At 32.1% G+C, this 72,089-nt stretch overlaps 3 protein-coding genes across 21 annotated transcripts; 2 read left to right on the forward strand and 1 right to left on the reverse strand.

The window, feature by feature from the left end:
- The first annotated feature begins 7,684 nt into the window (after positions 1 to 7,684).
- On the forward strand, positions 7,685 to 28,714 carry LOC114178168. 19 transcript variants are annotated; one of them, XR_003603294.1, is made up of 11 exons: positions 7,685 to 7,779; positions 8,237 to 8,360; positions 10,329 to 10,399; positions 16,519 to 16,644; positions 16,736 to 16,921; positions 18,186 to 18,218; positions 18,337 to 18,431; positions 19,098 to 19,142; positions 19,631 to 19,733; positions 22,267 to 22,329; positions 25,210 to 28,714. XR_003603294.1 is itself a non-coding variant. In XM_028063917.1 (7 exons), the coding sequence occupies exons 1-6, from the start codon at positions 13,132 to 13,134 to the stop codon at positions 22,283 to 22,285; spliced, it is 582 nt and encodes a 193-aa protein (XP_027919718.1). In that variant the 5' UTR covers positions 13,056 to 13,131; the 3' UTR covers positions 22,286 to 22,329; positions 25,210 to 28,714. The 19 variants fall into 19 exon arrangements, 1 of the variants encoding a protein (XP_027919718.1); XR_003603295.1 differs by having other exon boundaries at positions 18,337 to 18,418; XR_003603289.1 differs by having other exon boundaries at positions 18,186 to 18,431.
- A 27,940-nt stretch (positions 28,715 to 56,654) lies between these two features.
- Positions 56,655 to 59,475, forward strand: LOC114174873 (thioredoxin reductase NTRB-like). The gene is made up of 2 exons (XM_028059602.1): positions 56,655 to 58,195; positions 59,160 to 59,475. Exons 1-2 carry the CDS (start codon positions 57,037 to 57,039, stop codon positions 59,228 to 59,230), a joined length of 1,230 nt encoding a protein of 409 aa, XP_027915403.1. The 5' UTR covers positions 56,655 to 57,036; the 3' UTR covers positions 59,231 to 59,475.
- Positions 59,476 to 65,085: 5,610 nt separating this feature from the next.
- Positions 65,086 to 68,878, reverse strand: LOC114178197 (3-hydroxy-3-methylglutaryl-coenzyme A reductase 1-like). The gene is made up of 4 exons (XM_028063958.1): positions 67,646 to 68,878; positions 66,710 to 66,891; positions 66,278 to 66,624; positions 65,086 to 65,843 (listed from the first exon to the last, which is right to left on the reverse strand). The coding sequence occupies exons 1-4, from the start codon at positions 68,653 to 68,655 to the stop codon at positions 65,601 to 65,603; spliced, it is 1,782 nt and encodes a 593-aa protein (XP_027919759.1). The 5' UTR covers positions 68,656 to 68,878; the 3' UTR covers positions 65,086 to 65,600.
- Positions 68,879 to 72,089: the final 3,211 nt, after the last annotated feature.

Genomic DNA, 72,089 nt, shown 5'->3' on the forward strand with positions numbered 1-72,089 from the left:
TTTTCCAAAATAGAAACCTAGTTGAGACAAAAAAAATAATCACTTGAGATTTCTTTATGAAAATGAAGGACCAATGGAATGATATACTTTATATTTTTTTTTCTCTTGGAACAAAATTGAGCCCGAATTTGGTTGGAAAATTATTTAAGATACTTAAACACATGTTTGATATTTTCGAATGACAATAATATTTGATACGATCCTGTCCTGGAAAGAGTACGGTTATTTCTGAATTTGAATTTTCCATAGGCAAAATAAAAATAAATAAGAGAAGAATGCGAAATAAAACAAAAATGAAGGACGACACAATCTAGCAGATTAATAAGTCAAGTGAATATTCGCCACATGTTAATATTTTATAAGAACCTGAAGCCTAAGTAAAAAACAAATATAATATTCTCTTTAGTGAAATGAAATACAATATATGACTAAAAGTGCCTACATTAGTTTTTTATACCTCTATATATAGCCACATAAGTTGAAGAAAACCTATAAACTCTAAAAAAAAAAGCAAAAAGCCCAAAAACATAAACTAATTTCTAAAAGAAAACCCAAAATCCAAAAACATAAAAACATACATTCATATTTCTAACAACTTTTTTAAATGTGCTCATGATCTTCATGTTGTTTAAGTTTCCTCCTTCGTAGAACATTATAAGCTTCAAGGAAACGTGTTTTGATCTTCGACCTTGTCATAGATCCTTTGAATTGCAAATGTTCTTCCTCAAAATTTTCTTATACATGTTTAAGAGATAATCCTCTATCATACCTTCCTTAAACAGAATTTATTCTCGAATTCGTACCACTTGAAATTTAGGAGATAGTCTTCTATCATACCCTTCTTGCTAAATGCTAAAGATCTATCATATATCCTCTTTGCTAGAGAAAAATTATGTTAAAATTCGTCTCATTGAAGATTTCTTATAATATTAGCCAAGTTAATTGCTGAAACTTATATAAAACATATATACTTACCCTTATTACCATGTGTATAGCTTGTTCTACCAATCCTATTGTGACCTTGATTAATTTATAATAGTTATTTCATTAGTAATATTTTTAATTGAGAGATTAATTAATAGTTTTGAACATCATTAATTATAATTGAAACCTAAAGTAGAATGATAAAGTCTCAGCAACTGTCATGATTTGATCGGATGAATTGATAATTTAACAGGGATGAATTGGTATTTTTAGTTCATCTACCTTTATTTTTTCTAGTTAACTTTATGAGTTAGATCACTTTTGTTTTTTACAAAATAAAAAATAGTTTAAAAGATTATTTATTTGATTGATTTTTCTAAAAGATTATACGATCCAATCAAAATAATTTAACATGCAAAATTAAAAAAATAATAATTATTTTAATATGTTTAATTGAAAAACACCAGTTAATTTATTAAAAGTTAATAAAATATTTGCATCATTAAATATAAATTTAGAAGATAATTTTAGAAAATCATAAAAAATGAAAAATTGTTGGGTAACAATTAGTCGAAAAGTCAATGTAATCCATCTTAGAATTTGCTTTAAGAGAGATGTACTCTTTGCAAGGATAGATTTGAGAGTAATCTTAGTGTTTATTTCAAAGGATTTGAATTAATTTTGGAAGATAATTTTGAAAAAGACGTAAGATTCTCACTTTGAAGAGATGAGAAGAAAAATACATAATCATGTGACCTTTGACGCTTTTGTCCATAATATTTATATATGAGTGCAAAATAATTTTTTTTTATTAAGTAATTTTTTGTTTATAAAAAATATATATTTAAAATACATGTTATACACTAAATTATTAAAAAGCTAAATATATATATATATATATATATATATATTTTTTGTTATCTATATATATATAACATATAATAACATATTTATTTATTTTTATTAATATGAAACAGCAGTTGTATAATGTAAAGTATTGAAAAGTAATATATATTATTTTTTTCTAATGTAAAGTATTGAAGAGTAATATATTTTAAATTATTATTACATTTTCATAAATTTTCAAAATTTTATTCTAAAATTCACTTCCTTTTATCTTAAATTCTTTCGATTTCACCTCTAAAACTCTAAAAAAAAATACAAAAATTTTATCATCAAGCTCGTTCAAATCATATTTTCACACATGAACACATATAAAATATGTTATTATTTCTCATATCTCGCGTTATACTCCTCTTTTATCTTTTTATGTGTTTTTTATCCCACTTTTTTGTGTAAATGTAATTAAAAAGATGTTTTTTCTTTACCTACTCCTTAAGGCAATCAAGATGATTGACGTCAACAACAGATTTGTTAGCGTTCTAATCATAATTGTTCAACTATGTCGTGTAAGAATTCATAATTTGATTTCAGATATAAAAGGGAGATTCAAAGACAAAAATCATGGCTAAGTCTAAACATTTATTTTGAAAAATATGTTTGATTTATATATGGATAAGCAAAATCCGTTATGAATCTTTTAGAATATTTTTAGGACGGTGGATATATGATTGAGTATTTCTAGTGAACTTAACGTGTAACTTTATAAATTTATAAATTTTAAATTATTTTTTTTATTAAATTACTCTTTTGGTTGTTGTTTTTAGGCTAAAATACTCTTTTGGTCCTTCTATTTGTCAATTAATATCAGTTTGGTCTTCAATTTGGTCATCGTTTTCTTCAAAATGATTCAATTTAGACGATGTTGAAGTCAACGCCACTTGTCAATTTATGGTTTTTTTGAATTTTTTTAATTTTTACACGTGTCACTTCACAATTGTTCTACGTGTTAAAATGACTCAATTTAGTTCCTATATTTAATTTTAGTTTCAATTCAGTCACAATTTTTGTAAAAATGAAGTAATATTGTCCCTCCTTAAATTGACACTCAACTTACTTTTTTATAAATCTTATGGTAATATTCTTACTAAAATTAACATTTTTATTAAATATTTCTATAATTATTTTAAATTAACTTTAAATTATATACAAAACATTAGACTTTGGTTTTGTTTTGAACTTGAAATTTAGTTTCTAAAGTTATGTTTGACAAGTTATTTAATTTTTAATCTTCACTAAATTTGTATAATATGATACACTTAATGCCTTTATATATGATGACAAAATTATTAATTTTTGAAATTAAGTTTGGGGTTTAACTTTGTTTAATAACAAAACTAAAAAAAAAAACTTGTTTAAAAATATTTCCACAAATATTTAATAAAAATGTCAATTTTACTAAGAATATCATCATAAGATTTATAAAAAAATTAAATTAGGTGTCAATTTAAGGAAGGACAATATTGCTTCATTTTTACAAAAATTAGGACTAAATTGAAACTAAAAACAAATATAGGGACCAAATTGAGTCATTTTGACACATGGAGCAACTATGAAGTGACACTTGTAAAAAATTAAAAAAATTCAAAAAAAAATTCAAAAAAGTAAAATAAAAATCATAAAAAAAAAATAATTATAAAAAAATTGACATGTGGCGTTGACTTTAACATAGTCTAGTCAAAATTAATGGCAAGGACCAAATTGAATCATTTTTAAGAAAATGAGGACCAAATTGAGACAACGAAAAACTTGAGGACTAGACTAATATTACTTGACAAATAGAGGGGCCAAAAAAAAATTTAACCTTGTTTTTATTAAGTAGCGTCAAATTGGCCATCCAGTTTTTTTGGTTTCAATTTGGTCTTCATTTCTAAAAAAATTATTTAATTTGGTCATTGTCGTCAATTTTAACCAAACAGTGTTACGCCACATGTCAATTTGTGATTTTTTTTAATCTTTTTTACACATGTCATTTAATAGTTGTGTCACGTGTCAAAATGATTCAATTTGATTTCTATATTTTTTTTTTTTAGTTTCAATTTAGTCCCAATTTGTGTAAAAATGAGACAATATTGTTCCTACCTAAATTGATACTCAATTCACTTTTTGTATAGATCTGATGTCGATATTTTTACTAAAATTGACATTTTTATTAAATATTTGTAGAAATATTTTTAAACAAACCTTTTAGTTTTATTTTTATTATTAAATAAAGTTAAACTCCAAACCTAATTTTAATAATTAACCAATTTGTCATTATATATAAAGACATCAAGTGTACTGCAAATTTAGTGAAGATTAAAAATCAAATAACTCATCTCACATAAGTTTGGGAACTAAATTTCAATTTAGGGAAAAATATGTTTTTGGTCTCTCAAGTTTGACCCAAATTTGGAAATGATCCTTGGTCGAAACTTGGTCAGTGTTTGGTTCCTGTGCTTTCAAAATCATTATTTTTAGTCCCTATTTTTGGACAACGTTAAAAATAACAAACGGCGAGCCATGTGTTATTTAATTTTCTTAATATAAAACAATAGCGTCGGCTAGGCCGACGTTTTACAAAAAAAAAAACTGGAAAAAAATATGTTTTTGATCCCTGAAGTTTGAACTTAATTTGAAAATAGTTTTTTTTAATAAAAACAATTAAATAACACATGATACGCCGATTGTTATTTTTAATGCCGTCCAAAAATACGGACTAAAAACAACAATGATTTGAAAGTACAAGGACCAAACATTGATCAAGTTTCGACCAGGGACCATTTCCAAGTTGAGGTCAAACTTGAGGGATCAAAAACATATTTTTCCAGTTGTTGCGAAGCTAGTTTTTTTTTTAATAAAAATAATTAAATAACATGTGACACGCCGTTTGTTATTTTTAACGCCGTCCAAAAATAGGGACTAAAAACAGTGATTTGAAAGTACAAGGACCAAACAGTGATCAAGTTTCGACCAGGGACCAAAAACATATTTTTCCTTTCAACTTAAAAACAAAACAAAATTTAATGTTTCGTATAAAATTTAAAGTTAATTTAACAATATTTCTAGAAATATTTAATAAAAATGTTAATTTTATAAAGAATATTACCATATGATTTATACAACAAATAATTTGAGTCAGTGGCGGAACTTGGACAAAAATTTTAGAGGATCCAAAATTTTTTTTATATATATAATTTTTTTTATAATTAAAAAAAGTTTTCATTTTCTGATATTATTTTCTCTATTCAAAACAAGCACATATGATAATATAATCCAAAACATATAACAATAATATATATATATATATATATATATATATATATATATATAAGTGTAACATAAAGTTTATCATCAACAATCAACAATAATATATTAAAAAAAAAACAAAAGTTTTCTTTTGTTAGAGTGCTCCTCTACGCTCTTTCAATACTTTAAAATCTTCAATAATTTAATCAGAACTAAAACTTGGAACAATATCCCATTCGATATAGTTTTCATAGTGCTTGCTAAAAATTCAGCCTTTGTCTTATGTAGGAAAAGATAAAATTATGAATATCGCACATTAAATCTCAAAACCAAAACTCAATATTTTAAGAAAATTAACAACTTCTAAATAATTAACTTCATTTACCTTAAAATATATTTTTAATACTGTTCTTCCCTTACCCAACTTCAAAGTCTAAAATAGCTCTATTTATATAAAAAGAGTTTGATAAACAATTAGAGCTTGATTTTATAATCTCTAACAAATAGAGATATGCCTAGAGCATAAAAAAGTCATATACAAGAGTAAAAAATATTGTTTTGAAAAAAGCGGGTAAAAAATAAACTTACTCAAAAGAAAAATTATTTAGTCCAAAATGTTTCTTAACTCCTCAATCATTTCGTGGTGCAATTTGCTTTTGAAAATAATAAGAGATTGATGATGAAAATTGAGATAGAAAGAGGAGGAGAATAAGAGATAGAGGTACGAAAAAGAGAGACATCAAATAAAGAAGTAAAAAAAAAAACAACAGAGAGGCAAAACTTGATTTTTAAATGTTAACAAAGTTTTTTAAATATAAATAATAACATAAAAATATTTTTTCAAAAAATATATATAAGAAAAAAAAAAGAAGCTGGTGGAGCCGTGGCTCCCCTGTCATAAGAGGTCCGCCTCTGATTTGAGTCACAATCTAAGGAGGGACAATATTGCTCCATTTTTACAAAAATTATGACTAAATTAAAATTAAAAACAAATATAATGACTAAATTGAATCATTTTAACACATGACACAAAGTGACATGTGTACAAAAAATTACAAACAATTTTTTTTAACACTATTTGGTCAAACTAACGCAATGATCAAATTAAATTATTTTTAAAAAAAGCAATACCAAATTGAGACAAAACAAAAACCGAAGGACCAACACTAATTAACAAAAATAAGAGCAAAAACAAGAGAAAAAAAGTAATTTAATTTCTTTTTAAGAATATGTAATCGTAGACATTCTGGTGTAATCTATAAATGTTTAAAAAATATTTCAAATCCTATAATTTATGATATTAAATATCAATGTTTTTATATTTTTAAAATTATAATAATTACAAATTTGTATGAATTGTATTTTAAATTATACATCCTAAAATATAAAATAAATAATATATTTTGAATTACATAATTTAAAATATATATTTATATTTCAGAGTACAAATTTTCATTAAAGATTATTATATTATGAATTGTACAGTAATATAAATTTATATTCTAAAATATATAATTCAAAATATAAATTTATAAATTATACATTTGAAAAAGATGAGTGCATATTGTCTCCATGCCTCTGCCAAAATCTCAATTATAAATGTTTTTCTTGTACAATCCGTACATTATTCATACTGCAACACCAAAACAAGGTTAAAAATAATTTCATATACTGAAATTAGTTAGAACAACAACATAACCGTTTCTTAGTGAAATCGATTCCATTTTCCTTTGTTTTGTCATATAATCGATTCAATCACAATATAACCAATTCTCATCGTGTTAACCTAAATCATGCATTCTCCGACCATCTTCTTTAACTACCATATAAGTTTACAACACTTCTTACAATAGTGTATGCATGTGAAAATAACGAGATTTAAACAAAAAAATATTATTGTGAAAACAGGTGTACTCTCTGATAACTCATCTCAAACGAGATTGAAAAAAAATCACCATCTCACTAATTGACTATTTCTCTCACTTTCAAATATGCGGATATGACAGACAAATATTACCTACAAATCCGTTGCTCATAATCATTTTTAACCGTCAATGACCGGAAATGAAACGGTGTTAGTGATTTAAATGATTATTCTTCCAGTAATTTAATAAAAATACACACCTAATACAATTTTCTTTTTACTATTTTAAATATTATTGAGAAAAATAAATAAATTTCCTTGACTTCCAATCGTAAATATTTTCAAATTTTAACGAATTTATATATTTTGGTGAAATAAAATACAATAACATGATAATACAAATGCAAAAATAGTTAAATTTGATACGAGTAGAAATATAATATCTCATTTCAAAATAATATAATAAAACAATGTAATTTCTCGATTCCAGTCACATTTTGTATTCACAAAGTTAAAATAAATATGGAAAACTAAAAACTCATAAATTATAAATACACATAGTCAATAGTTAATATAATATAATCATACATTAATAATAATTTATCAACCACTTACAGAAGTAATGTATAATTTAAATTTTTTCTTAATCTTAACTGTTTAAATACGATTTTATTGTCCGTATTATATTTTATATGTAATAAAATATTGATAAGTTAGAAGGCTTTATAATAACAATAATAATTCGAAATTGTTTCTTTACCTCTAAGTCACCTACAATACGGTCGAAGCTCACGAGTCAGACACGCAATCTGTAACACTGCCCACAAATCGACGAATCGCATGAAAATGGCCACCACCATCAGGTCCGTTTTCTAATTTTGGATTTCTTTTTTCTTTCTTTCTCTCTTATCGTTGAAAGATGATTATTGGCTCCACAGTCATGGATAGCTCTTTAATCCAAATATCAAGTAGAAAAGAGGGGCGTTTTTGAATCGATCTTCGAGTATGAGAATGTTTCGTTTGAATCGATCTTTGAGATATGAGAACATGACAACTAATATGGACAAGATTGAGGAAATACTTTATGTAATTTAATGTGTTTGCGTGCATCTTATAAACCTAGGTTTTTATAACGTTTTGTTTTGTTGTTTAACGGCTTTCTTGACTATACAATCTATTGATGGACTGTTGAAAACCATTTATTTATATGGATTATTTTGGATTATATTCATAATATTTCATACATTTATATTCATCTTTTGCACTTTCTTTCCTTTAGGAATTCAATTTGACAAGAATAGTCCGTTTTTCGTTTTTCAGTTTATCAAGATTAGATGGATAACAATCATTGGAGACCTAATCAAGGTACTGAAGCCAATATGGATAGCAGTGATTGGAGAGGTGGACTGCAGCAAGAGTCACGCCAAAGAATTGTCAACAGAATGTAAGATTTAGTCGTAATATTGTCGCACTGATTTTTACTTTTGTTCATAATTTCATAGATTTTTCCGTGCGGACTCTGGTCTTCCTTCCAAGTGATAAATGAATGTATATGAAAGAGCATCAATAACAGCGTCATATTGTGTAATTGTAATCCTCTGATGCAAAAAGATATGAAATATATGCTCGAATGTCTGGCGATTAGGTTAACAAAATAATTAAATGGGTTCATTTTTCCTTCAAACGAATATTTAATAAAATATTTCTTTTATTATTGGTTTTAATGTCATAATTAAAGTGTAGGGATGAGGTTTAGCATGTCAGCGTTGCACATGCTCATTGATGTGTTAGTGGGACAATTTTGTTAAAATCATTTGTGCCTTGTAAGATCGTATCATTTTACATGTCAAAGGTCCTGCGCAAGCTGAACTTATTGAGGGTAGGATCACTCTGGTGATGTGATTTACCAGGTTGAAATTATTAACTTTTATGAATTGTTTTGAATTATTTCTATCATGTTAAAAATTTTATTTCTCTCTCTAGTTGTCTATACATTTATGATTATGAATTTTCAATTTAAGTTTTTCTAATGATGTGAGTTTTTTTTCTTTACCTATGTTCTTTTAATGCATATGTATTATTTATAATTATTATTAGGTTGAAATTTAAGATCTTATGATTCGAGTTTCTAGCTTTCCATTCCCTCTTGATTCTAGGTAGTAACTAGAGTTTAACAACTTTGGAGTAGTCATACTTTGGTGTTGACCATGATATCACCGAAAAATAGAAAGTTTTTCAATTTTTGGTGTTATTGCAGAATGTGTTAGAATGAACTTTTGCTATTGTGGGTGCATATTTAGATATCTTAAGGGAGGAGAGCTGAGTTTATTTTTTCTATTTGCTGTTATTATTTTTCACGCACTATCATTACTCTCATTTGGTGTGTTTGGTTGGAGGTTACTGCCATTATTTTCACAGAGGAGCATGTTTTTCTTTGCATACTAGATTTAGGATTGTGTATTTTGCTCTTAAATAGCTTATACATATTTTCTCTTCATAGAGAATGTGTGGCTGATGGATATTTAGTGGAAAACTATAGTACTATTAGTAGATTTTTTTTTTCTCTTATGTTTTTGATAGAGTTCATATATGCAAAGGAAACTTAAATGCATACGAAACAAGACAACAATTGGAGTTGAATCTTATCCTTGCGTTAAAACTTGAAATCATTTCTTGAGAGGCTTGAATCAATGACACTAATCACAAGATCAATATAGAACAGGAACAAGTGTAGGATCTAGAATTCTATACTAGAACAATGTAGAATTCAAGCTAGCCAAATAAAATCATTAACAAGAACATAACTATGGATAGAAATGGATTAGGATAGAGTTGAAATAAAAATTATAGAGCATAAGGACATGAACACAAATTAATGGAGAAAAGGTGGAGGAGGAGAATACTTAAATGGTGGAAGAAACTGGTCTGCTACTTGAACTTGAAGTTCCATCTTCATCTTCATGATAAGCAACAAGGAAGAGTAATCACTTGGACTACTAAAAATCAAGATAAAACTCATGGATGAGAACTACTCTCACAATTGCTTCAAACTCTCATTTTTTCATATATTTTAGAAGTTATTTTCGAAAGAAAGGCATTGCTATACTTAACCACTCATGCTAGCCTTGGCTGAGAATATTACAGGGAAAAGAGAGGGAAATTCGAAAATTTAAATTTAAATCTGCTGCTTGCACTCCATTTCTGATATCCATTCTACTATATTTGTTTTTTGTTTTGAATATGTGTATGATTTCAGTAAGGTAATTTTTACATTTTAACGAGCTTATAACATTATGGGATTGTCTATTGACCATAAGTTTTCTATAATTTGTATTATTTAGTTATTAAATCGCTTTTCTTCATCTTCTATAGAATGACACGTTAAACTGACATCTTTCTGTTTCTGGTCAAGAGGGATTGCATGAACTTTAGAAGATTGCTCAATGGTTTGAAGAGAAGATTTTTACTGCTGCAACAAGCCAGGTACGTATTTGATTATAGATTTATCAATTTGTGATTATGTTTACAATTACATTCAATATGAAAGATTGATTGCTTAATGGGATATTCCCTTATTTCAGTCTGATTATCTATGGAAAATATCATTGAAGATGCTTACAATGGAGACTAAATCCCACATCTCATACACTAAATGAAGAGTAGCCATATCCGTATCTGTTTTTCTGATAACATCATAAATATGGGCAGTAAAAGCAAGTATATAGTCAACCTTCATCCACCAATTATCATTCAATAAAGTTTCTTTGACTGTTCGTGCATTATCAACATTATCCTCTTTGTAATCAGACCATTCATTACTAATTACCATCTGTTGGAGTCCTCTTTTCAAGGTTCTAAATCTTTTAAGCATGATGATGGTTGAAGCAAATCTCGTTGGAGCAACAGAAAGAAACTTCAATGAATTGAAGTTATTAAACATTGATAATCTCATAGAGTGCCCCATAATGAAGTTTTTAATAAATGTAGCATCATCAGCAATCTGTGAGATCCAATAAAATTCTTCATAAAGATCACTATTTCTTTCTGTATTTTTTGCCGCACAAATATTTTTCAATGCAAGATTCAAGGTGTGCACTACACAAGGAGTCCAATATATTGAAGAAAATTCTGATTCTATGATCATACCTGCTGCCTTACATACTGCTGCATTGTCTGTGATAATTTGTACCACGTTTTGTGGTCCAACTTCCATAATTACATCTCTCATGTGTTTGGCAATAAAATCCTTGTCTTTTGTCTCACCAGATCCATCTATTGCTTTCAAAAACATTGGTCCACTCTCATTGATAGCCATAAAATTGATAAGAGGTCTTCTTTGAGGGTCGCTCCATCCATCGCTAACAATTGTCACACCTTTTGGCTTCCATGAATTCTTTATAGGTTGCAGAAGATTTTCTACATGAGCTCTTTCTTTATTAAGCAGTGGACCTCTCAATTTATTATATGATGGTGGTACATATCCACTAAGGTTAGAAGTATTGGCAGCGTAAGAAAAGGCACTCCTATAATAAGGACTTCTTGCGAGATGAAATGGTAATCCTGAAGAATAAAACATCCTTGCAATTTCACAATCAAGAGCATCTCTAGCTTGAATGTTGAAAGAAGCTTCTAGAGGACCCTTGAGTTTTTGGTGAACACCACCACTGCTTGTCTGCTTTCTTTCCTCGGATACAGGTGGTAGAGAGACCTTTTTCTTCTTTGAATTTTCAATTTTCAAAGTTGCTTCATTATCCAATCTTTTAAGCTCAGCAAGTTTTGTCGGATTCACTTTTGGACAAACTCTAACCCCTTCTCCCTTAATTTTTAAGAGATGAGCTCTCACTCGAGTGTAAGATCCATTAAATTCAAAATCACACAAACTACAGTTGACCATATAATTTCCACCACCAGGAGTTTTTCTTATCTTTGTAAAATATCTCCAAAGGGGTTTTGTTTCATCTTCTTGTTCAATAGCTTGATTAGGTCTACTCATCTTAATTTCCTATAATAAAATAAATTGAAAATACAAAATTTACTTAATATTTAAAATTTAAAAATAAAACCAAAGTATATAATTTAAATAATTTTTATACATAATATATTTATAAAATTAAATTCAAAATATAAAACTTATAATTTTATGTTTATAATTTAAATTATAAAATAAATTAAAATTATGTAATGCATATGTATTGAAATTTGAAATTAAAAACTAATAAAGTATCATGTATAATCTAATAATAATATAAAATATAATTATCTATAAAATATAATTATTTATAAAATAATATATTTTTAAAGTAATGTTAAATTATTAAATTATTTTATATTGTTAAAAGAACAAGGAACATAATACTCTCACATGTATAAGTTATAGCAAATATGATGGATGCATAGAATGACATTAAGTATTAAAAAAGTTAAATTATTAGCATTTAATGGATGAATTTAATAAGTAGAAAAAAAAGAGGGTGTGGATAAAATTTAATATAGAAGGCAAAGAATTTAATAGATAGAAGGAGAGAAGACGTAAAGAGTACTTACCTTTTTCTACACACTTCTTCTTCTCAGTATTTACTTTTTTCTCCTGCTCAAAATATATCTCTTTTTATTCTTCTATCCGAGCTTCTTCCTTCTTCCTCTAAGAGCTTTTTTGCAATGACTATGTGTTTCGCTCACTAAATCTCAACGTTTCTTTCTTTTACCTCTAACTGATTTCTTTTTCTTTGTATATTTTGTAAGTCTCTATATGTATTTATAGAACATATATAAGGTTTTTGTTATTAAAAGATGAGATATAAAGATATTCAAATAGATATATTTAAGGATTATTTTGTTAAAATTTTTAGTTTTAATTCTATATAATTTATTAAGATTTTTAGTTAAGATTATTTATATATTTATCTTTATTTTTTTATATATAAAGTAATTTATTTATATTTATTTGAAATATGGAACATGTATCTAGTAATTTATTTATATTTATTTACGTATAAAAAATGAAAGATGTTATAGATTAAAATTAATTATAATATAATATATTATATAATGATAAAAGAAGTTAAAATCTCTTTAAATAAAATATTTTAAGAAAATTTTAGATAAAGTGAAAACTGAACAGATGTATTTCTTTTCAGATTTTTTTTTGTTTTGCTTAACTTTCCCTTTCCTATCTTCTATCTTCCCTTCTCCTCTCCGCGAATTTGGTTGCAACTATGCAACAGACAACTCTGCAAGGCGTCCACGTTCCACTTTTTCAGCAGCACAAACGTCTCTTTTCTGCATCCAGAGAGAAGGCCGTGTCCGGCAAAAACAAAGCTTCCGACACCGCGTCGTGTGCGCTTCCGGCAAGTGTCCGTGTCCGGTGCGCCTCCGACGCGGGGAAGCGTGGCTCCGACGCCGTGTCGGAGCTTCATAGACTGATCCAGGTTAGTTTTTTATGACTTTGGCATAGTGGCTATATTCACATTCTAACGTGATTTGACTTGGAGTTGTTTCAAGTTCAGCTTAAGTTGTTGGGACTGTCTTGTGTCCTATTGGTGCGAGGTATCGTTAACATTTGATTTTTGTCTCTTGGTGTTACATATGATCCTGGTAGTTGTTTTTGAAACACTGTTCCTTTTAAACACTGTCTTGTGTCCTATTGGTGCGAGGTATCGTTAACATTTGATTTTTGTCTCCTGGTGTAACATATGATCCTGGTAGTTGTTTTTGAAACACTGTTCCTTTTAAACTTTTCCATTGATATTAACTTTTTAAATTTACCTGTTAAGAACATTGCAATGTCTGTATCTAAAGCCGTTGTTGACTTGCAATTTTGGTTTCCTTTGCCATTCTTGCTTTTTGCCATGGCGATTTTCGTATCTAAAGAGAAATTTATTTTTAATTGTTTGGTTTGAATTTGAACACCAAATACATGTATGTTTTTTTATTTTTTATTGGATTAGATTGTATGTGGATTTGAACTAAGTGATTGATTGCCAAAAGATAAAGGATGCGAGTATTATATCTTACATCAGGAATCTTTTGTTAATCTTGAGTTTAAGCCTTCGACCAAAAAGGGCACATTGAAATTACAAATCTAGGTGTTGGCTGAGTAACCGTTTGACCAAAATTGATAGGGCAAGGAAGATGGGCCTAGACACTCACAATAAGCCTAAGGTTTGGAGGGTGCATGAAAGGAGGAAAAAGGGTGTGAAAAGTAGTGTTGTGGTGGCAAAAGATGTAACCGAATCAATTAAGGAATGAGAGGGATAGGGAGAATATGGGGAAGTAAAATAAGAGGTAGTGGGGAGAGAAAAAAATCCGGTTAGGAGTGGGAATGTTGTTTCCTTGAAGGAGCTTGCTCTGTGTTAGTAGGATTGTTAACCCTACTGTATTTCTGATACATTTTTGAATAATAATATGGACAATACAAATTACACAAAAAGGAAAAATGTGATGAAATGCTTAATTTTTGAAAGTTCAAAAAGGTTGAACCACATTGTTAACTTTTGATTCCCTCTGAAGGCCAACTTGTATCCATTATTACAGGTAGTTTTGCTTGTTCATACAATTGCTTTCTTTTTTTGGACCTTTCTTGCTTGCTTAATAGCTTTTTGGTAACTTCAACTTCTTGTTATGTTGCAAAATTCCAATTGTGTGTTGTTAGCATTCATTTGGATCTTGATATTATACTTTAGTTTTTTGTTGGTTTCTCTGTCTTAGCCAATCACTGTTTATTTAATAGGGCTTGTAATTCCATATCAAGTTCACAATCCTGGGCAACAACATTCTATTCCTATGCCTAATCAATCCCAGGCGCGCTAACAACTTATGCAAAATAATATTGTCGCACTGATTTTTACTTTGTTCATAATCCCATACCATAGATTGTTTCATAGATCGCCCCATTCAACCAGCCAAGACACTGAAAACACAACAAAGCAATGAATCATAGTAAAATTGAAATTGAAATGATTGAAACAAAATTGAATTATAGTCATCTAGTTAAAACTAAATTTTCTTTGAATTATTTTTGAATTACTATATGAATTGTTTGAACTATTACCAATGGACATAAGATTATGAAATTGAAGTAGTTTTACTTCAAGAAATATATAGCTTTTCTTTTATGTACCTTGTTACCAACCAGAAAAGGCCGATCTCATTGGCTTTATTTTAGATAGATATTTTCTTCCATATTTTTTGTCTGGCTCCTATTTTTCTTACATTTCTGTAGATTTGATTCTAGGATGTCTAACTACTTATGTTGTTTGTAAAATAAATCAAATCATGCATTTGTATTCAATGTAAAAGATAGAACTTTGGTACAATGCACACTTCAAACATAAAACGGAATAGATAAATTCTGATGTGATTTTATATGAAAAAAGAATTAATCTTAAGTAGTTATTTATGGCACAAAAGTTCAAGATAAGTAAAGCAACATAGGTTCTTATTCAGTAGTATCTAAGCTAAACACCAAAGGAGACTTTATAGCTATAACGTCTCCTTTGGTGTAATCTGATCTAGCAATAACTATAGCTATAAAGTCTCCTTTGGTGTTATCTGATCTAGCAATAACTATAGCTATAAAGTCTCCTTTGGTGTTTAGCTTAGATACTACTGAATAAGAACCTATGTTGCTTTACTTATCTTGAACTTTTGTGTCATAAATAACTACTTAAGATTAATTCTTTTTTCATATAAAATCACATCAGAATTTATCTATTCCGTTTTATGTTTAAAGTGTGCATTGTACCAAAGTTCTATCTTTTACATTGAATACAAATGTATGATTTGATTTATTTTACAGAGAACATAAGTAGTTAGACATCCTGGAATCAAATCTACAGAAATGTAAGAAAAATAGTAGCCAGACAAAAAATATGGAGGAAAATATCTATCTAAAACAAAGCCAATGAGATCCGGAATTTTTTGGTTGGTAACAAGGTACATAAAAGAGAAGCTCTTTATTTCTTGAAGTAAAACTACTTCAATTTCATAATCTTATGTCCATTGGTAATAGTTCAAACAATTCATATAGTAATTCAAAAACAATTTTGAGAAAATTTAGTTTTAACAAATGACTATAATTCAATTTTGTTCAATCATTTGAGTTTCAATTTTACTATGATTCATTGGTTTGTTGTGTACCAATCTTACCTGAGAAACATCTAGTACTAAAAGAGCACCCCACACCAACCTAATACTTTAGGTACCAATCTTTTGCTAACCTCACATTTCTACTCAACACGTTCCTAACCTAACAAATACTATGCCTGCAAAGAATCTCAAATAAAAGTAACCAATATCATGTTAGTCAATGTGTAAAACAAAATCCTTGAGTGTAAGCTCATTGACACTAGCATTTCACCTAATCAAGCTTCAACTCAAATTGCTTCAGTCAATTTTTGAAAATTATTTGCCACACTCCAGCATCATTTTCTTCAAAAATTAAACCAAAAACACACATGACCTAAAATCAAAGCAAAAGTGAAAACATAAACCAAATGAAATCAAAACAAAAACGAAAAAAAAAGACCCCATTGATTTCGTTACTTTGTTCTCCTTTCCCACCCTTTTCGTTTTGATATTATCTCTGTTTTTTTCTTTTTCAGGCTCTTGTATCTGGATGTTCCGCAGGAGGTTTAGATACTATTATATATTGTGATGAATTTCGGGAATTGTTTGCTAGAACCACAAGAGTAAAATAGTAGATTCTGCAGAACTATGAGGAGAAAAATGTTGTAAACAAAATCTGCAGTGAGGCATTGGTGCTTTCTCTTTGACGATATCCTCCCTTAATTGACACAAGTTGCAATCTTTTATTTGCAGTTCATCGGAGGATGTGCAAGAGATGTGGCAACATGAGGCGATTGGCTTGCTCCACCTGCAAAGGAACCGAGTCTATTAGAGAAGGGGGATTACTTGGTATGAAGCCTGTTAAGGATTTATTTGAAACACTTGATAACACTGAATCACAGGTGAAGCAGATAGCATGTGTAAAATGTGAAGACAAAGGTTATTTTTCATATCCTAATTGTTCTGATCTATAATCATTGTGGTTTATCTTCTCCGCCTCCAATTATAACAATGTGAATTATGCTTATAACTCCTCATACGTGCATTTGTTTGGTGTGTAGAAGACAATAACAAATAGTGAAGTGATAATGTGGGAGCAATAATTCTTATTAATAAAACTTGAATAACAGGGTTAGAAAATTTTGACAAAGTATTTTTAATAGTATGAATTTTAAGCTCTTTTCCATGTGTCAATTTAGAGCTCTGATTTTGTGGAAAAAGCTGTGGACCTAGCAGCTAGAGTATTAATAGCATTCAAATTCATTGATTTTATTTTTATTATATTAATTATATTAATACTATAACACTTTTTCTTTTTATATAATTTCTTTGTCTTGTGAAACTGGTCCATAATAGAACAAAATCTGTTAATAGTTAATTGAATGTTTTTCATATTGATGTTTGAATCTAAATGATGAGAAACATTCATAAACTATTGGAGTTCTTTGAGTTACTCAGACCACTCTAACTGAATTCCTATTCAATGACAATTATTTGTTGCGGCTGAATTATTTCTTCCTATACTTTTCTGAGAATATTTTTTTACTTGTGTTTGTATCCATTGGCAAGTGCATATGAACTTGCTAAACATAGAGATGGTCGTTGGGAATGGGCAATTGCCCCAGGTGTCTCACCATCATCAAGATATCAGCATGCAGCGGTTTGATTCAATCTATATTATTTTATTCACATTTTTCTTTAGTGGCTGCATCACAGAGTTATGCGTAATATATTTTCAGTAACAGGGAAAAGTATTCTGCATACAAGTTACTCCAAATATATAGGCACATTTTTTGTTGGATTCAATTTTCTCCAGGTAGTTGTTGCTGTAGAGACTGGTGGTGCATTAGGTGAATTTGGTCAATTCACAATTATATAATGTCGTTTTCTAGATTTTATTTCTGTATTTAAATTACTCCAGATTACTAGATTGTTTGTTTTAATGGAAATAAACAAGGAAATTGTTGTGTCAATGTGAGTTTATTGTGACAAATGGAACATAAAAGGAGGGGAAAGAATATAAAACTATTTTTAATACTGAAAGATTTCTTGCAATGATTGATTGATTAATTTTAAATGGGGCTGCACTAGAATCAAATCAATTGCACGGTGTTTTGAACTATGTGGTTGGGTTTCTTTGTTACAATCTTGTTGCAGAATTTTGATGAGGTCTAGGCTACTTACGGTCTTTTTCTTGTTGCAGAATTTTGATGATGTCTTGATTCCTGAAGACCATGTAAGTAGGAGCTATAATGACACTTACTATGTAGACCCTCAGACTGTTTTAAGATGCCACACAAGTGCTCATGAGGCAGAATTATTGAGAAGTGGTCACACTCATTTCCTTGTTACAGGAGATGTTTATCGTAGGGATTCAATTATTTGCAGCAACAGACTTAAAGAAATGCCTTGAGGGTCTAGCAAGTCATTTATTTGGTATTTTGAAATGGTCGGTAGACATACTTCATTATTAGTTGCTGCATTTTAATATTAATGAGGCTTTGTAAGATGAATTAGTTGAAGCGAAGAAACTAATTAATTTAAATCTTGTAGATACTTCATCTTTATTGCACATGTCAATGCATGCATTTTGTATTGTTCAAAAACACTCTTCAAATATTATTTAGTGTAGATATTTGCTTTATGACTTTTGACTTAGTGGTGATGGATGTTCTGGAAATATCCACTTCGAGGGTAAGGTTGTATACGTTTGACCTCTCTAGACCTGACACTGATAGGAGTTCTGAGCTTCCCTTTATGTTTTAACCAGTTCCAAAATTTATTAAAAATTGTAGGATAATATAAAAAAAATACATGTGCATAATTCATAGTCTTCCCTAGTGCAGTATTTGGATACAAAGGACAGGGGAAGAGGGATTCTAATGGAAAGCACGAGTGTGTTAATGAAGAAATTTACCAGTATATACTTAGAAGAGTCAAATGAAGCTATTAGTTTAGGAGTAATTTGTTCTAATTAGTCAAAGGAAGAAACCACGTGTTGTGACCACACAAATTCATGATGTAGTCATCTTGAGATTCACAATGTTATTTGTTTAGTTCTTTTTGTAATATCGTCTCTAATGTATTGCTTCCTTTTTTATTTTTTTATATACAGTTTTCCAAGGGTCAATTGGGAGTCAAATTTAAGCCATTTTCAAAGGTAACAGCTACATGTCTAAATGGCTGCCTATACTTGGCTCATTTGTAATAACTTTTTTCCGAGTATGTTCACGTCTAGGAATATCTCTTATTCTTAGTCCTTAATGTGTCCTGCAATTGAAACTAGAAAGCTAGATGAGAAATATTCATGTGATTGAAAGTTAAGATGGTCTACAGTTAGCTGTAGACTTATATTTTTCACGGCTCTACTGCATTACTATGTTAAAAGCCTTGTAATGATTAAATTTGGGTAGTTAGTTATTTTATACTAATAACAAATTTATTGTCGTGAAATGATATCCATCTTCTATGTATTATGCTAAGAAGGCATTTAACTAAGTAATCTTTCCTAGATCTTGTCATTTATGTTCTCAGCATGTCTGTCTTTATTTTTATCTTTAGTGTTGAAGAATTTATATTTTTATTTCAATGGACACCTTGCTAAAATCTTGTTAGAACATTCTAATTCTTTTATGTTTATCTTTGAAGTATCCTCCTTGTTACAAGGACATGAGTTTCTGGATCAGTGAATCATTTACTAAACAATCTATGTGAAGTGGTCAGAGGGATAGCAGGGGATCTCGTAGAGGAGGTACATCTTTGAATAATTTGGCAGAACTTCTTTGCGACATTAAAACATTTGTTTGCATTTGTATTTAGCGGCTTTCTTTATGTTCAATGGCAACAAAGTGTGTATGAAATTAGCTGATCTAGTGTCGTTGACCCCGTTGACAATAATTTTGGACGCTGCATCTTTGGCTTTGCAATAAATCATCAAATTACCATACCCATATTATAAACCTACTAAAATCATTCAACCAGAAGCTTAAAACTTCACTTGCCACAATATTTATAGGCTGAAATTGATATGAAAAGGAAAAATGGAGTTCTGCTTTAGGGAATAAGTTGCCAAACCAAAACATTAGAAATGGCCTGTGCAATTAACATCTTGAATTGACAAACAAAGGCCATAACATGTATCTTAATTCGATGATAGACTACATAGCGGCAGCGGCTATACTGCTGGATCAGATGGAGATTCCTTAGTAGGCCTTAAGCAAGACTGGTGCATTATGAGGAGTTTATGAGAGAAAAAAGAGAAAGAAGAAGGAAGATAATTAAGGAGGTGTTGATGTGCGATACAGACCCAAATAATATTAAGTGAACTTGACAGCTTCAAATAAATGTAGGACCTAGTTGAGGGCATTATGTTCATCATTTTACGAAATATACACAGTTGTTAAGATAGGGAAAACAACTAAAATAGTCACAACTCCACCTTTATTAAAAGCTAAGTAGTAAAATGTGGCCGGTTAAGATCTAAAATTTCAGTTGTTCATTGAAAACTAAATGCTCTGGTTGAAAATAGTAAAATGCCGAGTAATCATGGGAATTTATGTATTCTTTCATTGCTCTGGTTGTGTATTGGTGTTTAAGCCTTTTTATTTGAATATCAACGTTGATAACCCCTTTATAGATTGCTGATTTCTGTTAATCCATTGTTCTTCTTTGACCTAAGTAGTTAAACTAGGATTGATAACCTTGGAGAAATTGTCTTTGTAGATTTGAGTGTATACTATATGACTTTTATGCTTGTTTGGTTTTAGCAAATAGAAAACTGGTGTTATTTTTGTCCTTTTTCAGTATTTTAGCATCTTCTATAGATTGTTATTATTATAATTATTAATAGAACTTGATTTTATGGCAAGTGGTTAGAGTGTGACTCTTGAAATTGGCAGGTGTTGCAGTTGAACTTAAAGTTAATGATAACAGTGAATTAGTTAAAGTTAATGATAACAGTGAATTAGTTAAAGTTAATGATAACGGTGAATTAGTTAAAGTTAATCTTACATAGATACCCCTTATCAGTTACAAACCTAAAGCATCCAAGTCTTGTGCTTCATCTGGTATCAAAACAAACTGGTTTCCTTTGTTTAAGATTTTTATAGATTAGGGGATTTGAATCTATAGTGAAATTATATCCATTTCACGTGTTTTCCTATATTATAAGAATTAGATTTTTTTTTTTTCATTTATGTTTTTTAAGTTGTGTAGAGTATATCCTCGAAATTTATGGAAACCTTGGATAATTAAAACTAGATTTTGTCTAATAATGCAATATAAGAGAAAAAAGTTAATTATAGAGTTAGTCTAATAATTAATAAATACGTTTTGGCATTTTAAAAATATTTTAAATAATTTTTGGTAGTTTTTAATTGTGAAAATATGATCTATTTTATAGTGATTTTTAACCGTCAAAATATGATATATTTTGTATTGGTTTTTAACCGTAAAAATATGATAAAATATAATCAAGTTAGACTACATTTTGTAGTGGTTTTTAACCACTATAATATTTTTTTTCTTTTCTGACAACAATACCAACGAGTAAAATATTTTTGACATGTGTAATTGTGACGGTTATTTTAATGGTAAAAAATTTCATTTGTGACGATTTTTGACTGTTAAAACTTGTAATTTTAAGCTTCACAAATAACCATTTTTTTTGTAGTACTGGATGTAAAAATCTACTTCGTAAATCAAATATATTACCCTCTAAACGACTATCATGATAATTAACATTCTCATAATTAAAATGAGACAGTATAATTTCTCATAAAAAGATGAAATTTAGGTCTATTTTTTAAGGTTATGACTGAACCCTTGCCATTGAATGGACTGTGTAAATCATAGTATTCATTTATGGGTAAGGTCATTTTAAAGACTGAAGCATAACGACATTCATCTTCAGCCTTCAGGCAAATTCGATAACATTATAGGATAAGATAGGATAGTGAGTCCTCTTGGATATGTGCTTTTTCTTCACTGTAAGTAGCTGCTGGCCTACTAACCTTAGGATAAAACAATTTTTTCCCTAAAGAAAGGGTGTCAACATTGGGAGGTTTATTTTTTCTAAATAAATGGTGTTAACTTTGGTTAGTGTATTTTCTCGCCCCCTTTCCTAATTTATTTATTTTAATTTATACATTTTCTTGCAAATCTTGAATTTATTACTTTAGGTTCTTCCAATTTAGGATTCTAATTCATTTTCCTGCACTTCTAATTCATTCCATTATGTGTCTAAACTTCTTGTAATTTAGAAATTTTGTTGGATTTGGCTGCAGGTGCGGTGAGAAGCAATAAAAAGGAAACAAAAGTGGAACAAATAATTATGTTCTTCAGATAAGGTAATTTGTAATTCTGTATGAATAAAATTGTTATGATATATTATGTTTGCTAACTATGTAAGTGTAATTGTATGGTTAGAATGGTGTAAGAGTGTGACGATGAATTAGTTAGTGAATCTTGAAGTGAAATCATATCGCTTAAGCAAAAAATTGGTTGTGTTGAGTGTGAATTTAGGGATAACATAACATTAATTGATTTTTTAATATATGTTAATCATTATAAGAGTATGTCAGCTAATGCAATATCTTTGGTTGTGCTAGAGAAATTAGACTTGGTGAGTTTATTTCCCTTAAAAGTTTGACATGGTAGGAGTAATTAGAAAATAGAGGTTCTCGTAATTTTTTTTTTGCAGATTTAATGATGATTTTTTTTTCATAGTGATGCCTGCAAAAAATTATTATGAAATGAATTTCACTTATGTATTATGTTTATATTTAGTCTATTAGAGGATGATAGCTATCTTAATTTTTGTTATAACTAGAATTTATGTAGAATAATTGAGTGCTTGATTTCTAGTGAATGGCTTTTGAAAAATTAGGTATGAGTTTTTCAACTTCGAATTGTTTTGGAAAGATATGTTATGTCTTGTAGCCTAATTATGATGAATTATTATGCTAGTTAGGAATTTAAGTGTGATTGTATGATTAGAATTATGGAGTACGATGATGTAGTTAGCAATTTAGTTAATCTTCGAGTGAAACATATCAATTAAGTGAAAATGTGGTTATGTTGAACATGGTTTGATGACCACATAGCTTTGAGTGTTGTTTTTAAAATGGGCTACTCCTAATAAGATTCCAATATGCTGTATTTGCAATTACGTGTGAGTAATTAGTCTTGGTTAATATTTTTTTTCGAAATGTTCGACATGTTTGGGTAATTAAGAAATAGAGGTTTTTGTATCAATATAATGTTGATTCTTTTCATACCCGTGCTTACGAAAAAATTGTTGAGATAAATTTGACTTATGTATCGTTTAAAATGTTTCTATTTAGTGTAATAGAGGATGGTAGTTTGGTTAATTTTCGGTTGGATTAGAATTATGTAGATTAATTTTCAGCCAACTTTGTAGGATGTATTGGGAATTAAATATGAATTCTTGAACTTAGGATTGTTTTATCAATATATCTGTTATATATTGCTCATAATTGTGATGGGTTTCTATGTTGGTTAGGAATGTTAGTGTTATTGTGTGATTAGAATTGTTTTGTAATATGATGATATAGTTATTAGTAAGTGAATGTTCTAGTGAAAAAAACACATGATTTGAGCAAAAAAATTGGCCATGTTGAACATGAATTTAAGAATGAAATAACTTGTATAGACAATTGTTAGTAGTATGTAAATTCTCTCAAAGCGATATCTATAATTGTGTGTTAGTAATTAGAGTAGATCAATATTTTTCACTAAAGGTTTTACATGTTAGGTGTAATTAGAAAACAAAAATTCTTGTAAACCTTTTTAGTAGATTTGATGGTGTTTCTTAGTGACGCTTGTGGAAAATTATTATGAGCCAAACATGGTTCATGTATGGTTTGGAATTTGTTTATATTTAGTGTAATAAAGGATGATAGCATTGTTAATTGCCGTTGGGGGTTAGAATTTATTTAGAGTAATTGAGTGTTGAAATTCTAGTGAAATATTTTTTGTTGATTTAGCCATGAGTCTTGAACTTAATATTGTATTAATAAAAAAATTGTTATGTCTTGTTTGCTTAATTGTGATGTAGTATTATGTAGGCTAAGTGTGTAAGTGTGATTGTATGATTAGAATTGTGTAAGAGTGTGATGATGCAATTAATGGATTAGTTTATGGATTAGTTAATGAATCTCGAAACAAATTTATATCACTTGAGCAAAAAAGTGTTCGTGTTGAATGTGAATTTAGGGATACCATAGCTAACTTATCTTTTAATATATGTTAGTCATTATTAGATTACATTAATTCTGTTAATGTAATATCTATGATTGTGCTTGAGAAAATAAACCTGGAGAGTTTATTTCTCTAAAAGTTTGACAAGGTAGGAGTAATTCAAAAATAGAGGTTCTCATAAATATTTTTTGTAGATTTAGTGATGGTGTTTTTCTTAGTGATGCTTGTGGAAAATTATTACAAGACAAAATTCACCTATGTACTGTTTGACATATTTTATATTTAGTCTAATAGAGGATGATAATTGTGTTAGCTGTTGTTGTAAGTAGAATTTATTTCATTTGAGTGCTTTTATTTTGCATATTTGAGTTCTTAATTGTTATTAGTTCATTAGCAAGTTCATAGAGTTATGTTTTCATTATATTTGCTTGAGTTTCATATTCTATCTTTTGATTCTAATAGGTTTCTTTCCATTTTGATGTGCTTCTTATTCAAGTGCAACATATGTGTTGAAAATATGTTCTAGTGGTTTTTTTCTGGTGTTGAAAAATTATTGAGAAAAGTAGAAAAGAAGTTCACGAACAAAAAGAGCAAAAGAAAAAAATGATCAAAACAAGTGCACTAAAACCACTACTACCTTCTTTTGGATGTTTATTTTGCTTGCATTTGAAATTTGAAACTACTTTGAGGCTGTAAAATGGACTTTCTAGAACTATTGGTCTCAGTTTTGAGCTAAAAGAGTGACTATATGCACCATTAGCGATCAACCAAAGAGATAAATAAGCATCCTCTTTATTCAAGTTGTTTTTGGTGTTGTTCATTCATTTTAGTACATTTCTTTAGGTGATTCTCTTTGTTTGCTTAACCTTGGTTCTCTTTGTTTCCTTCTTGGTACTCTTGGTTTTGTCATACAAACTATCCCTTTGAAGTTAACCTTCTTTGTTTTTAAGCCTTTTCTTGATTTCTCTTCTTTGAGGTGAAATAACTTTTGCTTGTTTTATGTGTAGACTTTCTTTTGAGGTGAAATAACTTTTGAGGTAGCATCTTTGCGGTGGAAACCTAAAGGAGACTTGAAACCTTAGCGAAAGAGACAAGAAAAGGATGAGAGAAACACTTGGAAAGAAAAAGATGCGCACTTTTTATTTATTTGAGTTGTAACTTTTACTTGTTTTACTTCTTGTAATTTTGGCCTAATTAGGTGTCTTGGGGGAGCCTTTGGTGTTCAATCCCATCTCCTAATTAGACCCTTAATTTCTTATAGTGAAGTGCATCTTAGTTGGTAAGTGCTTTGAAGGTTCTAAGTGCCTTCTAGTCTTTCCATTAGGCCGCATAGTTTAGCTTATTTGCTTTCCTTTTTGCTTAAAGTTTAGGGCTTTCAAACGTAATTTCTTTTGACAAGTTTGGTGCAAGATGATAAAGGGGAGTTTTTCAATCTTTGAATTTTTCTTAATTTAAAATTAATTCATCTTTCTCAATTTCAATTTTTACTAACTTTTTCAAATTCACTTCCTCTTTAAACTCTTGACTAGACTTTTCAAAATCACACTTTGAGTTGTTACCTTCTAGGTTACAATTAGCTTAAAGTAGAAAAGGCATTTTTGTGAAGTGCCTTAATTAAAATAACGTCTTCTTTTATTCTTTCATTTAGATATATGTTGTTTGTGCTACACAAATCTTTTGAATTTTTGGTTGATGATTATTGTATATAGATTTTTGATACCTGGGGAATGATATGCAGGTTGATCAATGATAAGAAAAAGGTCTTGTCATAGAGAAACATGAAGATTTGAGGATGAATCTTTTTTTAAGTTTGTAGAATTAGGGTTTTGCTTTTCCTTTTTGAGATATGTAGGGCTTCCTAGGTTACAAATAGGGTGTTTTCCATGTAAATCACTTTTCAATTTGAGTATTGCTATGCAGTTAATTATATGTCATATTACTTATCTTAGGTAATTAAGGTTAGATCACTTCTCTTTAAGTTTCTTTTAGCCACAATTCCTTAAGAGTTTGTCCAAGCATCTCCTTCCTTTAGTCATAGAGTTTGGCATTACATCAAAACCACCATATGCCAAACATATTTTCAACATCATCAAACTTCTTCAAACCTCCAGCCTTTTTGGAGCCTAACCTTGTGTGAGTTCTATAGATTGAAAAAGTTTATCCCATCACTCTCACTAAGGGGTTGCTTTCTAGGTATAACTATTCAAGTATCAAATGAAACAACAATGGTTTATGAGCCTCATTTTGTGTATCAAAAATTGCTTTGTACTTCGTATGAATTTGATCGCATAAAATATATTGCTTTATACATTCTAAAAATCCAAGTTATAGGTGTGACGCTAATTTTGAAAGCCCTATATAACTTGAGTTGGGTATACTCCCTAGATGAGACTGGTGAATAACACTTTGATTTTTTTGGTACACAATGCAAGTTCCAAAAAGGTATATTTTTGGTTGTTCCATCTGGAATTCTTGAATTGCACTTTGATTTTCTTGGTTCACTGTGCAAATTTCGTATGGATATATTTTTAGTTGTGCCACCATAAATAGAATTGTCAAAGTGACTTTTGACTTTCTCTGTCCGCAATAAAATTTTGATGTGCCCTTTGTTATTCGAACTGTTGATGAATTACTTGCTTGTCTTTTGATGGTTTAATGTGCCAAAGTAGAAGGATTTCGGATTATAAGTTGAGTTCACATTTATTTGTTTTGAAAATGTGAGTTAAGTATGGATCATGACTTTTATTCTTCGTAAATTTTTCATGCACATGTCAAAATTGTCCCTTTAAAATGTTTCCTGAAGCTCTTTGTATCGATAGTGGTTAACAATTGCGCCTCCAATTTTCAAAGTCCTTTAACTTGGGTTGATATTGTGCCTCCAATTTTGAAAGCCCTATAAAGTTACATATATTCCTAATGCAAATTTCAAATGGTTATATATACGAGTTGTTACTTCTAATTTCGTGCGAGATGAAAGCTTAATTCCGTTTGTGGCTATTTTTTGAGTCCTAATGATGTCAGGATATTACTATTCAAATATTGGCTCTGAAACTTGGGTGTGCATCCACATTGAGATTGATGGAACACAATTTGAATTACTTATTCTTTATAGTACGGATAGAGGATGGTTTGTGAGAGCAATTGACATATTAGAATTGGGCTATATATTGATTTTATGAGTATTAAAAATTGCTTTGTACTTCGTATGAATTTGACCGCATAAAATATATTATTTCATTCATTCTAAAAACCCAAGTTGTAGGTGTGACGATAATTTTGAAAGCTCTATAAAACTTGAGTTGGGTATACTTCCTAGACGGGACTGGTGAATAGCACTTTGATTTTTTTGGTACACAGTGCAAGTTCTAAAAGGGTATATTTTGGGTTGTCCCATGTGGAATTCTTGAATTGCACTTTGATTTTCTCGGTGCAAATTCCGTATGGGTATATTTTTAGTTGTGCCACCACAAATAGAGTTGTCAAAGTGACTTTTGACTTTCTCTGTCCGAAATAAAAAATTTTGATGTGCCCCTTGTTATTTGAATTGTTGATGAATTACTTGCTTGTCTTTTGAAGGTTTAATGTGCCAAAGTAGAAGGATTTCGGATTATAAGTTGAGTTCACATTTATTTGTTTTGAAAATGTGAGTTGAGTATGGATCATGACTTTTATTCTTCGTAAATTTTTCATGCACATGTCAAAATTGTCCCTTTAAAATGTTTCTTGAAGCTCTTTGTATCGATGGTGGTTAACAATTGTGTCTCCAATTCTGAAAATCCTATAAATCGAGTTGATATAGTGCCTCCAATTTTCAAAGTCCTTTAACTTGGGTTGATATTGTGCCGCCAATTTTGAAAGTCCTATAAAGTAACATTTATTCGTAACGCAAAATTCAAATGGTTATATATATGAGTTGTTGCTTATAATTTCGTGCGAGATGAAAGCTTCATTCTGTCTGTGGCTATTTCTTAAGTCCTAATGATGTCGGGATATTACTATTCAAATATTGACTCTGTAACTTGGGTGTGCATCCACATTGAGATTGATGGAACACAATTTGAATTACTTATTCTTCATAGCAAAGGTAAGGGATGGTTTGTGAGAGCAATTGACATATTAGAATTCGGCTATATATTGATTTTATGAATATCAAAAATTGCTTTGTACTTTGTATGAATTTGATCGCATACAATATATTGTTTTATTCATTCTAAAAATCCAAGTTGTAGGTGTGACGCTAATTTTGAAAGCCTTATATAACTTGAGTTGGGTATACTCCTTAGATGGGACTCGTGAATAGCACTTTGATTTTTTTGGTACACATTGCAAAATCCAAAAGGGTATATTTTCAGTTGTCCCATGTGGAATTCTTGAATTGCACTTTGATTTTCTTGGTTCACTGTGCAAATTTCATATGGGTATATTTTTAGTTGTGCCACCATAAATAGAATTGTCAAGATGACTTTTGCCTTTCTCTGTCCGCAATAAAAAAATTTGATTTTACCTTTGTTATTCGAACTGTTGATGAATTACTTGCTTGTCTTTTGATGGTTTAATGTGCCAAAGTAGAAGGATTTCGGATTATAAGTTGAGTTCAAATTTATTTGTTTTGAAAATGTGAGTTGAGTATGGATCAAGACTTTTATTCTTCGTAAATTTTAATGCACATGTCAAAATTGTCCCTTTAAAATGTTTCCTGAAGCTCTTTGTATCGATAGTGGTTAACAATTGTGCCTCCAATTCTGAAAGTCCTTTAACTTGGGTTGATATTGTGCCTCCTATTTTGAAAGCCCTATAAAGTTACATTTATTCCTAATGCAAATTTCAAATGGTTATATATATGAGTTGTTGCTTATAATTTCGTGCGAGATGAAAGCTTCATTCTGTCTGTGGCTATTTCTTGAGTCCTAATGATGTCCGGATATTACTATTCAAATATTGACTCTATAACTTGGGTGTGCATCCACATTGAGATTGATGGAACACAATTTGAATTACTTATTCTTCATATTAAGGATAGAGGATGGTTTGTGAGAGCAATTGACATATTAGAATTGGGCTATATATTGATTTTATGAGTATCAAAAATTGCTTTGTACTTCGTATGAATTCGACCGCATACAATATATTGTTTTATTCCTTCTAAAAATCCAAGTTGTAGGTGTGACGCTAATTTTGAAAGCCCTATATAACTTGAGTTGGGTATACTCTCTAGACGGGACTGGTGAATAGCACTTTGATTTTTTTGGTACACAGTACAAGTTCCAAAGGAGTATATTTTCGCTTGTCCCATGTGGAATTTGTTGGTATCGCGCAGCGGAATGTTTGAGCGTGCAGACAAAAACTAAGAGGAGGGTGAATTGGGTTCTTAATAAAAATTGTGCTTTTAATATTTTCCCTTTTTGTATCAAAGATCAATTAAAAATCTTTCCTTTATTTTAATAAACACAATAAAATAAAGAGAGTAGAGAAGAGAAAATTGCACAAAGTATTTATACTGGTTCGGATCAAAAGACCCTATGTCCAGTTGTTAATCTTTCAAAAACGAGATTAACTAAATCACTAAAATAAACCAAACTTACAATCAATGATAAGAAAGATTAGGGTTTAGAAAACACCTCTCTTGAATCACACAAGAGATGAAGACACCTCTCTTGAAATCCATAAGGGATGAAAACACCTTCCTTGAATCACACAAGGAATGAACACCTCCTTTGAATCCCACAAAGGATGATCGGCTTCTCCTAGCAACAGCAGCAGCACTCAATCACTCAAGATCCCACTTGATGAAAGTTATCGCTCTACCCACACTAGGTTTTTCAAAGCCTTTCCACAGAGAGTTCTCAAGTACTCAGACTTCTCTAACTTCTGTATTTTATAATGAAAGCCTACCACTCTATTTATAGAAGCCTATTTAGAAATTAGGTTAAGAATATGAAAAGTTAAGTCGCAACTGCCATAAATAATCGATTATCATAAGTGATAATCGATTATCACAGAAACTTTTATGAAAATATTTTTCTTGCTGTGATAATCTATTATCAGTCAGGATAATCTATTATCAGCAGGTGATAATCGATTATCAGCAGTGATAATCGATTATTCCAGAGGCTTTTCTCAAAAATCAGTTTTAATTGAGATAATCGATTATCACTAAGAATAATCAATTATTCCAGTGAGTTTTGCAAATATATAAAATTCTCTTAGTGCTCTACTACATGGGTTTTGCCTTTTGACTCTTGACATACTAATTTAACTATTTCAAATAACATACACATATTACAAAACCTAAATAACTAAACCCATAAGTCTTCAATGTATCTCTTGAATCGAAGCATTCTTTTAAGTCTTCAACATTTTTTTCATGCATCATCATCAAGTCTTCCATACTTTTTCATAAGTCATCATCATCATCAAAACTCCTTATTGGAGGAAGATGTTCATCTTCTTCTTTTTGTCAACAGAATTCTTGAATTGCACTTTGATTTTCTTGGTGCAAATTCCGTATGGGTATATTTTTAGTTGTGCCACCATAAATAGAGTTGTCAAAGTGACTTTTGACTTTCTCTGTCCGAAATAAAAAATTTTGATGTGCCCCTTTTTATTTGAATTGTTGATGAATTACTTGCTTGTCTTTTGAAGGTTTAATGTGCCAAAGTAGAAGGATTTCGGATTATAAGTTGAGTTCACATTTATTTGTTTTGAAAATGTGAGTTGAGTATGGATCATGACTTTTATTCTTCGTAAATTTTTCATGCACATGTCAAAATTGTCCCTTTAAAATGTTTCTTGAAGCTCTTTGTATTGATGGTGGTTAACAATTGTGTCTCCAATTCTGAAAATCCTATAAATCGAGTTGATATAGTGCCTCCAATTTTCAAAGTCCTTTAACTAGGATTGATATTGTGCCTCCAATTTTGAAAGCCCTATAAAGTTACATTTATTCGTAATGCACATTTCAAATGCTTATATATATGAGTTGGTTCTTATAATTTCGTGCGAGTTGAAAGCTTCATTCTGTCTGTGGCTATTTCTTGAGTCCTAATGATGTCGGGATATTACTATTCAAATATTGACTCTGTAACTTGGGTGTGCATCCACATTGAGATTTATGGAACACATTTGAATTACTTATTCTTCATAACAAGGATAAGGGATGGTTTGTGAGAGCAATTGACATATTAGAATTGGGCTATATATTGATTTTATGAGTATCAAAAATTGCTTTGTACTTCGTATGAATTTGACCGCATACAATATATTGTTTTATTCATTCTAAAAGTCCAAGTTGTAGGTGTGACGCTAATTTTGAAAGTCCTATATAACTTGAGTTGGGTATACTCCCTAGACGGGACTCATGAATAGCACTTTGATTTTTTTGGTACACAGTGCAAGTTACAAAAGGGAATATTTTGGGTTGTCCCATGTGGAATTCTTGAATTGCACTTTGATTTTCTTGGTTCACTGTGCAAATTCTGTATGGGTATATTTTTAGTTGTGCCACCATAAATAGAATTGTTAAAGTGACTTTTGACTTTCTCTGTCCATAATAAAAAATTTTGATTTGCCCCTTTTTATTCGAATTGTTGATAAATTACTTGCTTGTCTTTTGATGGTTTGATGAGCCAAAGTAGAAGGATTTCAGATTATAATTTGAGTTCACATTTATTTGTTTTGAAAATGTGAGTTGAGTATGGATCAAGACTTTTATTCTTCGTAAATTTTTCATGCACATGTCAAAATTGTCCCTTTAAAATATTTCCTGAAGCTCTTTGTATCGATAATGGTTAACAATTGTGCCTCCAATTCTGAAAATCCTTTAACTTGGGTTGATATTGTGTCGGGATATTACTATTCAAATATTGACTCTGTAACTTGGGTGTGCATCCACATTGAGATTGATGGAACACAATTTGAATTACTTATTCTTCATAGCAAGGGTAAGGGATGGTGTGTGATAGCAATTGACATATTAGAATTGGGCTATATATTTATTTTATGAGTATCAAAAATTGCTTTGTACTTCGTATGAATTTGACCGCATACAATATATTGTTTTATTCCTTCTAAAAATCCAAGTTGTAGGTGTGATGCTAATTTTGAAAGCCCTGTATAACTTGAGTTGGGTATACTCCTTAGATGGGACTCGTGAATAGCACTTTGATTTTTTTGGTACACATTGCAAATTCCAAAAGGGTATATTTTCAGTTGTCCCATGTGGAACTCTTGAATTGCACTTTGATTTTCTTGGTTCACTGTGCAAATTCCATATGGGTATATTTTTAGTTGTGCCACCATAAATAGAATTGTCAAAGTGACTTTTGCCTTTCTCTGTCCGCAATAAAAAAAATTTGATTTTACCTTTGTTATTCGAACTGTTGATGAATTACTTGCTTGTCTTTTGATGGTTTAATGTGCCAAAGTAGAAGGATTTCGGATTATAAGTTGAGTTCAAATTTATTTGTTTTGAAAATGTGAGTTGAGTATGGATCAAGACTTTTATTCTTCGTAAATTTTAATGCACATGTCAAAATTGTCCCTTTAAAATGTTTCCTGAAGCTCTTTGTATCGATAGTGGTTAACAATTGTGCCTCCAATTCTGAAAGTCCTTTAACTTGGGTTGATATTGTGTCGGGATATTACTATTCAAATATTGACTCTGTAACTTGGGTGTGCATCCACATTGAGATTGATGGAACACAATTTGAATTACTTATTCTTCATAGCAAGGGTAAGGGATGGTGTGTGATAGCAATTGACATATTAGAATTGGGCTATATATTTATTTTATGAGTATCAAAAATTGCTTTGTACTTCGTATGAATTTGACCGCATACAATATATTGTTTTATTCCTTCTAAAAATCCAAGTTGTAGGTGTGACGCTAATTTTGAAAGCCCTATATAACTTGAGTTGGGTATACTCCCTAGACGGGACTGGTGAATAGCACTTTGATTTTTTTGGTACACAGTGCAAGTTCCAAAAGGTATATTTTGGGTTGTCCCAAGTATAATTCTTGAATTGCACTCTGATTTTCTTGGTTCACTGTGCAAATTCCGTATGGGTATATTTTTAGTTGTGCCACCATAAATAGAATTTTCAAGGTCACTTTTGCTTTTCTCTGTCCGCAATAAAAAAATTTGATTTTCCCCTTGTTATTCGAACTGTTGACGAATTACTTGCTTGTCTTTTGATGGTTTGACGTGCCAAAGTAGAAGGATTTCGGATTATAAGTTGAGTTCACATTTATTAGTTTTTAAAATGTGAGTTGAGTATGGATCATGACTTTTATTCTTCGTAAATTTTTAATGCACTTGTCAAAATTGTCCCTTTAAAATGTTCCCTTAAGCTTTTTGTATCGATAAAGGTTAACAATTGTGCCTCCAATTCGTAAAATACTATAAATCGAGTTCATATAGTGCCTCCAATTTTAAAAGTCCTTTCACTTGGGTTGATATTGTGCCTCCAATTTTGAAAGCCCTACAAAGTTACATTTATTCCTAATGCAAATTTCAAATGGTTATATACATGAGTTGCTGCTTATAATTTCGTGCGAGATGAAAGCTTCATTCTGTCTATGGCTATTTCTTAAGTCCTAATGATGTCGGGATATTACTATATAACTTGAGTTGGGTATAGTCCCTAGACGAGACTGGTGAATAGCACTTTGATTTTTTTGGTACACAGTGCAAGTTCCAAAAGGTATATTTTGGGTTGTCCCATGTGTAATTCTTGAATTGCACTTTGATTTTCTTGTTTCACTGTGCAAATTTCGTATGGGTATATTTTTACTTGTGCCACCATAAATAGAATTGTCAAAGTGACTTTTGACTTTCTATGTCCGTAATAAAAAAAATTTATTTGTTCCTTGTTATTCGAACTGTTGATGAATTACTTGCTTGTCTTTTGATGGTTTGATGTGCCAAAGTAGAAGGATTTCGGATTATTAGTTGAGTTCACATTTATTTCTTTTGAAAATGTGAGTTGAGTATGGATCAAGACTTTTATTCTTCGTAAATTTTTCATGCACATGTCAAAGTTGTCCCTTTAAAATGTTTCCTGAAGCTCTTTGTATCGATAGTGGTTAACAATTGTGCCTCCAATTCTAAAAATCCTTTAACTTGGGTTGATATTGTCCCTCCAATTTTGAAAGCCCTATAAAGTTACATTTATTCCTAATGCAAATTTCAAATGGTTATATATATGAGTTGTTGCTTATAATTTCGTGGGAGATGAAAGCTTCATTCCGTCTGTGGCTATTTCTTGAGTCTTAATGATGTCGGGATATTACTATTCAAATATTGACTCTGTAACTTAGGTGTGCATCCACATTGAGATTGATGGAACACATTTGAATTACTTATTCTTCATAGCAAGGATAAGGGATGGTTTGTGAGAGCAATTGACATATTAGAATTGGGCTTTATATTTATTTTATGAGTATCAAAAATTGTTTTGTACTTCGTATGAATTTGACCGCATACAATATATTGTTTTATTCCTTCTAAAAATCCAAGTTGTAGGTGTGACGCTAATTTTGAAAGCCTTGTATAACTTGAGTTGGGTATAGTCCCTAGGCGGTACTGGTGAATAGCACTTTGATTTTTTTGATACACAGTGCAAGTTCCAAAAGGTATATTTTAGGTTGTCCCATGTGTAATTCTTGAATTGCACTTTGATTTTCTTGGTTCACTATGCAAATTCCGTATGGGTATATTTTTAGTTGTGCCACCATAAATAGAATTTTCAAAGTGACTTTTGCCTTTCTCTGTCCGCAATAAAAAAATTTGATTTGCCCCTTGTTATTCGAACTGTTGATGAATTACTTGCTTGTCTTTTGATGGTTTGATGTGCCAAAGTAGAAGGATTTCGGATTATAAGTTGAGTTCACATTTATTTGTTTTGAAAATGTGAGTTGAGTATGGATCAAGACTTTTATTCTTCGTAAATTTTTCATGCACATGTCAAAGTTGTCCCTTTAAAATGTTTCCTGAAGCTCTTTGTATCGATGGTGGTTAACAATTGTGCCTCCAATTTTGAAAATCCTTTAACTTGGGTTGATATTGTGCCTCCAATTTTGAAAGCCCTATAAAGTTACATTTATTCCTAATGCAAATTTCAAATGGTTATATATATATATATGAGTTGTTGCTTATAATTTCGTGCGAGATGAAAGCTTCATTCTGTCTGTGGCTATTTCTTGAGTCCTAATGATTTATTTGTTTTGAAAATGTGAGTTGAGTATGGATCATGACTTTTATTCTTCGTAAATTTTTCATGCACATGTCAAAATTGTCCCTTTAAAATGTTTCTTGAAGCCCTTTGTATCGATAGTGGTTAACAATTGTGTCTCCAATGTTTAAAATCCTATAAATTGAGTTGATATAGTGCCTTCAATTTTCAAAGTCCTTTAACTTGGGTTGATATTGTGCGTCCACTTTTGAAAGCCCTATAAAGTTACATTTATTCCTAATGCCAATTTCAAATGGTTATATATATGAGTTGTTGCTTATAATTTCGTGCGAGATGAAAGCTTCATTCCGTCTGTGGTTATTTCTTGAGTCCTAATGATGTCGGGATATTACTATTCAAATATTGGCTCTGTAACTTGGGTGTACATCCACATTGAGATTGATGGAGCATAATTTAAATTACTTATTCTTCACAATAAGGATTGTGGATGGTTTGTGAGAGCAATTGACATATTAGAATTGGGTTATATATTGATTTTATGAGTATCAAAAATTGCTTTGTACTTCGTATGAATTTGACCGCATACAATATATTGTTTTATTCATTCTAAAAATTCAAGTTGTAGGTGTGACGCAAATTTTAAAAGCCCTATATAACTTGAGTTGGGTATACTCCCTAGACGGGACTCGTGAATAGCACTTTGATTTTTTTTGGTATACAGTGCAAGTTCCAAAAGGGTATATTTTGGGTTGTCTCATGTAGAATTCTTGAATTGCACTTTGATTTTCTTGGTTCACTATGCAAATTCCGTATGGGTATATTTTTAGTTGTGCCACCATAAATAGAATTGTCAAAGTGACTTTTGACTTTCTCTATCCGCAATAAAAAAATTTATTTGTCCCTTGTTATTCGAACTGTTGATGAATTACTTGCTTGTCTTTTGATGGTTTGATGTGCCAAAGTAGAAGGATTTCAGATTATAAGTTGAGTTCACATTTATTTGTTTTGAAAATGTGAGTTGAGTATGGATCATGATTTTTATTCTTTGTAAATTTTTCATGCACATGTCAAATTTGTCCCTTCAAAATGTTTGTTGAAGCTCTTTGTATCGATAGTGGTTAACAATTGTGCCTCCAATTCTGAAAATCCTATAAATTGAGTTGATATAGTGCCTCCAATTTTGAAAGCCCTATAAAGTTACATTTATTCCTAATTCAAATTTCAAATGGCTATATATATATATATATATATATATATATGAGTTGTTGCTTATAATTTATTGCGAGAAGAAAGCTTCATTCTGTCTGTGGCTATTTCTTTAGTCCTAATGATGTCGGGATATTACTATTCAAATATTGGCTCAGTAACTTGGGTGTGCATCCACATTGAGATTGATGGAGCATAATTTGAATTACTTATTCTTCACAATAAGGATTGGGGATGGTTTGTGAGAGCAATTGACATATTAGAACTGGGCTATATATTGATTTTATTAGTATCAAAAATTGCTTTGTACTTCATATGAATTTGACAGCATACAATATATTGTTTTATTCATTCTAAAAATCCAAGTTGTAGGTGTGACGCTAATTTTGAAAGCCCTATGTAACTTGAGTTGGGTATACTCCCTAAACGGGACTGGTGAATAACACTTTGATTTTTATTCTTCGTAAATTTTTCATGCACATGTCAAAATCGTCCCTTTAAAATGTTTCCTGAAGCTCTTTGTATTTATAGTGGTTAACAATTGTGCCTCCAATTCTGAAAATCCTATAAATTGAGTTGATATAGTGCCTGCAATTTTCAAAGTCATTTATAACTTGGGTTGATATTGTGTCTCCAACTTTTTAAACTTCATCGGTAAACTCGTTCCGTACATTGGCCCCGTAAAATTGACTAGTAAATTTGACATATAAACTCAACCCACCAAGATTTACCTTCAAACTTGACTCATAAACACGACCCGTACACTCAAGCAAGAAAGATGACCCTCAACTCGACTTGCTAAATACGACCCCATAATCATGATCTGTAAACTCGAGCTATAAACACGACCATAAACCCGACTCGAAAATTGGACCCGAAAAATATAACTCTGAATCACGTCTCGTAAACTCGACTTGTAAACATGACTTGAAAAATGTAACCAGTAATGACGTCTCATGAACTCAACCCATAAACTCGACCTATATAATGGATGTGTACATTGGACCTGTAAATTTTACACATAAACATGTCTTGTAAACTCAGCTTGTAAACTTAGCTGGTAAATTCAGCCTAAAAAGTTAACCTAAAAAGTTAACCCAAAAAGTTGATTCGTAAATTCGACCCACAAACTTGACATGTAAATTCGACTCATTAACTCGACCTGTGAACTCAACTTGTAAACAATATCCATAAACTTAACTCATAAACTTGACCTGTAAATTCGACACATAAACTTGATCCATAAATACGACCAATATAAATATGATTCTTAAACTCGACCCGAAAAACATGACCTGTAATCACGTTCTGTAAACTTGATCTGTAAACTCGACATGTAAACTAAACCTGTAAACTAAACATGTAAACTAGACTCGTAAACTCAACCAGTAAACACAATCATGAAACTCAGCTCATAAACTCCACCCGTCAATTCTGCTTGAAAACTCGACCCGCAAATTTGAACCGTAAAACACGACCAATAATCATGACCTATAAGGTTGAACACGTAATCACGACCAGCAAACTCGGCTTGTAAACTCGAGCTGAAAACTTCACTCGTACACTCGATCTGTAAACATGACTCGTAAATCTGACCTGTAAATTTGACCAGTAAACTCAACTCGTGAACTCGACCTGTAAACTAGATCTGTAACCTTGACCCGTAAACTCGACCTCTAAATTTAAGACGTAAACATGATCCTTAAACATGAATAATAAACTCAACCTTAAAACTTGACTTGTAAACTTCATTGATAAACTTGTTCTGTAAACTCGACCTGTAAACTCGACTAATAAACATGACAAAAAAACTCGACTCGTAAACTCGACATGCAAACTCAACTCGTTAACTCGACGTGTAAACACGACCAACATTCTTGTCCCGTAAACTTGAGCGATAAACTCGGTCTGAAAACTCAACTCGAAAACTTGATCCGTAAACTCAGTCGGTAAACATAACTCGTTAATTTGACCTGTAAATTGGGCCTGTGAACTCGACCTATAATCTAGATCTATAAACTTGACTCATAACCTTGACCTGTAAATTCAAGACAAAAACTTGACCCATAAATAACCGTAAAGTTGACACATAAACACGATCAGCAAACTCGGCTTGTAAACTCGACTTGTAAATGTGACCCATGAACTTGACCCGTAAACTAGATCCATAAAATTGACTTGAAAACTCAACCTGCAAATTAAACACGTCAATTTGACCCTTAAACACGACCAATAAACTCGACCTTTAAACTTGATCGATCAACTCGTTCTATAAACTCGACCTGTACACTTGACCAGTAAATTCGACCCATAAACTTGAACTATAAACTCGACCTACAAACACGACCCATACAATCGACCTGTAAATTCAACTCATAAACTCGAACAATAAACACGACCCTCAAACTCAACCCAGAAAGTCAACCAGATGAACATGACCCTCAATTACGACCCGTAAACACAACCTGTGAACTTGATCGATAAACTCATTCTATAAACTCGATCTGTAAACTTTACCAATAAATTTGAAGTGTAAACTCGACCCATAAACTTGGCCAACAAACTCGACCCATAAACATGACCCGTACACTTGACTTGTAAGTTCAACTCATAAACTCGAATAATATACATGACCCTCAAACTCGACCTATAAATTCGAACAGATGAACACGACTCGCCATCACAACCCGTAAACTTGACCAGTAAACTCGTTCTGTAAACTCAACTCACAAACTTGACCAGTAAATTTGAATTGTAAACTCGACCCATAAACACGACCTATAAACACTTGACCTGTAAATTCAACTCGTAAACTTGAATAATAAACATGATCCTCAAACTCGACCTGTAAATTCGACCAGAGGAAAATGACTCGCCATCACAACCCGTAAACTTGACTGGTAAACTCGTTTTGTAAACTCGACCCATAAAGTTGACCAGTAAATTCGAATTGTAAACTAGACCCATAAACTTGACCAACAAACTTGACCAGTAAATTCGACCTATAAACACAACTCGTACACTTGATCCATAAAATTGAACAGCAAACACGACCCCCAAATTTGTCCATACATGACCCATAAATTTGACTCGAGAACCTGACCTGTGAACTTGACCCAAAAATTGGACAATTAGTAGACGACTTGTAAATACGTCTCGTAAACTCCACCTCTAAACTCGACTCATAAACTCAAATTGTAAACTCAACAAGTAAATAGGACCCAACACTAAACCTGTAAACTTGACGAATAAACTCGATTGGTAAACTCGACTCGTAAACTCAACCCGTAAATTGGACCCGTTAAATCGGACTGTAAACACGTGTAAACTTGACGTATATATTCAACCCATAAACTCGTCCCATAAAATTCACCCATAAGCTTGACTGATAAACTCAACCAGTAAATTTGACATATAAATTCGATACATAAATTTAACTCGTAAACACAACCGGTAAACTTGATTTGTAAGCTAGGGATGAAAACATGACCCATAAACTTGAGCGGTAATCACGATTCGTAAACTTTAGCAGGAAATTTGACCTGTAAACCCGTCCCATAAACTTGAGCTATAAACTCGATCAGTAAATTAAACTCGTAAACATGACTCATACACTCGATCCGCAAATTCAATTTGTAAACTTGAACCATAAACACACATCGTAAAGTCAACACACAAAGTTGACCTGATAATCATCACCCGCAATAATGACCTGTAAAAACGAAACGTAAAACTGACTTAAAAATTTGACCTAAAAATTAGACTCGAAAACTCATCACGTAAACACGACCAGTAAAGTCGGCTTGAAAATTTGACCAGTAAACTCAGCTCGAAAACTCGAGCCGAAAACTTGACTCGTAAACTTGGTCTGTAAACAACCTATAAATTTGACTTGTAAACTTGACCCGTCAACTTGAACAGTAAACTAGATCCATAAACTTTTCTTGTAAACTCGACCTATAAGTTCAACATGTAAACTTGACCAGTAAACAACACCAATAAACTCGGGCCAAAAACTTGACCTATAAACTTAATCGGTAAACTTGTTCCTTAAACACGATTCATAAACTTGACCAATTCGACCTCCAAACTTGACCTATAAACTCGACTAGTAAACTTGACGCATAAACACACCCTGCACACTCGATCCGTAAGTTTAACCCATATACTCGAACAATAAGCACGACCCGCAAATTCTACTTGATAAATACGACCTTTAAACACGATTCGTAAACTTGACTTGTAAACTCGACCTGTAAACACAATTCGTAAACTCAACCCGTAAACACGAGTCGTAAACTCGAGCAATAAACTTGACTTGAAAACCTAACCAGTAAACCTTACCTATAAATTGGCCCTGAAAACTTGAGCAGTAAACTCGACCTGAAAACATAAACCAAAAACTTGACACGTAAACTCGATCATTAAACACGATTCGTAAATTTGACCCGTAAACTATATCTATAAACTTGACTCGTAACCTCGACCTATAAATTCAAGACATAAACTTGACCCATAAATTGGACCCGTAAACTCAATACGTAAGACACGACCAACAAACTTGGTCCATAAACTCGACTCAAAAGCTCAACCGAAAACTTGACTTGTAAACTCGCTTCGTAAACATGACTCGTACATTTGACCTGTAAACTTGACCTGTGAACTTGACCCGTAAACTTGATCTGCAAAATTGACTCGTAAACTCGACCTGCAAATTCAAGTTGTAAATTTGACCCTTAAACACGACTAATATACTCTACCGTAAAATTTGACTTGTAAAGTTCATTAGTAAACTCATTTTGTAAACTCAACCTGTAAACTTGACCAATAAATCGGACTCGTAAAATCGATCCATAAACCTAACCAGTAAACTTGATCCGCAAATTGGACTAATAGACTCGACAGGTAAACACGACCAACAAACTTGGTTTGCAAACTAGAGCAGTAAACTTGGCCCAACAACTCTACTCGAAAACTTGACTCGTAAACTCGGTCAGTAAACACGACTCGTAAATTTGACATTTAAATTCGACCTGTAAACTCGACTAGTGAACGTAACTCATAAATTGGACTTGTAAACTCAGTCCAAAAATGTGACCTAAAAACTTGACTTATAAACTCGATTTGTAAAGACGACTCGTAAATTTGACTTGGAAACTCGACCCGTAAATGTGGTCCATAAACTTGACCCATAAACTAGACCCGTAAAATTGATTATTAAACTCGACCTATAAATTCAAGACGTAAACTTGAGCCTTAAACATGACTAATAAACTCGACCTTTAAACTTGACCGGTAAACTATATATGTACACTTGACTAGTAAATTTCATCTGTAAACGCGACCCATAAACTTGACCTATAAACTCGACCATTAAACTCGATCCATAAACACAATTAGTACACTCGACCCTCAAACTTGACCTGCAAATTCGACTTGATGAACACGAACTACAATCAACACCCGTAAACTCAACTGGTAAACCTGACTGGTAAACTTGTTCTGTAAACTCGATCCATAAACTTGACCAGTAAATTTGAATTGTAAACTAGACCCATAAACTTGACCTACAAACTCGAATAGTAAACTCGACCTATAAATATGACCCGTAAACTCCAACAATAAGCATGACCTGCAAACTCGGCCCGTAAATTTGACCTGATAGCACACGACTTGCAATCACAACCTGTAAACTTGACTCGAAAAAACGACACATAAACACGACTCCAAAATTGGACTCAAAATAAAGGACTTTCTATGTCTCGTAAACTCCACTTGTAAACTCGACTCGTAAACTTAAATTGTAAACTCAACCAGTAAATTGAACCCATGACTAGACCTGTAAACTCGACTAGTAAACAAGACTAATAAACTCGACTCGTAAATTGACTCGTAAAATCAACTCGTAGTCTCAACCTGTTAACTAAACTAGTGAACTCACCTTATAAATTGAACATGTTAACTCGATACATAAACAAGACCAATAAACTCAACCCACACTCGAACAATAATCATAATTCGTAAACTTTACCAGTAAATTCAACCCGTAAACACATCCCATAAACTTGACCTATAGACTTGATCAGTAAATTCAACTCGTAAACACGATCCATACACTAGACCCAAAAATTCAACACGTCAACTTGAACAATAAACATGACCTGTAAAGTCGACCCACAAATTTAACCTGATAATCATGATTTGTAATAATGACTTGTAAACTCAATTTGCAAGCATAACTCGAAAACTCAACCTGAAAATTGGACCCAAAAACTAGGCACATAAACACGACTAATAAACTTGGCTTGCACACTCCAACGGTAAACTCAGCCTGAAAACTCAAGCCGAAAACTTGACTTCTAAACTCAGTCCGTAAAGAAAACCCTTAAATTTGATTCGTAAACCTGACCAATAAACTTGACCGGTAAACTCGTTTTGTAAACTCGACCCATAAACTTGCAAATTCAAATTGTCAACTCGACCCATAAACTTGACCAAAAAACTCGACTAGTAAATTCGACCTATAAACACAACTAATACATTAGACCTATAAATTCAACTCATAAACTCGAATAATAAACACAACCCGCAAATTCGATCTGATAACACATGACTCGTCAACTTGAATAGTAAACTAGATCCACAAACCTTTTTTGGAAACTCAACCTGTAAATTCAACACATAAACTTGACTCGTAAACAACACCAACAAACTTGACCCGTAAACTTGACCAGTAAACTCGTTCCTTAAACTCGACCCGAAAAGTTAATTAGTAAATTTAACCTGTAAACTTGACCTATAAACTCAACCCATAAACTTGACCTATAAACTCGACCTGTAAACTTGACGCATAAACAAAACTCGAACACTTGACCCATAAATTTAACCCGTACGCTCGAACAATAAACACGACCCACAAATTCAATTAGACAACATATGACTCGTAATCATGACTCATAAACTCGACAAGCAAATTGGAGACTAAATAGATGACTTGTAATTACGTCTCATAAACTCCACTTGTAAACTTGACCCATAAACTCGACTCGTAAACTCAACTAGTAAATTGGACCCAAAACTTGACCTGTAAACCAAACCCTTAAACTCAACCCATTAACTCGACCGGTAAACTTGGCCTGAAAACTGACTCGTAACCTCGGTCTGTAAACACAATGTTTAAACTTGACTTGTCAATTCGACTCATAAAATTGACTTGTAAACTTCACCCAAAAGCTTGATCCGTAAACTCAATTAGTAAACTCGACTTGTAAATTTGACACCTAAACTTGACCCATAAACACGACTAGTAAACTTAGCCAGTAAATTGGAACCATAAAGTCGGTATGAAAAATTGACCCGTAAAATTGATCGGTGAACACGATTCGTAAATTTGACTAGTAAATTCGACCTCTAAACTCGTCCCATAAACTAGAGGTATAAAGTTGACCGGTAATTTCAACCCGTAAACACGACCCATACATTCGACCTGTAAACATGAACAATAAACACGACCCGTAAATTCAAACCGCAAATTTGACCTGATAATCACGACTCGTAAACTCAATCCACAAACATGAATCGAAAACTCGACCCAAAAATTGGATCCATAAACTCGACACATAAACACGATCATTAAACTCGACTTGCAAACTCGACTAGTAAACTCAGCCTAAAAGCTCAAAACACAAACCATAAATTTGACCCGTAAACTTGAACTGTAACCTCAAATCGTAAACTAGATACGTAAACTTTACTCATAAACTTGACATGTAAATCCAACACGTAAACTTGACGCGTAAAAACGATCAATAAACTTTACCCAAAATCACGTCTCGTAAACTCGACCCGTATACTCGATCCATAAACTCAATCTGTAAACCTAACTATAAACTCGACCCGTAAATTGGACCTGTAAACTCAACATGTAAAAACAACCAACAAACTCAACCTGTAAAATCGACCGGTAAACTCAACCCAAAAACTTGACTCATAAAATCAATCCATAAACACAACTCGTAAACTTGATCTGTAACTTCGACCCGTTAACTCGGCCTCTAGACTCATAAATTCGACCCGTGAACTCAACCTATAAACTAGATCCATAAACTTGACTTGTAAATTTGACACTTAAACTTTACCCATAAACATGACCAGCAAACTCAACACGTATAAATATGACCCCTAAACTCGACTCGAAAATTGGACTCGAAAAACACGACCTGTAATCACGTCTAGTAAACTCGATCCGTAAACTCAACATGTAAACGGAATCAGTAAACTAGACCTATAAACTCGACTAGTAAACACGACCATGAAACTTAGCCCGTAAACTCGGTCTGAAAACTTAACCCGCAAATTTGACCTTAAAACATAACCCTAATCACAACTCATAAACTCGACTTGTAAACCTAACCAATAAACTCAACCTGTAAATTGGACCTATAAACTCGATACGTAAACATGACCAGCAAACTCAACCTAAAAACTCGATCGGTAAAGTCGGTCCAAAAACATTGAAAACACAACAAATCGATTAATCATAGTAAAATTGAAACTGAAATGATTAAACAAAATTGAACTATAATGGTCTAGTTAAAACTAAATTTTCTCTTAATTATTTTTAAATTACTATATGAATTGTTTGAACTATAAGATTGTGAAATAGTTTTACTTCAAGAAATAGAGAACTTTTCTTTTATATACCTTGTTACTAATTAGAAAAGGCCGGATCTAATTGAAAAGAGGTAGCTTCGCTGTCCTCCTATTTTAAAAATCACGATGACTAGTTTATTATAAAGCTATATGCAACGCAAAAAAAAGTATATCACCTTTGCAAAAGTGTATCGTTGTTGTTCATATTTTGGCTTATGACTAACATATTAATGTTGATGAATATATTCGAATCGGTGATAAAACTACAGTGGAATACTTAAAGCAATTTATTTTTATCTATCGAATATTTGGAGATGAATGCCTTAAGCATCTATGGAATATTTGGAGATGAATGCCTAAGAAGGCCTAACAACAAATTACTAAAAATGGCAACAACTTGTGACTTTCTACGTAAGTTAAGAGTCAATCGACTGTATGCGATATGAAAGGAAAAATTATATAGAGGATTTGGTCATTTAGTGCACACGCTTTTTTCTAATTTTATTCTTTAAATAACATCTTTTTAAACTAAAAATAATTACTTTACCCATATTATTATTTTCTTAAATTTGGTCACTTTTGTATTTAACCTTTTTATAAACTTAACAACTTTTTAAAACTAAAATGATTATTTATAATAAAAAAAATACATATAAAATAAATATAAATTATTTACAATATTTTTTTATTTTAAATATAATAATAATTATTTTTTTTATTATAAAAAAAGTAAACATACATATTACATATATGGGTTTCTTATATAAAATAAATACAACCTTTTTAACTCCTTTGGTGTTATTTTTTAATATATTTAATACTTAATTTAGTTATCTAATTTAATTTGAATTTTTAAATAGACTTTTAGTATTTTAATTGTCTAATTTAATCCTTTAATTTTCTAATCGAAGTCAATTTGATTCTTTTGACCGAAGATGCTAAACCATTAACAGAGTAGTGAATAGGACTGTGTGGCAGAGTTTTTGACAAGTTGGAAAATGAATATTTAATTTTGATTATTACTTTTAATCGTAAAAGATTTTTTAAAAAACATTCATGCAGTAGCTTCTCTTTGAGTACTTCAATAGGGTTTTTGACGGTGATTGAAGAGATTGGCATTCTTCATCGTGCGTTGAGGAATGTTTCGTGAGATTGGTGAGATTAAGAAAGACATTTGGAAGATTTTGTGCGTCCATGGATGTATACAATAACTTGACACGTGGTATTTTTAATTTTTTTTTAAAATATAAAAAAATAATTAAATTTTTTTAAAATAATCAAAAAAATCACATATTGACACGTGACACGTTGTTAACGACGTTAGTCAATTATGTCTGAAAGAGACCTAATTAAAGCATTTTTTCAAAAATTAAGATACAAATGACACTTTTTTAAGGCACAATAAGTACTTCTTTGTATTTTGATTGTGGTTCCCCATTTATAAATCTTGTTCGATTGTTTTTGGGGTGTGGGTTGTAATATGTTTTTAAGGTATGAATATTTAAAAGGGTAACTATTATATATATATAGGTTGATATATGAAATGGTGATCTACCGTGGTGGGCATTTTGTTAATAATGGGACAATGAATATAATGGGGATAAACGTAAGTGGTCTTGTGACCTAGATAGATGAATTTATTTTGAGATAAGAGATATAGTTAAGCAAATTGGATACGTGGATCTCAAGGAATTGTGATATGTTATAGGACTGGATTTTGTATTGAGTAAAAGGTTTCATCTGTTGTGCAATGACTATGGTGTAATGGACATAGTCAATATTGACAAGCATTTGTTTGTTATACACACAGTATGCACCTAAACATTCAAATTAAATTAGAGGACGAAATTAGGTATTAAGCATTTTTAATAAGATTATTCTACTTTCTATGGTGCAATGGACATGGTCAATATATGATGTTTTGGTAGGTGTTTACAATAGTAAGAATATTTTCCTTTACTAAATTAAAATAATTTTATTATGTGAAAAAAATAATTTTTCAATCTTTACTAGTGATGACAAAAATATTTGTGCTCACAGATACCTGCAGATAAAATTCGCAGTAGTTAGTTGGTACTCACGGATATTTATTGCCCATTGGTAACAAGTAGCACGTATTTTAATACCAATTTATAAACGAGTTGAATGCGAATATTGTACTATCCGTAACCGTGAGAATATGTTACCCACACAAAATTAAAATTAAAATATAATATAAATTTAATTAAAATAAAATTTAATATATATTTTATTACATTAAATTTAATTAAAATTAAAATTTCATTTTTTAACTTAATTTATATTTTTTTTGTAACTTATTTAAATTTTATTTTTAAAACTTATAAAATATTATTTTTAATACCAACAATTATTCATGGTACTTGCACATTTTAAAAAATTTGTGAATATTCTTTGAACGGATATCCAACTGATAATAAAATGGTAGGGAGTGAAATTTTCTTTTCAAGTCCAATTACAATAAATATTATCCGTTCTACCCGACATTTTTATTCATAATCTCTATGCATGCACAATTATATGTTACTATATGTTAATATTAGTATCTATACATTCGTGTAAAATATAAAGGATACAATATTTTATAAAATTCTTACAACAACATGGAAAAATTGAATACAATAAAAGAAGATTTTTATTTTCTGCAGTTCCAGAATTTATTCTGCAGTTCCAGAATTTATTCGCGCACCCGTGACATCTTTTTAAAATAACCATTTTTGTTTTATGAAAAAGTCACTTTCGGATTACATATTTTAAAAACTTTCTAGAATAAACATTTTGGAGTTTTCAGAACAATATTTTCAAAGTGAAATTTCTGAAACAGAACTTCTTGAATAAAATTTTCAAAATGTAGTTTTTGGAATAAAATTTCCAAAACATATGAAATGTGTTTCAAAATAAGTTGTTTGGAAAGAACTAAAAAATGCCTCATAGAATGTATTTTCCGGAAATTCATATATGAACTATGTTCTGGAAAAAAAACTTCCTGGAATACATAAAATACATTTTTTTCATTTTCTTTTTTCTTTCTCTGTAACAATTTCTCTCTCTTTTTCTTTCTCTGTAACAACGGTGTGCGGTGGTGGAAGAGGTGACATAGTATTGTCGGTGGGTTCAGTTAGTAATTATAGATTGCAGTAAGCAATAGCCTAAAAAAATTATGAAAGTTTCTTTTGGGCCCCAATTCTTTTGAACCGGATCTCATGACCCAATCGTCTAAAACAAATTACCTTAGCCCCAATGCCCTGGTTAACCTAACTTGCTAGTTGAAGCATTGGTTAGCCTAAACAATTTCATAAAACCATTTCACTTTATCAAGGTACACGAAACTCACTTTAGCCTCTACCACTATAAAAAAAAAATGAAAAAAAGCTAATAATAAAATCCATCCTATGCCCTTCATAAATAAAATAAATGTTAGTAATGTAAAGTACACATTTAGTTTGTCATCACTTAGACAAAACTAATAGTAACTTCAGCATTGGAATGCTTTTAGTTTTTACTTGAGCAATGAAGTTTAATGTTTAATTTGTTATTAAAATCATTACTTTTATTTCAATTAAAATAACACATTTATAATATGCAACTGTAATATATATATATATATATATATATATATATATATATATATATATATATATATATATATATATATATATATATAACATTTTGTGTTAGACAGTTAATCTTTTGGAAAAAAGGAAGTACATTATAGGTTTAGGACCTTCCCCTCCCCTAATAATTATAAATTTCTCACAAGTATTATATTTTTATATCAAAATAATTACTTTTACTTCAGTTGAAAAGATATATTTTTAGTGAGAAAATATGATATTTTCTTTCCATGTTTTTAGATAAAAAAAAGGTCTTGCTAATCTACATTGGTAGATAAATGTCTTCTTTTCTTTATTCAACAAAATATTTTTAGTATTATTTTTCTTTCAGTAAATTTTAGTTTCTAATATGTCATTATTTTAATGGCTATAAATTAATGACTTTATTTTTATAAAAAATATTAGTGCAAGAAAATAAGCATTCAACAATCTCAAATAAAGATGTTTAAAAAATATCCACCGTCAAAGAAAATATAGCGACAAATTTGTAATAAAAAAGATTTTTAGTGAGATGTAGGGAAAACAACGATTGTAACATGTTGAACCATGTTAAAAGTGTTGAATATCAGGAAAAAAAAATGTCATTTTTCCATTCTCGCGTTGCTTCTTTTCACAGTTTCTGCAACTTTGCACTGCTCCCGCTATCACCGCTCACACTCGCCCCATTTGTTAGTGCTAGCTATCGTTAGCTACGTATGATAGCTACGTATGAGGTTGTCGTACTCGCATTCCATTATCGCGTTTCTACATAACATAAGTATGAATAGAAATTTAGCATGTATAAGTGAAAATTACAAAAAATCATGTAATAAAGTAATTCAAATCAATATTAAACATTGAGGATAAGACTTAACACAACTTAAAGTTGTAAATATTAAATTTTAAATGATAAATGATAAATTTGATGTAAAGAAGGATGCAAAAAAATCAAAAGAGATCATAAATACTTTTGTGAAAGGAAAACAAAAAATATGAGAAATATGTGAGGTTATATTTTTCATATATATATATATATAACATTAGTCTTACACATATAAGGTATTTGACACCATTTTTAACCAAAAACTTTAAGACAATTATATTATGGGTCTTTATTCTTATATAATGTTTAACTTTGTCTTTTATATCCAATGTGGGACTTTGACTCACACTTGTAGATTTGTTAGCATTTTTTGATCACACAAACTTTATTTTCAAAGGAGACCTTATCATCTTTCTCTAATATATTTAAAACAAATTTAAATGAAAAAGATATTAAGTAATATTCTCAACATTCCTCCTCCTTGCTTAATATTTGTTTATTTAAATTTTATATCTCCAAATGTGATTATCCATCTTTTGATGCTTGATTTTCTTCTTTTTTGTGTATGTAATTATGTAATTATTGCTTTTCTATTTCTTTTATGAGATCACATATTTCTTCAATTTGATATCCTTCTTTATATTTCTTCTTCTATGAGCACTATCTTCTTTGTCAATTGTGAATTTCATGGTAGTGGCATTGGACCTTTTATGAATTAGAATGTGGATCTTCATCTATTTTCTCACTTGGACATCAAACTTCTTCCAGAGATATTTGTCTTTTTTTTATCCTTCTTTTCTACTCTCTTCATTTGTAGCAAATTTCTCCTTCATTAAATCCAACCCAAACTTTTTTTTCCTGTGGTATATATTTGATTTATTAAGTTCCTTGAAAAGTTCTCTCCTGTGATTTGTGCAACCATTTTCTATAATCCAATTTTTTGTAGATTTGTTGGTTGTGACATATAATATTATAAAAAGTAGTTCATTATCAGATTTATCCTCTACAAATTTGGACTATTCCCAACAAAATAATTAATACAATTATATATTTTCTAATAATTTATTTATACCATGCATGCAAGATTTTAATTGAAAAATTTGAAAATTCTTCCAGGAATCAAAGGGACACCAAATAAAAAAGTTTATATACCAAATTGAAAATAACACTATCGTATTATAACGTCACGACTTTTTTTTTAAGAAAATAAACTTTTACTTAAAAATGCTTCATGTTACAACTTCAGCTACCACACAGACACCGAGAAGCTATATCCCCTGGAAATATACATTTTAATTTTAACAAACTTCTTTCAATAGAAAAACAAAATAAAGTAACTTTTTTCACCCTAAGAAACTTTTTAGAAATTTTGTTGCTTTCATGAACTAAAAGGAAATGTTATCAGAAAAAAGAAATAAAAATTCATATAGATGTGATTAGAGCAGACAATTCCAGTCCTGATCCTGAGTGTGTGTTATTGTGGTTGATATTATTAAACCTAAAGTTATTGAGGTTGGTAGGAGGGAGATAATTAAAGAGATCAATTTTCAATGAAAACTGTGGGACACTGCTATCCCTTCAGAATGATTAGTGCATCTTTTGTCAGGAAACTGTAGTGACTGATTAAAGATATGAAACAAACATCAGAGTGAAGTTCGTTATTGTGATTGTGGAAAAACCAAGTAAATTTCCCATGGAATAATACAGAGGAAAAAAAAAGCCTTGGAAGTTCACGAATCCCTAGTGAGAAAAAGCTACCAAGTAGCCACCCTATAATCATAAAAAGCCAATAAACAAGTCAAACTCTGCTACACTGACAAAGCTAGAACTGTCACAAAAATTAAAAAAAGCAAGTTCACAGTAACTGAGTTTTGGATTTTCACTAGTTTATCACCAACTACTACTACTATCATATTCCTGTGCCTCTTTAGTCACCTACTTTGAAAAAGAATTGGTGACATTTTCTCCTTTCTTGCTCCCCCTTGTCCCCTCTGGTCCTACCACACCAATCAATGATTCAACACCTTGATGTTCATCGTTCCCTTCTATATCTCAATACACACAAATTATCTCTAGTTTAGTCACGGTCATATATGCCACCCATTATTCACTCACACCCCAAAAAAACTTTGTCTTTGCACCACACAACACCCTCCAAACTTCCATATCAGTCCAAACCCTCAATTTCCTAGGTATCTATCTCATTTGCTTCTTGTCTTCACACCACACCCATCATTACCTCACCATTTTCATAAAGCCACCCTTCAACCTTATATATATATATATATATATACTTCTATAAATATATATATATATATATATATATATATCTATATATCTGTTGTAGCTGCTTTCCAACAATAAAAACATGGGTCACATGAGCTACAACAGAGTTAGCAGTGCCAAGTTATCAAGGTGCCGAGGGTTTAGAATGAACCCCAGAAAGCTTTACGTTCTCAGACTACGCAAAAGGTTCAACTTCTTTCTCAGGCTCTTTGATAGTTGGAAATTGTCGTACGGTGAAGCTATTCAGCTTCTGAAGAAAGTGGTTTGCAGAAAAGGTTGCTTCAAAAGAAACAACAGCACATGTTTGGTAAGTGAAGAAAAACTCAATGATTGTAAGATGGGATCTTGTGGTAGGTCCAATTCTTTCTATGCAGAAGCCATTGCAGATTGCTTGGAGTTTATCAAACGAACATCTATTTCATCTATGGACCAGACTCAAGACCCTATGAACCATGTTCAAGATAGAAAGTAGAAACTCATCACTGTTTTTCTTTGGTAGACAGAATATATAGCATTATATTAGTTAGTTCATCTGCAGAATTATCAGCTTTATTGCTTTCTGATTTGTTGGTGTTTATTAAAATTTTTATGCATTCCTTTGTTTGTTTATTGTTTTTTTTTTTTTTCTTTTGGGGTTGCATGAAAATAGAGCCAGTGCACTCCCTGTGAATATTTCATCTCTAGTTTTGCATCGGTAATGGATCATTCTCTGTACAAATGTTTGAGAAATGTCAGAAAATTTAATGTGTAGTTTAATTTGGAAACCTTGTTGAATGCAAGCGTGTTGAATTTTCTTCTTTTTGTGGTGGCAAATTGCACGGAAGATTCCTGAGTTTGGATTACTACCTAACGCGACATTAATTTTTTGACTAATTAAGCATAAAGTAATTAAAGGGAAAGTATTGTTGACATTGGAGAGGGGGGAATAATCATATCTTTGAATTTATAATTTGTTTCATTGTTATTATTCAGTTTAGCTATATTAAATTCAGCACTTTTTATTCATGAGGCATCCACCACACACTAATCTCACCCGTCCGTGTAGAAAAAGAAACATTTTTCATGAATGTTGTATATGGTTTCAACCATATGAAAAAGTTAATTATTTCTTTAAATTAAAATTCTCATTGAATAGTTTAAGATACAAATCCAATATAACTCAGTAATCAGTGAACTATCAATTAAACATTTATTTTAATATTTTTTTACATTTTTTGTAAATAAACATGTATTTTACGATATAAATAAATATTGGAAATAAATTATATACTGTCTAGTTTTTGTTTCCCCACACCGGTAAGTCTAGTTTTTATATTTTAATATTGAGTATCATTGCCATAAATGTTAAAGAAAATACAAAACTTAAAAATAATAAATCTATGTGTTGGCGCCGTGGACATGGCATGATGTCACAGTATATCACGACACACGAAAAATAAAATAGATCGCTAACACTAGATTAGCATTAGATAAGTTGATTTATTCTTTAAAAAATCATCAAAATCTTACGACACTTACCTAAACTTGAAAATTAACCTTGATTAAGGCGATTTTAATATTCTTAATTTCTTATTTCAGATCCCAATACGATTAACTTCAGTAAAAAAAACTTACAGTTCGGACTAAAAGGTGGATTTTATAAGCATAATAAAGATTATCTTATTTACTTTTTTGAAGGACTTTGTGTGAGAAACTGAAAATAATAATAATAATAAAAAAATAAGAATTAAAAATTATATATATATATTTTTTATTTTAAAATATTAATGGGTTAAGAGGGTAATTTAGAAATAGTTTTTGAAAACTCCTTCCACTTTTGATTCCCAGAAACTCATTTTTCTATCCTTCATTCTCTTTTAAAAAAATTGACTTTCTTACTTGTTTGTTGAAGATTTGATGTTATATAAGTGATTAGTCTAAATGTTTCTACCGTATAATTCGATTTCATCTTGACATAAGTTCAAGTTTCTGCCATCCCATAGAACCAATATATTTGTTTATACATAGCTTTCCTAGATCGCATGTAATTTCTCTTGCTTCCTGAAACTTCCATCTTGTTGTGATTCTAAAATCGTGCCTTGATCATTAATCAAAATTTTTGTTGTGAAGTTATAACAATCTTAAGGGGAGCCTGTGTAGGGGATGAATGTATGCTATATAAGATGAGGAGAGCTAAATTCCTTTCAGATTTTAAAGTCATATTGTTGAATTTAAATAATGGGATATGAATATGTAGTTGCATGCTATAACTTGAGTTATTTGTTAGTTTGAATTAGTTTGACGGTATAACTGAACATTTGTATTGAATTGAAATTATGTTGTGAATGATGATAGTAAGATATTAAGAAGATGGCTTATGTTGTGTTTAAAGACCATGTGGATGTGAGACTTTTAATTATGTGAAATTATGGATTTCTGTGTATCAGAGTGGTTTGGGAATTTGTTTAGTTAAAATAATGATTTGAAACATGTTGGATTTATAAGTTGTTTGAGAACATAACTGATAAGTTGTTTGAGAACATAACTGCTGAAGTGTTATTTCTTTGTGCTATGATTGTCACATTAGCTATCTCCAAGGGGAAATGCTAATATAGGATGAGGTCAAGTGGATTGAAGAGGACTTGTGATGTGAGACTATCCTGATCATACTTAAGGAACTACTGAAGTTAACTCTGTCATTGGATGAGATATATGATGTACCACTTGAGTTATTCTTGTATAGAAGATAAGAGAAGGGTCAGTATGATAGGTGCAGAGTCTCACAAGTCCATTTAATGTACTACTCTCCTGAAAGCAAGAGTCTTAAGTCTAGAAATTAGAAATTTCTCTGATTCTTGGACTTTAATTAACTAACTTTAATTTAATGTTTTGATAAAAATTATGATATCTTTCAATTCTAGATTATTTTGGTAATATTTAGCTCACTCTTATATTTTGTATCTTTTGTTTTTCTTATTCTTGCAATGATGTGATGGTCATATATTAGGTATATTATGTATATAGGGAGCAAATTTACGAAGAGACGAGGATAGTAGCAACGAAACTGGAGTTAGCCGCATGAAGTAGCGGAATGAGTTAGAGAATATATGTTAATTTTTATTTTTTATTTTTGAAAAACTGTATTAAGCTTTTAGTTCTTTAGTTCCTATTTTAGAGTACCTATAAGTTATGTTAACCATATTTTAAAATATTTTTTTAATGAATTAAGGACTAAATTGTAACTCAATATAACTATAATTATTAATGTTATTAACAAGTTATAATCTTACTTTTAGTGAGCAAGACAATGATTAAGAAATAGGTTGTTACACTTTTCATTTACAATTAAACTTTAAATTGTGTATTGTGAAAATTTTAAATTATATTTTAATTTTTTATTTTATTTGTTCATTAAAGTGATTTTTAAAAGTTTAATTCATCTTGATGCTATAAATTTGAAACGATTATCATATTTGTCTCAACCTAAGATAGAAGACTACAAATATAATTATATTGATTTTTTAATCATTATGGAAAAAGGGAGATAAGTTGTATTAGTGAGTGACTTTCAACTCAAAAAGCCAGGATTTATCTCCATTTATATATTAACATTTAATTTTATTATTAATATATGTAAATTTTTTTATCACAGATATTGAGTAAGTTTTATAGTATATGGTAGGTTTAAATTAAATTATAATAGATTCAAATACTATATTAAACAGTAAAAATTACTCTTTTTTATATACTATAATTTAATATAATTTTTAGTTAAGATTTTCATAATATTAAAGTTATAAAAGAAAAATTCCAATAATTTACTGAACTAGATTATTAAAGTACGATTTGTTCTTCTTTATTTATTACAACTTAATCTAATTTCGAGCCAATATGAAATTTTCTACACATATTATTAAACTTAAAAAAGAAAATCCATTAATTTTGTAGATTTAACTCAGGCGTGGGTTAGAAGAGGAGGCAGGTGGGTTTGATGTTAGTTCCTCCACCAGAAAACAAGGGTGCCCAAGTGGTTTGTCAGGAGGGAACATGTCAGAGGCTTCACCCATTTATAGGACCAACATCATGTGTCACCTTCCAAACAATGTTTTTAAACATGTGTAATTAGATAACATCAGATAACATGGACAAAAATTAATAAACTCTGATTTTGATATGTATTCCAAATCTCTCAGTAAGGTTGAAACGTAATACTAGTATTCATGCATATTATATTTGCATGAGAAGATACTAAAATGAATTATCAGTTTTAATATCATCGGTAATTTATTTTTTATGGAAGATTTGTTAGGAAAACCCAATAATAAGTCCGAAACTTACATAAAAAAATATAGACTACATTCAATTAAAATTTACTTAGTGGGAATTTTCATTGATAGAAATTACAACATTTCAATTTTAGCGAGAAAATTATCTTCCACACCACCAATTCAAGCACCAATGAATACTTATATTCTTAATGATTTTATTTTTATTCACTGGTCACTTGGATCTCTCAAATGATTCCCAGATTTTATCTTATTGTATGCATTCATGTTTGGTGGATGAGCTAGGGAACGGGAGTGCTGATTTCAACCGTAGTAAAAGAAGGTGGTGCAAATAGAAATTGTAATGGGTATAATGAGTAATTGTAAGTGGTGCACATATTAAATGAGAACAAAATGTTTTGTGGCCCAATTCAACTTGTGTAGAATGAAAATCATGGAAGCAGTGCTTCTTCTGAACAAAGTTGAAAGCTGTGTTATGCTTAACTTTTGTGGATGATGGAGATTTGGAATACCGGAATAGCTTACCCACCCAACTAGAAAGAAAGAAGAAGTAAGGCTTCCCAGATAGGAAATGCCAGACAAAGCACAACCAGATCGACACACATTCTTTTCGTTATCGTTTCGGATTTTCTGAAGCAAAGTAACTTGTTACCCTTTCCTAGCTCTCACATTTGTTTCAGTTGCCACATTGTTTAAATTTCGAAACGTATCTTTATGCAAACCGAGAGAATGACCTCTCTACACTGAGGAAAACAAAGAAAAAAAACGCGTTTCGCGAAGATCAATCAAGGACAGTAAATGGGAATTTTCCCAAACACGTTCTTCACCAAAGCCCGCAACCTCATAGGCTTTGGGCTCGCTTCCACCGCCGCCGCAGCCACAATCGCGGCCTCCAATTCCAACGTGTCTTCTTCTTCGTCCTCTTCTTTTTTTTCTTCTTCTTCTTCGTCATCTTCTTCTCCTTCATCCACCACCTCTTCCACCTCTTCGTCCGACGCCGGGGATACTTCTTCCTCCGATGGCGAAATCGTCCCCCGGAAAATACTGAAAACGAAGGTTTGCATCATCGGAAGCGGGCCGGCGGCGCACACCGCCGCCATTTACGCTGCTCGAGCGGAGCTGAAGTCGGTCCTCTTCGAAGGATGGATGGCGAACGGCGTCGCTCCTGGCGGCCAGCTAACCACCACCACGGACGTTGAGAACTTTCCGGGATTTCCGGCTGGCATCCTCGGCGCCGAGCTCATGGACCGCTGTCGCGAGCAGTCGCAACGTTTCGGCGCCGAGATAGTCACGGAGACCGTGACGACAGTGGACTTCTCCGAACGGCCGCTTAGGGTTTTCACCGACTCCACCACTGTGGAAGCTGAATCCGTCATCGTCGCCACGGGCGCTGTTGCTAAGCGGCTGAATTTCGACGGCGCGGGTGACGGCCCCGACGGGTTCTGGAACCGCGGGATATCGGCGTGCGCCGTGTGTGACGGTGCCGCGCCGATATTCCGTGACAGACCTCTGGCGGTTATCGGTGGCGGAGATTCTGCTATGGAGGAAGCTACCTTCCTCACCAAGTTTGGTTCCAAAGTGTATGTAATTCATAGAAGGGACAAGTTTAAGGCTTCTAAGATCATGCAGGGGAAGCTGATGCGTAATCCCAAAATTGAGGTGTTGTGGAATTCAGTAGTGGTCGGGGCTTATGGGGATAATAAGGGTAGGGTTCTTGGTGGGGTTAAGGTGAAGAACGTGGTGACTGGGGTTGTGTCTGATTTGAAAGTTTCTGGTTTGTTCTTTGCAATTGGGCATGAACCTGCCACGAAATTCTTGGATGGTCAACTTGAATTAGACTCTGATGGGTACATTGTGACCAAACCTGGCACCACAAAGACTAGTGTTGATGGGGTTTTTGCTGCTGGTGATGTGCAGGATAAGAAGTATAGGCAAGCTATTACTGCAGCTGGAACTGGTAATTCTTGTTTATTTTCAAATATATTAGATTGTTTTGTTCTGTGCTAGATATGTATTCATGTGTTGTCAGATTCCTAGTTTTGAATTTGGTGGCCATGTTTTCTATCAGTTCCATTCAACATCCTTTGGAAGCAAATTAGAGTATGAACAGGTTATGTTATTGCTAGGTTTATATTTTCCTTGGTTTTGAAACTGTCTTGGATTTCACGTTTTCTCCATGTTCTCAACATTTTATAATTTTATTTGGAAATGGCATTTGGTAGAATCACCTCATTCTGAATATCTTTCAACATACTTACTGATTATTCAGTGTCCCCCACCTTCTAGTAATCCACAGTTTCCCACCTTTTGTTACTTATTAGAGAGACTCGGTAATAGAGAGGCCTGAGAGTTTAGGTGTACGATATAGTCTTTAGTATGCTCACCTTCACTTCAGTTATGTAGACTATATGATAATAATAGTATTTGTATCAACAATGTTCTGCTAGAACTTTGAAGTCATAGTGATTATAAATAAATTCTTGCGTTTTATTTTCTTCCATTTCTGATTTGGGAATTAGTACATGAAATAAGACCGAATACTGATTTAAAATAAGTTACAGAAAGAGTACGCTTATTATTTGGACAAAAGGACTGAAGCTTAAATTTGAGTAGTCGTTGACTTGTATTTGGTTATGAGCTCAATTTGGGATTTTAGTCATTGTCCTGTTCTGATAGAAAAAAAAAATTGAAGGGGGTAAGAATTTGGTATCAGCTAATGATTTCACCTTTATATTTGAATTTTTTGAACTACAAGTGTCATAAAAGTGATTCAACTGTTTATGGTTTTGACTGTGTTTGTGGTCATAGAACGTAAAAATTGTCAACAATTACAATATGCGTGTAACACAATCAGAATCAGATATAATGCAGCAAAAGTTATACTCTGCGAAAGGATAATGGAAATGATATTATTGATGCAGGGTGTATGGCAGCGTTGGATGCAGAACATTACCTGCAAGAGATAGGTTTGCAGGATGGTAGGAGTATTTAACATTGTTGCTAAAGTTCAGAAAGTGAAGGTTTTCTTTCTCCAGATAAGTTGACATCTTTATCTGTATATGATACTCATCAATTGATTGCAGAGACAAGCAGACTAACATGATTTTCTAAGCTATTGCTTGTATGTTGTGACTTCATGATAAATATAATAAAACCTTACATTTAAGCGTTTATACGCAAGCTTTACCTTCTGTTTGTTCTTACCAAAGAATGAATTGGAATATCAAATTTCTGTCATTTATTTGTTGAGAAGAGAAATAAAGCATTGTTTTTATGGTGCTTTTTCCTTAAATTGCCATGGAATAGAAGAGAAATTATTACCGAGTAGATATAAGTAGAAATAAGGGAAAAGGATTGAAATACCAATTTTGTATCATTTATTTGTAGAAGAGAAAGATGAAAAAAGAGAAAAGAAAAAAACTGTCGGATCCACTCAAAATAGTATATATTTTGCCTTTAATTCACATATAGTATCTCTATATCTGCTCACACTAACGTGATCATTGCAAAAAGGGAAAAGGCAAACAGAGAACACAAACACAGAAAAAAAGGGTAAGCTAGAGACAAATAATTTTTTAACATATCCAGGAGCAAACAGTTTATTAAACAAATTATAAACATGCAATTCAGTAAGCACACAAGCATGTGAAGGCAAACAATGCAAGACTTTTAAACTCAATTATTTGGATACATATAAAGAGATCGGATCGGATTCACCGGATGTTTGCACTTGTGGTGGCCTCTACTGCTCTGCAAAGCCATTGCTAATGGGTTTTACCCTACCATGCACAAGGTTAACATTCAATCATCTAGGTGGTCATTATCCTGCCAAAGACTAGGGTCTCCGGCTACTCTTACCACTTGAATCAGTACGCTCTATGTGAGACTAATTGATTTTTTAGAGTTTCAGGATGCAACATTGCTTGAATCCTTATCTAATTATATACACTACAACACCATCATGAAATCTCACCAAGAGATTCAAGGAATTATGTCTAACTCATGCCACATCCATGTTCTCACACCATATTGATATCGCTTAAGCTAGAAATTCTCGCTTAAGCTAGACTGATCTCGCTTAAGCTAAAAATTCTCGCTTAAACTAGATTGGTTTCACTTAAGTTAAAATTTATCGTTTAAGCTAAATTGACAGATTTTCACTGATTTCAACGTGCAAAAACCCAATGTGAGACTAGGGTCTCCGGCTACTCTTACCACTTGAATCAGTACGCTCTATGTGAAACTAATTGATTTTTTAGAGTTTCAGGATGCAACATTGCTTGAATCCTTATCTAATTATATACACTACAACACCATCATGAAATCTCACCAAGAGATTCAAGGAATTATGTCTAACTCATGCCACATCCATGTTCTCACACCATATTGATATCGCTTAAGCTAGAAATTCTCGCTTAAGCTAGACTGATCTCGCTTAAGCTAAAAATTCTCGCTTAAATTAGACTGGTTTCATTTAAGTTAAAAGTTATCGTTTAAGCTAAACTGTCAGATTTTCACTGATTTCAACGTGCAAAAACCCAAAATCCCAAACAACAAAAACTAAAGAAAACACAAACACATTGCATAAAACGTTGCCATCATACTTCATGCTTTTAAAAAGGGTAAACAAATCAATCATGGGAGCAACCAAGTAATTAAGGTAATTATACTGTCAATCTCGCTCAAGTTAGAGAGCTCTCGCTCAGGTGATAGGAGTTTCTCGCTCAAGCTAAAAGATCTTGCTTAGGCTAGATTGCAAACAAGGAGCACGATAGGTTTTTGCGAGTTCTCACGCTTAAGCGAGACCTTCTCGCCTGAGCGAGATTACTCATCGCTTAAAGCATAAGCTCGTCGCCTGAGCGACAACTCAAGCAGAAACTAGGGTGAGTTTTTGCTATTTTCGCTTAGGCAAGAGTGACTCGCTTGGACGAAAACAACAGGGTTCTCTCCTGCTCACGCATGCAAACCAGAAAATCAACACAAACCACAACCAGCTTCATTCTTATACAATCATAGTCATCAAACATGCATCTTAAACATAAAACAGAGCCAAAACATACAAGATACTTCAAGAAAACGTAAAAACTCTAGCTTCCCTTACCTGGCAATATGTTATCCAATCAACGCATACACTCCAAGAAGAGCACCACAACTCACAAGGCGAACTAAAGAGCTGTAAAGTACGAACATAAGGGTGGGAATAAGTCTCTAGTGACAAACCCAAGACAGAACCAAGGCAGCTGAGCTGGAAAAGAAAATAAACAAAAGATCAAACTTAACTTATATGGAAGAAGCATGTTTCTACTAGCTCGGGAGAGGAAGAAACTTATGTCCTAGCAGAACTTTTGCTTCAGAACTATAATATAAGCAAGAGGGGAAACTATTTCTAAAAAAATGAGACAAAATGAGAATGAATGACTGGGAAGACTTCTGGAGTACTAAGGTAGACTAACTATGGGCCCTTACTCATCAAAGTTAAGCCCATTCACTTAAAACAAAAGTGGATCTTACATTTAGGTTGACTTAACCTAATCATAACGTTAAAAAACAATTAATTATAATAAAGAAACTAAAATGATATTTGATACTCTCTTTTTCTAATCTAATTTTATGCAAAAAGCTTAAAATGGTCAATTTTAAACAGCTAATTTTCTTGTTTTCCATTTAAATAACCTTATTAAATTTTGAAATAAAAATGAGTTAGCTTCGTGTTTGAGTTGAGTCTCTAATAATCACTCCCCTTTACTCTTTTCGACTTAAACACTTTTACAATTAAGAAATTTATTTATAATCTCATTTTACGAAATATTTTTTAAGAAAAAATGAAAATAAAATTTAATAAAATTAATTTTATTTAAAATGATAATGACCAACTAAAATTTAACAATTATAAATAAAAATTAAAAGAAAATACATAATTAAATAAAATTTAAGAAAGTTTCGAGTCTCTTATAAATTTAAAATTTTCAGATTATTATGTAATCAAATTTTTCATTTTTTTAATTGAATATTTATCATTAATTTTTTTTCAATACATGTTATAAATTTTATAATTAATATAAAATAATATTATAGATTGCTACCGTGGATGAGATCAAGTACAAGCAAGAGGGATGAATTGATTGTACAAAAAATTATACCTTTTTAATTTAAGAATGTCTTTCAAAATATTCTTTAATCAATTAGTGAAGAATGGATGAGATGCTTAGTTTATGAGTCTTCAAAGACATGAAAATAAGCAAAGAGGATAAGGAAAGAGACAAGAGATAATTGATTTTATACGGTTTGATTCAACACGAATCTATATCCAGTTTTCTTTTAGTAAACCAAACTAGAAAATTTTTACTATGTCAAAGAGTTTTACAAAAATTGCATGTGCTCCTCAATAATTTTAAACCTTAAGATATCAAGACCTTAAAAACCCTAGCAAGAATTACTTCCTAATGTAATGCTACACACAATTACATCAAGAATATCACCTGCACAATGACACAAAATTGAAAATTAATTAATAAAAGCTATGGAACAAGTTGTAAATCAAGCTGAATTTACATAATCATCCTAAGCCAAGCAAGAACATCCTTCCACCAATCAATCTTGAATAAATCTTGATGAAGAAGTTGAAGTTGATTAGTGCTCACTAAAGAACACTCCAAGAACTCTCTAATCTCTCTTTCACACTTTCAAAATCATGAAAATTAGGGTTCTTCAATTCAGAGACACATTGGATTTTTAAACTGTTTTTTGTCGCAATTAATTTGATACTGAGTTCAATGCTCATTGATTAGACTTACCATAATTAATTACATTAGTATCTTTAATTGATTAATATGACAATTTTTTCAAAATTTAGTATTCTTTTTGTGTCAAAGATACTTCTAATCAATTTTGTTGTGATTAATATAGTATTAAGATATCTAGTTTGGCTCACAACATCTCTAGACTTAATCACGCAATAATCCTAATTATGACACTATTACATATGATTTTTTTTTCTCTTAAAACATCATCAAAACTAGAGTATTGAAACTTTGAATTTGTTCCTTTAAATAACATAGCTAATATTTAATAATTGATTTTATTGTTTTAATTGAACATTTATTAAATACGATAATAATTATAATTTTCGATAACTTGTATGCTATCACCTTTAACAACGTTTTACTGTCCTTGTAAATGATGATTACAATCCTTTGCTGTCTGTATTATTTTTAATTAACATAATTATTTTTTTCTTTATCTTATTGTTTAATTAAAAATATTATTTTTTTAATATGTAGAGACAAAACAATATATGGGTATGATAACAATCACATATCCAAATTAATGAAAAATTTAAAAAATAAAATTTCAATTAAAAAATAAAAATTAAAATTAAAATATTCAATAGAAAAAAAAATTAAAAAATATTCAATTAAAAATGAGATATTGAATCACCTCCAGCTTGGACAGAAGGGAGACATTCTAAATTCTTAAATAAAAAATAAATAAATAAAATAGGCTCTGATTACTAAGTATACCCTTTTGATTAAGTGATGAACTTTTGATCCCATGTAAGGGACTTGAAACCTAATATCAATTAATTTTTGTCAAACTTTTATGTTCGAAGTTTTTTTCTCATATATGTTCCGTTGCAGAAGGAAAGTAGGTGCGAAGAAAGATCCACATTATAACTATAATTTGATAAAAAAAATGTCATATTATTTATAAAAAAAAATATAATTACTGATTTGGTACTAAAACTTTTTGATTAAATTTAATTTGGTATCCAAACATTGATTTGTTCAATTTAATACCCCAATTATCTAAAGAGTTATTTCCGTTGAAGTTAATTCGTACAGGACACGTGTCAAACTACAAAAATTTTAATTTTTTAATTTTTTTTAAAAAAATAAGTTTTTATTTTTAAATTTTTTTCAAATTTTTTTTTTTCAAAAAATTTTAAAATTGCCATGTGTCAGTTTATTATCGTGCCACGTGGCAACTTACAATCATGACACGTGGTAGTGGTAATAGTTGTTCTCAATTTAGTACCTCAATTTAACTTTTTGATTCAATTTAGTACCCTAAGTTTTTAAAATAATCAAATTTTGTCCTTTCCAAATTGAGACCAAATTAGTAACTAAGTTTAATTATAACTTATATATACATGTTAAAATATTTTATTTTATACAAGTGAAAAAAATTTCATGTGTAAAAAATTATAAATGTTAAAATGTAAAAAATAAAATAATTTAAGTATTTAGGTGAAATGATTTGATGTATATATTAAAAAAGTTATTATAACATATATATATATATATATATATATATACATATGTATATATGTATATATATATATATATATATATACATATGTATATATGTATATATACATATATACATATATATATATATATATATATATATATATATATATATATATGTATATATATATGTATATATATATATATACATATATATACGTTGTAATTAAGCTTATTTACTAATTTGATCTCAAATTGGAAAGGACGAAATTTGATCATTTTAAAAAATTGGGTACTAAATTGAACCAAAAATTTAAATTGAGATACTAAATTGAAAATAACTATTACCACTGCCACGTGTCATGATTGTAAACTGCCACATGACACGATGATAAACTGACACGTGACAGTTTTAAAATTTTTTGAATTTTTTTTTAAAAGAATTGATGAAAGATGTTATTTTAGCCTTTTTTGAGAGGATTAAATTAAATAAACCAAAAATTTGGATATCAAATTGAACTTAACCAAAAAGTTAGTATACCAAATCAGTAATTATATTTAAAAAAAAAGAGTGGGGCTGGGCCAGCATGCTTATTAGGAATATTAGGAAGAACATCGTTGTTTTGGATTGCTGCTGATACTCTTAGATGTTTTTCAAGTATTACAAGATCCACAAAACATATATACCACCCAACAGAACCAATAAACCTTGAACAACCACTGACTATTACTATAAACATCTCTACATCATCTCTGTTCTTGCTAAAATTACAAATTAACCACATGGATCTTACAACACATCAAAACACTGCAGACTAAAGTACCATATCATCTAAAGCAGTAGAAGAACAGCACACGACACAAATGATTTCTTTTTGGAAAACAAATAGAACTCTAATCCCAAAAGTATGGCTCTTGTTTTCCTCCACCCTCTGATCCAACTCCCTCTGTACAATCTCCGTAACACTCGCACCAACCAAATATTCAATGAATGGCAACCATAGACGCTTTTGGGGAGCTGGATTCACCGGTGGAAGATGCCAACCATCACTTTTGTCTTTATGTGATGGTTTGCTTATTAGTGACTTAAGACACGTGAATTGTAACGTGGGGAGCTTATGGGAGAATTTTAGACATATCCCTGTTAGATCTGTTGTATTTCATATGACTCTTAACAAGTTGTCCAGCTGCAATTGCCGACATGAGTGATAGCTCCCCCGCTAGGACTGAACCGGCTACAATGGTGGCCAGTAACCTAGAATTTGCACCAGGACATTCTTTACTCGCACCCTTCACACCAAGTAAATTAAGACATGCAGACTGAGATGCCAGTTGTGTGCCCCCTCCTACAGTACCAACCTGACAACCACAACAAAAAAGTTTTAACTCATTCCCAAAGAAATATGTCTAAGGAGATTAAAACAAAAGCCAAACATAAAACAATGACAGTGAATCTTGGATTTTGATGATATATTCTTTTAGGAATCAAAGAGCAAGGTAAAGGACGCCACCACTTGGCCGGCCTGAATCATAGGCCAATACAAAAACGTGCATCGCATGCTTTATATGTGTAATGGGACCACCCACCACCAAATGCATCTATCTATAAAGATACTAATATCCCGCTACAAAAAACTGTATTCTTTCGTAAAATATACAAACTGAGGTGGTCTGAGTCCACCTACCCTATTCATTTACTATATTTTCTATTCATTTCTTTCCACGTGCATTAAATTATCGTTTTTCCATCTTAAGAATCAAAGAGGGTCTAAAAGATGAGAGAATGGTTGTACCTCAATTGAGGGCATGGTCACAGAAACGTGAAGGTCTTTGCCACCATTGACAGCTTCCATCATGGTGATGCAGTGAGAACTCTCCACATTCTGGGCAGGATCCTGACCAGTGGCAATGTAGATGGCAGACACGATATTGCTAGCATGTGCATTGAAGCCACCAAGAGCACCAGCCACGGCTGAGCCAGTAAGGTTTTTAAGCATGTTAAGCTCAACTAGGGCCTCTACACTGCTCTTCAACACCTTATTGACCACCTCCTCCTTGATTATAGCCTCACACACCACGGACTTCCCACGTCCTTCAATCCAGTTCACAGCTGCTGCTTTCTTGTCCGAACAGAAATTTCCTGGACCAAAGCAAAATTTCAGCTACTGCCTTCAAACATGGCAAAGGAAAGTGCAGTAAAAACACATAAAGAAGATCATGTTTACCAGAGATTCCAATAACATCCATGTCAGGGAAGTCTGTCTGAAGAAAATCAAGGACATTTTGAACACCTTTAGACACCATGTTCATCCCCATGGCATCACCAGTGCTGCATCGGAATCTCATGTACAGATTCTTGCCCGCAATAGCACACTGAATACTCTGCAACCTCGCAAATCTGCTTGACCTGCGCATATATCCATTACATATTACTCATCATTCATTATAACAAACCCGCAGTAATGATGGCTTGCAATAGTTCTAGAAGACAAAAAGCGATGATGACACATCCACAGGAATTCCTATCACTTCGATCGATCAACATAAACAAATAAAACAAAAAAAATAACCGTAACATACTACAGCCAAAACTACCAATTCCTCGCTTGGATTCAGTCAATTGTTGTATACATTTTTTTAGATAATATGGGTCCCGTTTCTTACAATAATCAAAACAAGCCTTACAAAAGCACTCCCAGATATACCCATCAACAAAACCATTCACAGTGGTATTCCAATTTATCTCGTTGTGAAAACAACTAAAATTGGATCCGGTCGATTAACGAAAAAATATATGTTCCTCAAATTGCGGAAAAATAGAAAGAAATGTTCCTTTGCTTACTAACTTTTCCTAATTTTCACACGTGAGAGTAAAACTTTGGTAGCAAACCATAAAACAAAACGGATAAAAAAACAAAAGAAAAAGGAACTTTCAACGAAATATAAAGGCGTAAGATTATAAACACTAACATCTCGCATATGACGTTTGAGAGACATCCTCAAGCACATGGCAATCATTGATGGTCAAACGCATTCGTGCAAGAGACATTGGGCCGTGGTTTCGGAAATAGCAATGTAAAGCGTCGCAATCGGAACATAAAGAAGAAACTTGGAAAAGAAAGAAAAAAAGCGAAGGAGAAAGAGATAGAAGAAGAGAGTACTTGTTGAAAACGACAGAAAGGGAATCGTAGTTGAGAGGATCCTCCAAGAAGAACTTCAACTGCGCAGCGCGCTGAGCAGAGGGCAAGCTCACAACGGGTGCTCTGGTCATGCCATCTCTGAGAAGCACAGAGGAAGCACCACCAGAGACGTAAATAGCTTTGCACCCTCTGTTGGTGCTGGCAACCAGACACCCTTCAGTGGTGGCCATAGGCACAGTGTATTCCTTCCCATCCAACAACAACGGCCCCGCCACTCCAACGGGAATCTGCACGAACCCTATCGGCATCTCGCAGCACTGCCCCAATATCGACTCGTAGTCGAACCCCTGCACAGGTAAACCCTCCAGCGACCGACCCGTCAGCCTCTGCACCGCCTCACGCCGGATCGAAGCTGCCCGACCGCAATCGCCGAGGCGCGACTCCAACGCGTACGACGGGACTGACCCCGACACCACTGCCTCCACGACCTCCTTGTCCTCGGGAGACAACGAAATCGGTGATGGTGCCGGTGCTTGTGCTGCCTCGTCAACAGCTTTTAGCGGTGGAGGATTTGATAACTCCATTGATTTGTCGACGGATGTGGAGAGTGGGAGAGGGATTTGATTTTGTTTTTTCGGGGAGTCGAGGAGCGCGGCGGGGCAGGGGCCAGGGGCGCGAGAGTCTTCGCGGAGGATGGTCTCCTCATCGGAGAGCTCGTCGAGGGAGGCGCGGGAGGCGAAGCCGAAGAAGCCGAGGAGGTAGACGGCAGAGGCGACGAGGGAGACTATGGCGGCTGTTTCGGTGGGAGTGACAGCATGGAGGGGAGTGGCAGTGCGGATCTTGTCGCGCCAACGGTGGAGTAGGAAGTAGGCAACGGAGAAGAATACACCGAAGAAGAGGGCGTTGGTGAGGTAGAGAGGGAGGAGCGTTTGCGATGGCGCGTGGGAGTTATTGAGGGTATCGTTGTTATTGAGCTTCTGGGTTTTGACGCGGTCACCGGAAGCGGGAAGGAATCGGCGGCGAACGTCCATTTTGGGAGTGGAAGTGATGGAGAAAATGCAGATGCAGAGGGAAAATGTGAAACCCAGAAGCTGGTGGATGGTGGAAGAAGTTGAAGGGAAAGAGGAGAAAACGAAGAGCGAGAGTGCTAGAAATGGAATTGGAGTTGAAAGGAAGAGCGAGAGTTTAGAAGGTTTTTTATAGAAATTCTGAGCTTGCCGCGCTCCACCGTTGCCCACGCGGACAGCGTGCTTCCCTTCTTTCTCCCACTTTTTTTCTTTTTTATTCCATCCTCCTACGTATCGTGGAATATTCACATGTTCCAATTTCCTTACTCCATGCACCCACCTTCTTCTTCTCTATTTCACTTTCACTTTTCTCTCTCCCTCTATCCCTCAAATTTTAACATTAAGACAAAAACAATTCTAAATCACTGCTCCAACATATACCATTGTTGTCTTGTCAGGCTGTCCCAAATGTTACGGTTAATTCAGGTGCAGTAAATAAAATATCACCTTATTTTACTAAGTTGGTTCGCATGTGATTGGTAATTTACCTTTAAAATTAGGTTGGAAATTTATTGAGAGGATTTACTCTCTCTACCTCAAATAAAATATATGGCAATGAAGCCTTAAATATCACAAATTGAATGTTTTTTTCATACACATTTCCTAAATATTCGGTGATGATATCACATACTAAAAGTTTTCTCAGGATACATGATCTCTTAATATAAGGTGGTATTAGATGACCAGACTCAAAATATAGAACTAAATTTACTGAATTTATTATAGTGGTATGAAACTTTCTCAGATCTTCAAAAAGATTTGGTATCCAAGATTTACCAATTTTAAAGTCACACACAGATAAAGATATTTGAGAGAGAAGTCAACACTAATGCTTGTTATACAAAGTGCGTGAAGTTACGTACAAGTTTCTTTTGAGCTAACATATTCTATATTCTAATATAGAGTTAGATGTTAATATGTGATAGAAGTGTTTAGCTGGTAAGAAAAATGTGGTAGAAGTGTTTAATAATATTTCCGATCAAAAGTTGAGTGTCTTAGACCGAGAAACAAATATAAATATAAAAAGTGAATAATTTTATTCAATATTTTAAATCAAAAGATTCAAGTGGTTTCTCCTATGTGTTTTTTTATTTATATATAAAGTGGTTACAAATCATTTATTTTTGAAATAAGAAAATAATATTTCAGTTACAAAATACAAAAATAATAATAAAATATATTTTTTTGTTAAAATATCTTCTAGATTACAAGATTTTTTAGTTAAATCAAAACTTCTTATAAGATTTTGTTCCTACCAAGTACTAATGTACTGGTAAACACAAAGTTGTATAGGGACCAATGAATCTAGTAATGCACACGTCCACCCCCTTCTGTTCTAAGTCCAGGAACCTGAATGTCTTCTCCCACGTGCCTGAATGTCTCCTCCCAAGCGCCTGAGTGTCTCCTCCCAGATAACCCTCTTCACTTCTGTTCTAAGTCCAGGAACCTGAATGTCTTCTCCCACGTGCCTGAATGTCTCCTCCCAAGCGCCTGAGTGTCTCCTCCCAGATACCTGAGTGTCTTCTCCCAGATACCTGAGTGTCTTCTTCCGATGAAGGATTCTACTGGCGGGGGGCCTGCGAAGTCACTCCGACGCTCAAGTCAGTGTCAGAGTAATAAATGACTACCATAGTAAAGAATAGCATGCCGTTTTACCTCGTGAACAATGCCTTTTATACTACTTTAATGGGCCAAACCTATTGGGCCTGAGAGTTACAGTGCTTAATATGTATTATGTCTTATTAACTGTGCTTAATTAGTCTAATTCCTGTCAATAGTAAAGGTTCCTTTCTGCACGTGCTTAGTACATTTGGCAGCTTACTTTGCTGAGGTATCCTCTGCCCTTGTGCTAAGGACATCTAGACTCATTTCTTAGTTTGCTATTATGACCTCTCTTGTCTTCGGATATTTACCTGCCCTGATAAGCATGTGTATCACGCAACCTGGATAGAGTATATTCGGGTTGATGCATATCAGGATTATCGGGCTGGAGTATCTTCGGCCCCTTAGGCTCTAAGAATATATTTGGATTACGCATTGGCATGTACCACGATTACTGGGTTGGAATATCTTCGGCCTTTTGGTCCTCTCAGTGGCTCCACATGAACCTTTTCCCAACGTGTACACTAGTCCCCCAAGAGTTGAGACTTACGTAGTTGATAACTCTTAACAGTGGTAGAACTTGTGCAGAGGTGACTTCAGTTTCCTACATTATTTCTCTTTGTTTTGCGCGTGCCGAGATATGTGGTTTTTGACGTCATCGCATATTGAGAAGTGTAAAGGTTTCGCGCCTATTAAGTGGGCTTGGGCTTGGGATTGATGTGACCGCGCCTAGGGAATTGTGACAGACACGACATGATAACCGTTAGATCATTTCTATCCAACGGGTGAAACGCGTTCTACTGTTCGCATGATCTCGCTATAAATAGGGCAAATTACTTTTTGGGGCCCTCCTTAATTCCCTTTTTCCTCCTGGGACGTCTCGCTGGTTTCGCAAATCTTAGCAGGTATGTCCTTGTCTTCATTGTCTGATAAGTCAGCCCCTAGGGTTCACGCAGATCGGGTAAGTCCATCCTCGGCCCACCCCTCTAACAGTAGCACCTCGTCTGATGAGGAGAGTTTGTCAGACGTTCCCCTTCGCTCCGGCTATGAGTGGGTTGACAGTGTTGTGCGTGAGTATTTCTCGAAGTACAAGTGGTCTTCCTCCATTCGCAGATTTGCCGAGGCATATGCGATATTAGATGAGGATAGTCCTGATGAGGCTGTATCCTTAGACCGAGTCGGCCGCGTAGATAATGCTTGTCATGGGCGAGAAGGTTACCCTGATGAGTTCTTTTATATGTACTCTGTGTTGTTTACTAATTTACACGTCCGATTACCATTCGATGAAATCACTGTTGGGGTCTTGCGGACCTTAAATGTGGCCCCCTCACAATTGCACCCTAATGCATGGGCTGCTTTACAAGCTTTTAGGTTTCTATGTCGAATCTTGGGGTTAAAACCATCTCCAGCTGTCTTCCTACATTATTACAGTACTCGGCCTAAGGAACCTGTGAAGTGGTTGTCTTTATTTGGTCAGCCTAGGATAGGTCTGCTCGCCCCATACTCGTCTTCCTTTAAAAATTATAAGAACACGTTCTTTAGGGTCGTAGTCAACCCCGCTGGCCGTTCCTATTTCTTTGATGGCGATACCTCTAAATTCCCGTTTTACTGGACGCGTAATCCATTACACTATGATGAGTGGCCCCGGACTATGATGTCAGCCGAGGACTGCGAAGTTCTTAACTTGCTTGACTCTCTTCCTCGACGACTTCCTACGAAGCGTATTGTGGCCATATTGAACTCTCCTCGTCCCCGTGGGGATATGTTGGGTATGTGCAAATTTTGCTTGTGGTGTG

Source organism: Vigna unguiculata, chromosome 3, assembly GCF_004118075.2.
Source record: "Vigna unguiculata cultivar IT97K-499-35 chromosome 3, ASM411807v1, whole genome shotgun sequence".
NCBI classification, from domain to species: Eukaryota; Viridiplantae; Streptophyta; class Magnoliopsida; order Fabales; family Fabaceae; genus Vigna; species Vigna unguiculata.

Bases quoted from the DNA above. Each gene is read 5' to 3' on its own strand.
- LOC114178168 (XM_028063917.1), top strand. From the start codon at position 13,132: ATGCAACAGACAACTCTGCAAGGCGTCCACGTTCCACTTTTTCAGCAG. The intron at 13,345-16,518 runs GTTAGTTTTTTA...TTTCTTTTTCAG, and splicing joins AGCTTCATAGACTGATCCAG to GCTCTTGTATCTGGATGTTC. The intron at 16,922-17,551 runs GTTATTTTTCAT...TCCATTGGCAAG, and splicing joins TGTAAAATGTGAAGACAAAG to TGCATATGAACTTGCTAAAC.
- LOC114174873 (XM_028059602.1), top strand. From the start codon at position 57,037: ATGGGAATTTTCCCAAACACGTTCTTCACCAAAGCCCGCAACCTCATA. The intron at 58,196-59,159 runs GTAATTCTTGTT...TTATTGATGCAG, and splicing joins TATTACTGCAGCTGGAACTG to GGTGTATGGCAGCGTTGGAT.
- LOC114178197 (XM_028063958.1), bottom strand. From the start codon at position 68,655: ATGGACGTTCGCCGCCGATTCCTTCCCGCTTCCGGTGACCGCGTCAAA. The intron at 66,892-67,645 runs GTACTCTCTTCT...ATATATGCGCAG, and splicing joins CTTTCTGTCGTTTTCAACAA to GTCAAGCAGATTTGCGAGGT. The intron at 66,625-66,709 runs GTAAACATGATC...GCTTTGGTCCAG, and splicing joins GGATGTTATTGGAATCTCTG to GAAATTTCTGTTCGGACAAG.